This window comes from Acinonyx jubatus, chromosome C1, assembly GCF_027475565.1.
Source record: "Acinonyx jubatus isolate Ajub_Pintada_27869175 chromosome C1, VMU_Ajub_asm_v1.0, whole genome shotgun sequence".
In the NCBI taxonomy this organism is placed as follows: Eukaryota; Metazoa; Chordata; class Mammalia; order Carnivora; family Felidae; genus Acinonyx; species Acinonyx jubatus.
The window spans coordinates 36,448,070-36,517,304 of NC_069381.1; the positions used below are offsets into that span (position 1 = coordinate 36,448,070).

Sequence of the window (69,235 nt, forward strand, 5' to 3'; positions counted from 1 at the left end):
CTGAGTACGGGTTAGATAGAATGGAATGAGGCAGAGACAGCCACACACACACACACACCCATGGAACAGCAGGGGCATCAGGTCAGGAGGGGTTGGGGAGGGGGGAGGAAAGGGCCGGGAGAGCAAGGGTTGGCAGCTCTCTGGAGGCAGGAGGTGGGGACTGGGGGACACCAAGAGCCAGAGGGCCATGAGACTGGAGAGTTAGGGGCTGGGGGAGAAGAGGTGGAGACTGGGAGTCTGGGAGTTAGGACTGGGGGTAAGGAATTAGGGGACAAGGGATTGGGAGCTAAAGGATTTGGGTCTGGGATACTGAGAAACGGGATATTGGGGGCAATAGGCAAAGAGCCTGGTGTTGAGGGACTAGGGTACCAGGGCCTGAAAAGAGGTTAAAGTATTTGGGGCTGAGGAACTAGGGGCCAGTGGAGCTGAGCAGGGAGAGAAAGGAACTACAGGAACATATCCTCACAGACAGGGAGAGGAGTCCATGGGTGGACAGGAGGAAGTGCGGAGGCCAGGCCTCCCTGAGCCCCCGTGGCCAAGCTGGGGCCACTGGGGCGGTAGTGGGCCTCTCCTTTTCGGGCTGTCAGAGCGGGTTAGGCTCCAGGAATTGGTTCCCTGGATCATCTCCTGGGAGCCAGCCCCTCCTGGCAGCTTTGTTTGGCGAAAGCGCAGGGATTAGTGGGGCTGCCCCCACACCACCTCCCGGCCGCCAGCTCCTGGCGCTTTCATCCCTGAAGGTCGCTAAAGCCGCAGTGCTTTGAGATTAGGCCCCACAAAGGGGCCCCTTGTGCTCCAGCCAAGCCTTGGGGGCAGGGAGGGGAGGGGGGTCCCTCAGCCTAGACCAAGCCCCTGAGACAAATCCTTCTCTCCCTCCCTGGCGCATCACGGAGGGTCCCCCTGGCCAAAGGCCGAAGACCCCTCCCGTCTCTCTGCCCCCAGCTCAGAGACTCCAGTGGAGCCTGGCAAAGGGGCATCAGGCCAGTGAGAGGTGATTCCCCTGCTCTGCAGCATGTCAGCGTCCACCTGTGGTCATCTTAGGTTGGAGGTGGAGGGAGTGGGGGCAGGGAGGGGTGGGGGTGCCCAGGGCAAAGGTCAGAGTGAGTCTAAGATCATAGACTGAGAGAGAACATCTGTCCAATAGCCCATAGAGCAGATGGGGAGACCAACTGGGGCTGGGGAGAGGAAGGGACTTGTCAGTCAGTCCAAGTTGCTGGCAGAGCTGAGGCAGAAATGAGGTGGGCTCCCTCTTTCACCTGGTGTTGGAGCCCAAGTTAGGGGTCAGCAAGTGTTTGAGGAGGTGGGACAGTTTTGTGCCTTCTGCATTGAAGAGAGTGATATTTTAAAAATATGGGTTCCATGGGACATCTGGGTGGCTCAGTCTGTTAAGCCTACGACTTGGGCTCAGGTCCTGATCTCACGGTTCATGAGTTCAAGCCCAGAGCCTGCTTTGGATTCTGTTTCCTTCTCTCTCTGCCCCTCCCCCACTTGCGATCGGTCTGTCTGTCTGTCTTTCTCAAAAATAAAAATAAAACATAAAAAATAAATTTAAAAAGATGTGGATTCCAGCATAAAGTTGCCAGTTATTAATTTTGCCATATAAAGGCACTGAGGGAAAGCTACCAACTGCTCTCAGCTTCATTTCAGAAAAGAAAGGATATGTGAATGTCAAAAAAGTTGAAAAGACAATCTCAGAATGGAGAGGATAGAGGTTCACATTGAATAGATGTAGCTTTCTGCACAATTTTCTCCCCAAATACTTTTCTCCTTTCTTGTTTGAGTGAACCATCTTGGAACTCCTAGACCAGGCGAGCTTGGAGAGGATGCCTGCCCCAAGGGGCTGAGATCTCCTGGATCCAGGTCTGCCTACCCCTCTGTGCCAGCGATGGGAGGGGGTGCCAGCTGCTTCAGGTCCTGCCCTGGGGAGGTTGAGGGCAAGGGCACTGGGACTAGGCTGTTCCTTGGGGGTTCTGCTGTGAGGGCAGTCTTCACTTTGTCCCCCTCATCACCAAGGAGACCCATGAAGAGGAGGCGGAGGGAGCAGGCCTGACTGCGGTCGATAGAGGAAAATTTCTTCCTGTCTTCTTGCTCATAAAATGTTTGTGGCCAACATATTGCACAACATTCCCAGAGAGGCCACAAAAGGCAGTGCTGGGCTGGCAGGGTCAAATGGAGCTCATGGAGCCCAGCCTGTCTGCTTAGCCTTCCACCAGGCCGGCCTGAGGGGATGGGGGCAGGGAGGGGCCCGGAGTCACTGGGGTGGTGGGTGTATGGGCTTAGCTTGAGGAACATCAAAGGTGCTCAACAAATTCCTTGTGAAAAAGCGTCCACAGGGAGAGGTCTGCCAATGAGAGGTAGGAACTGATGTATTAGCTGAAACTCACATGGCCTTTACAAAATAACCAGGTACTGTCATTTAACCTTTATAGCCACCCTAGGAGGTAAGTACTGATATTTCCCCCATTTTACGAATAAGAAAACGGAGGCCCAGAGGTTGAGTGACTTGCCCAAGGTCACACAGCTAGTCATTGCCAGAGCCTGGATTTGAACCCAGGAAGTCTGGCTCCAGGGTCTATGGATTTAATTATTGTGCAATTATACTGTTACACTGTGGTCCTGAGCAGGGGTTACCTCTGAGTCTCCATCATCACCTGGCCATGCCTTCTCCTCTCCACTTCAGGATGACCCAGAGTTTTCCTGGGGTTTGGAGTCACCAAGAGATGCTTGTCATTTTGCAGACACCAAGAGATGCTTGTCATTTTGTAGAGTGGAAGTGTCCCCTTGCCTAATTTGGTAGTTTAAAAAATGTGTCCACAAATTCTTTGATACTTCTTCCTTTGAGTGGTGGAGTTTAATTGTCCTCTCCTTGAATGTGGGTTGGACTTAGTGACTTGCTTACAAGGACTAGAACATAGCAGAAGTGATGGGATGTCACTTTTGAGATTAGGTTTAAAAGATGACAGTCTGCATTTTGACCTTTCTCTCTCTCTTGGACTTTTTTTTCTCTCTCTCTGGCTTTTTCTCTCTCTCTCATCCCAGCCACCATATAAAGAAGTTCAGGTTATCATGCTGAAAGGCTATGTGGAGTAGAACTGAGGCGCTCCAGCTGACAGCCAGCACCGCCTGCCAGTCATGTGAATAAGCCTTCTTGGAAGAGTATCCCCCAGCCCCAGTCAAGACTTCAGAGAATGTAGCCCTAACCAATATAACTGCAATCTGTAAGAGACCACCCCCACCCCTTGCCCAACCACAGGACAGAACCACCCAGCTAAGCTACTCCTGGATTCCTGCCCCTCCCAAACTGTGATATAACATAGGCATACCTCATTTTATTGAGCTTTGCTTTATTGCACTTTGCAGATACCGTGTTCCTTTACAAATTGAAGGTTTGCCGCAACGCTGCATCAAGCAAGTCTGTTGGTGCCATTTTTTTCCCAACAGCATTTGCGCATTTCATGTCTGTGGCACATTTTGGTAATTCTCACAAGATTCCAAATCTTTTCATTATTATTATATTTGTTGTGGTGATATGTGATCAGTGAGTATGACTTGCTGAAAGCTCAGATGCATTTTTTTAGCAATAAAGTATTTTTAACAAAGATATATACATTGTTTTTTAGACATACGGCTATTGCACAATTAATAGACTACAGTATAGTGTAAACTTAACTTTTATATGCCCTGGGAAACCAAAACATTCATTTGACTGGCTTTATTGAGATGTTCACTTTATTGCGGTGGTCTGGAACTGAACCTGCAATATCTCCTAGGTGTGCCTATAAATGTTCGTTTTAAGCCACTTGAAGTTTAGGAGTAATCTGTTATACAACAATGGATAGCAGATACACTTAGCCAATCTCATGGTCTGGAATCTCCCCATTAGAGCTTCATCCATGGATTGGTTAAGTCACTGTCTCCTCCATGTTTCTCCCCAGCCCCGAGTTAAATAACAACGAGCTAATGCTGATTTGCTGAATCAGACAATGGTCACAGTCCAGTCTGGTTAGGTGATGCCATTCTGGAAATGGCACGTGGCCACTTAATCATTCTGAACCCACCCAGGCCAGGGGTGTTCACCAATGAACAGTGTTGACAGAATTATGTGACGTCAGCTTTCCTATACAGAAAAGCTACACCCTCTGCTTTAGTTGGGGGTACAGGGCAGTCATGCAGATGAGTGCTTGAGGAGAGCTGGGCTGACTGGAGTAGGGCCCAGTTTCCACAGATCCCATCTTTGGGCTCTGACATTCCTGGCCTCTCTCCATTCCTTGCCCAATAGTGGCCAAAACTTCATTCAGGAGAAACCTGCCCCCCTTCAGCATCTTCCAACCCCCTTTCAGAGTCCCCATTTTTGGCTGGCCACTGACCCAGAGTCACAAGTTAGCACAATGTGATTGTGCACATCTGAGGGTCATGGTGTGTATGTGTGAATGTGTTAGGACATGAGGTGGGAGAAATTTGTATGTAGACATATGTGCTGGTGGCTTTCATGTAGCATGCACTCATGCACATGTGCAATTGATTTGTGGGTTTCTGGGCGGGAAGGAATGTATTTGCTGCTATATTTCTGTGTGTACCTGGGGAGAGTGTATGTACACATATGTGAGAATCTGGGTGTCTGCACGATGGTTTTATCAGCATGGGGGCATGTACACTTCAGTCAGTGTGTCTGTGTTTGCTGTAATTGGGATGTGCGTCTGGCTTTCCATGGGCAGGTACCAGCACTAGGAGCGCCTGGGCTGCGGTCCTTAAAGGGTTAAGGGAAACAGGAGCCACCATAACTCTTAATCATAGCTTTGCAAGCTTAGCCAGTGCCCCTGTTGAAAAATGTTTCAAAAAGCAAAATAAATGATCTTTTAGTTACAGAAGTATTGATTTTGCCCACATCTAGTAATAAAGAGCAAGTCACCTGTAGCTAAAACTCTTGTAAAATATATTTTATACTCTAATAGTCTGCAGATAGAGTCACCCGCTGAGCACAGATGACAAATCTCCCCAGCGCGGCCTGCGCCCCCCATATTTCACGTCAGGGACGCAGTGGTGGCGCAGGCAGCGACAGAGCTGGGTCTCCCTGCGGGTGAAGACATGGCCTGGCTGGCTAGAGGAAAAGAAGACCGCCAGCTTCCTGGTACATGGTCCATTCCCCTGCCCCTCCCTGGGCACTCAGCACCAACCTGGGTCATGGTAGAGGCTCAAGACCTCCTGTCCTTTAGATAGAATGTCCCCTCCTATATCTAAATCCCTCCAAAGAAGCTCCGGCAGGCTCTCAGAGCAGGGCCATGTCTCTCTCCACATCACCCAGGTACAGAGGCTGCCAGTTTGGGAATGTTGAGGATCTAAGAGAAGAGTGGGGCGGGGCTCCTTCCTGGTTCGAAGCCAGTTACCCTAGGTATGCACAGACATTTTCACATATATGCCACACGTTGGCCCCTCCCAGGCCTCCATGTACACCTGAAAGGACACACTCAGCCTCCAACACACACATATATTCAGAGGGACACACTTGGCACACCCCACCTATGCAAGTACACACATGTCTCACACTTGGCTTTATCCATGCACACAGACACACACACCTGGGAGCTCACCTAGTGCGCATGGAGTCCCTTCACATGGACCTGCTGTATATCTAAAGAACCAGACCACATCCACCCTACCTAAGGAATTTTTTAAAGGAAGACTTCGGTCTGAAATGACCAAATAGTCATTTTGCTTTTGGGGATCTGAATGTGCAGAATGCTCTTCTCCCTTATTATCTATCATATATAGATAAATCTGGCCAAGCACACCTACTTTCATTTATAGCTCTTTCCACTCCTCACTGCAGGTGGGAGAGGAGTCGCTTAGGGAGGGCACCCTGATCTTTTGGCCTCCTTTATTTCCAGAGGGGATGCAGCCAGGGATGAAGCCCAGGCCTGGGAGGCCACACACCTGGCTCCAGTAACCTCTTCTGCACTGACCTGCTGTCTGGCCCTGAATTTCTCTGAGCCTCTGTTTGGATGGGGACCAACATTTCCCCCTGGCATGCATAGCCTCTCCTCAGAGAAACTCCGTTCAACTTACCACGTCCCTCATCAAGGTACCCTTGGAGAAGTCAGAGTGTCCTCTCACCTCCGCAGGCACCCAGCTGGCCACCCCAACCCCCACAGTAAGGCCACCTGGGGGCAAAAGTGGTTGGAGGAAATTCAAAAGCACAGTAGGACACACCTCTCCCCCCAAATCTGGGAATGAGTAGGGTTTTCCAATCCCTGATGGCAAGGGGGTGGGTAGAGGAGGTGAGGAGGGTGTTCAGAAGAAATGGGGAGACCCACTGGGAGTAAGAAGGTGAGGGACAATTCAGGTAGTATTGGGAATAAAGCTGATAGATGGTGGGAAGGGGCCAGGAGTACTGAGGGGATTGGGGGAGCTGGGTGGGGGCAGGAGCCGGTGGGCCAGGTATGGACCCCCGCTAGGGGAGGCAGGAATGCACGGAAAATTAGCAGGGTGAGTGTGTGTTGGGGGGGGGTGGGGGTACTCTGGGGTGGTTGGAGGAGGCCAGGAATATGGGCAGTGGGTATCTTTGAACGCCGCCGAGGGGCAGTAGGCCATCGGAGGGAAGGGGCAGAGCAGGTAGCTGCCCTGCGCTGGGGTTGGGGTTGGGGGGAGGGCTCTTTAAGCGGCGGCCGCGCTAATAACCTGTCCAGGAGATGGCTCGTGGCAAATTGCTTTGTTAGTCTTGTCAGCGCGGCCGGGGCCGCCGTCAGCGCGCGCCATGGATCAAGATGATGAATCGCCGCGGACCGCGCAGATGCGGGCGGCCCGCGGCCCTGCCCGAGGGTGGGGGGTGCGGGGGGCGGAGGGGGCCGCGGGGGGCCGGGCCGCCGCCATTAACTCTCGAATTAGCTCTAAGCCGTCCACCACCTAGCTACTGCCCCGGGGAGCGCCAGCCGTGGGGTCGGACTGGGGAGTGGGCCCCGCGCCCCCCATCTGGAACCAGGACACAGCCCCCCCCGCCTCCACTGAATCCCGGCTCATAGGGACGCAGGGGAAAGTGGGGCTCCGGGAAGGAGCATGGAGGGGCACGGTCACAAATCTGCCTGGCGAGCCTCTTCCATGGCAGCCGGGTGTGTTCCTGCAATTCGGGGATCTGGGGGCTCCTACAGAGTGGCCTCATCGGCGCCTGCCCCCTTCGCTCTCGAGCTGTGAATGGCCAAGGAGGCTTAGAGTTCTCTTTCAGAATGTATGTATGTGTGTGGGGGGCGAGTACGGGGGGGGGGGGTTGATTTGGCATTGCTCTCTGAACCGAGCTCAGAGATGGGGCTTTAGGGAACCTCCGACCCTCATTTCCCAGATCTTTCTGCACAGATGGCTGGGACCGGTGGTCTCAGAGTTTCCAGACCTGTGAGCACCCAGTTTTCCCAAGTTCCCAAATTAACCCATCCCTTGCCTACCCACTACCTTGGTCCAATTTAGAAACATCTTCCCCAACACCCCCTTTCCCCTCTCCCCCCCCCCCACAAAGGCACAGTCTGCATTCATATATTACATATTTAAACATGCACACACATATGTTATACACAAATACAGGAGTATATACACATAACTACTCATACACACATAAACTCACAGGATAACGAATGCACACAAACATACAACCACATCCCGAAATGCACTGCTTCCTCTACTCCCAGCCCCAGCAGCCCAGGAAAGTCTATTAGGGGCGGGACCCCAACCAGTCTGGGGACGCCTTCCTTTTAAGCCCTTTGAAGGTGTCAGCCACAGACACCCCCACCCCCACCCCTGGGGTAAGCGGGGAGGGTGGGGAGGTTCCAGGAGTAATCCCGGGTGGGAGGCCCTGAATCATTTCTACTTCTTAGCTCCTGTCTAGACAGTGGCACCTTTAGAATCATTTTGTTAAATCAGTAAAACCCACCCACCTTGTGGGTTGCCAAGCTCCCCATCACCCCCCTCCCCCCGCCTTCCTAAAGGACACCTTCCCCTTTTCCCTCCACCCCATTTTCCCCTCTTTCTATCCCAGCATGTGCCAGGGATTTTGCCCTGCCTCCATACCAATCCACAATCAGGACGCCTGGGTGTCTCAGTCTTTAAGCGTCGGACTTCAGCTCAGGTCATGATCTTAAGGTTCATGGGTTTGAGCCCCACATAGGGTTCTGTGCTGACAGCTCAGAGACTGGAGCCTGCCTTGGATTCCGCGTCTCCCTCTCTCTCTTCCCCTCCCCCACTCATGCTCTCTCTCTCTCTCTCTCTCTCTCTCTCAAAAATAATAAACATTTTAAAAAAAGAATCCACAATCAACTCAAAGCCCAACACTGTGCTGCAATGTCTGTGGAAGTACACCAGGGTGGGAATATGACAGAGACGATTTCCACATCGTCCCCTTGTGTGGAGGCCTGTGTGTCCCCGCAAGGCAGTGTGGGATTCTCCAGGTGCCTAGGAATTCCAGTCTGTGAAGGCCCAGTGTGTTCCACGAGGCTTGAGATATACTGGCCACCCAGCCACCACCTCCACACCTCTGGGACTGGGACAGCTGGCACTGGCAGGCCCTGAGATAAGAGGGGTTTCCCCAGCTGGCCTCAGAGTCTGTATGGCAGACAATTTCCCTCAAGGAGCAGGTGCTCCCATCACCTGGAACCCTCAGTAGCCCTCGGTTCACCAGCAGAACCTGTGCTATCCTCAACAGTCTTGCTCTGCAAGTCTGGGCCTGGCAGACCTGGCCCCAAGTCAGGCCCTGGCTGGGTTGGGGTCCCCACCCCTTCAGTCTGCCTGGCAGCCCCTGTCTTGTCTGAGGCAAGGACTAAGGGGGGATGAATTGGAGAGCTGGGTCCCTGGGCAAAGAAAGATGAAGCCCCTTCCCACCGGGAAGGGAGTCCCAAATGAAGCCAGGATTCCTCCTGGGGGGGAGTGCCCTCAGCAAACCCTCCTGCTACCACCAAGCAGAGATGGCTTGAGGCTGGGAGAGAGGGATTCCACATCTGTGCTACACAGAAGGGACTTCATTTGTGCATCTCTAAATGGGACGCTCCACGTGTGCACCCATATCTAGGTCTCTGTGTGTGACTGAATGACTGTATATGTGTGTAGGGGGTTACAATTTTCTCCAGGATGATCTTTGCACATGTGTTTGTGTGTGGAGGGCAGCCAGGTGGGGGCGCAGTGTCCTTCCCACCATTTGTCCTGCTTGTGGAGGGCCTGGCCAAAGTCTGGATAATTTAAGCCAAAGAGACAGGCTTAGGTACCCACCCCTTCCCTCGCTTCCCTCCTCCTCTCTCCCCTCCCTCACAGGGCTGGATCCCTGAAGGGAAATTAAAAGGTTATTTAAAGCCCCCGCCTCCACCTTTCTTGTCCCTTTAAATGGAGCCTAAACGGTTTTGCTTTGGCAGAAGAAATCTTTTCTGGAGCTTTGGGGTGGGGGTGGGGGATCCTGGTGGGAGAGAAGGGTCTAAGCAGCCTAATCCTCTTACCGCCCCCTCCTCTCCCCTCCCCTCTGAGGCCCACCACTCCCCTCTCCCCCCCCCCCCCACCTGAGGCACTCAGCCCCTAACTCTGCCTGGGGATCAATCCTCAAATCTATCCATGGCCCCTTCTGCCCTGCCCAGGCCCAAATTCCTGACCTCCTCTACCCATTCCAGGACTCTGAAACTTACTGGTAGCATCAGGCAGCCAACACCTCCCACCTCTTTGTGCCTTTGCCTCTAAGTAAACAGCCCAGCTCCCAGAAGCTACTCTTACTGGAGGGAATACCAGAACCAGGGTCCAGCTGCTCCAGCCCCAAGTTTAAGACCATGTGCTCATCCTGTGTCTGTCTTACACGCAGTCACCTGGATCCACAATCATGCTTGGACTCACAATTGCACAATGATCGGCTATACACACAGAAAGGACTTACGGCCACAGTTACACATGGACTTGCGGTCCTGGGAGCACTTGTTACAAGGACACACTCTATATCTGACTCGCCGTTGCTACCACTGTGGCCAGAGACAGACTGCACAGAATCCCAGCCACACAGGGACACACACTGTATGCACCCTACATCCTACACACACTTGGCCAAGTGCCTCTCTAGTCACCTCCACGGACAGCCTCAACACGATCAGTCGTCACTTGGGCACCACCAGTAGCGTCTGCGTTAACCTGCCCCTCTGGCACACACCTCAGACACACCTTTCAGAAGGCTGGGCTCCTTCACCACCTGGCCCCAAAGGCGGCTCCCAAACGTCTTCTTCCTGTGAGCCGGTCCTGCCTGCAGGGAGTAGGGCACTGGCAGGAATGCGAGGGCCCCAGGCCCAGGATTTTCCCCATGTGGGCCAGGAATCGGGTGTCTGTCCCCCTTGAAACAGGTGCGTGTGCTGCGTGTGAAGCTGAGTCGCACATCCACAGCCTCTCGAAGAGGCCTCCAGCTTGCCAGACAGGAGGCCGGCGGTTAGGAGCGCCATCCTGTGTATGGGCTGAGTGCGCGAGCGGCGAGTGCTGATTTCGGGTTGTAGGGTGCTGGGTGGCGCGGGGACGGCAGGGCGGCCGGTGGTGTGGGACGCGTAGGGAGAGTGCGTGTCTGTGTGCGCGCGCAGCTCAGGACCCATCTTGGAGGGACGGTGGGGGGCGGGGGTCAGCCAGAGCGCCCCCATGCCAGCTCCACTAATTCTGGCGCTAAGCCCCCAGTCGTGGGTGCGGCCTTTTGAGGGAAAGGTTTGTCAAGACCCCTCCTCGTCCCAGGAATTGGCCTGCGGCTTTTGCAGAACCGAGAGACGCAGAAATCCCGGGACTGGAAGACCGAAAGATGAAGATTCGGAGAAGCTGACGGACGCTGGCCGGGCCCACAGACCCACCGACGGTCGGACCCTCGCGTCCTAGGCCAAGAGTGGTTCCACTGCACCAGCAGGGTGGGGCGGGGCGGGGGCGGGAGCGACGCGTGATTGGCAGCCACTGGGGCCATTAGGGATCGCGTGGGCCCGCGCCGGGCGCCCGGGAAACGCCGTTTAAAACTCCAGCCTCGGCCGCGGCGCGCGTAGATGGCAGCGGCGGCGGCGGCGTGGCCCGGGAGACCAGGTGCGAGCGGGCGGAGCCGATGGGGCCGGGTCGGGAGGGGAGCGGGGCGGGGAGGACACGGCCCGAGAACTCTGGGGACCGCCTCCCCTCCTGTGGTCCTGCAGTCCAGTACCAGCTGGGAGGATTGGAAAGTTTGCTTGCGGTCAGGGACTTGCAGACAAGACAGACTGCGCAGGGACAGAGGAAGCAGAAGGGAAGGCCATAGACGCAGATTCGAGGAGAGAGGGAGACACACAGGGTCAGACAGAGGGAACGATACCCAGGGCTGAAAACGGAGTCAGAACGCGCAGAACTCGAGATTCCGAGGCAGAAAGAGAGAGGAGAGCCGTGGGCAGAAACACGCCGCGGCCGAGACGGAAGCTTGGCCCGCGGAGACGCAGGCACCCGCAGAGAACGCTTCAGATCCGTCACGGTTTTGCCTCATTTGGAAGATATTACTTCGCCCTTGAAAAAAAAAATACAAAAAAGGTTTGGATATTAAGCGGAGACAAATCCTTCTCAGTTTGGAGGGGGGCGGGGAGGAGGTGGCCGGGGTAATGCGGAGCAGATGCGCCCCGGGCTTCGAGAAGCCCGGGGCCCAGGCTGGGGAGGGGGCGCGGCCCGAAGCCCAGGTTCCCGCTTGGGAAGCGCAGGGGCTGCCCACGCCTCCCCGGCTTCGGAGTTCACGCCGCCTGGTGAACCCCTCTGTGCCCGGGAAATTACCCGGGATCCGGCTGAGGTCCCGCCCGCGCGGCTCCGGCTCAAACTCCGCCGCCGGCGAGTGCGCCTTTTCTCTCGGGATTGCGATTCTGCACGAATTTTCCAGTTAGGGATTGTTCAGCGCTCAGTCTACCTCTGTCCGCGTAAATGCGACCTTGGGCTAGGGTACTTCAGGTGGATGTTTGGGGCGCGGTGGGCCCAGTCCCGTAGAATTCGTTTTTGCCTTCTGCGGCCCTGGCTGGAGTGGGTCGGGTGAGCTCAGGCGGGGAACCGCAGGCTGGGTCTAGTCCCTGGAGCGGCTCTCACGGTGCATTGGGAGGAGAGGTCAAGGGGCTAGGAAGCTGCCATGGTCTCTCGTCTTTGGGCCTCCCACCCCGGGTGGCCGTGATCCGGTTCTGGACGGGAATAGGCGGTGTCCCGGGACACCCATAGCTTAACTTTGTCACCCGTCACAAGTTCCCGGGCTCTGCGCTGGGGCCGCGACGGCCCCGGTGGTGCGTTGGGGTGTCTAGGCGCAACCTTTCCTCCTCCAAATTCAACCCGAAATTGGGGATCGAACTTTTCTGGATTCTGGCGGCGGCAGGAGGGGAGCTCTTTGGGCTGGATGTTCAATAAGGAGGTCTGGATGGGGTGCTGGGATCCTCGGCCTTTTTGTCTTCTTTCGGTTTTGGAATCCCCCCAAGCAGGGGACCCGCGCAGTCTCAGGGCCGGTTCTGCCCGGGACACTGGGTGCCCTTTTTCGTTTTAGAAAAGTCTGCAGAGGCTCTTGGCCAGCTCAGCCTGTGCTTGCTTTCTGAGGCTCCCCTGGTTTAAGGACTTCGGGAAGAGAGGAGGGCTTTGCAGACTCGGTGGGCCTTGTAGAGGTGGGGGTGGGGGTCGGGGGAAGGCAGTTCGCACCGCGGAGGTGGTTCGCGCCGAAGCCCTGGAAACTGCAAGTTCCCAGTTCGCCGCCGCGACGGCGGGGCGGCCGCTGTCTCTTCCACTCATGGGAGTTCTGGATCCTGTGCGCTGCAGGCGGGTTGGCCGAGTCTAGTATCTTCCTGGGAGGTCTTGTCGTCTATTAGTTTTAGGTGGGGTGGAGTGAGTTGTTTTCAATTTTTCAGGGATTCGCGTTTCACGTCCCCGCATCTCCAGTCCTCCCCAAAAGGGAAAAAGCAGTCTGACCTAAGGATGGTGAATTTAGTCCTCCTCTCTCTGCCAGCCAGCTGTGCTTATGTGTGTGAAGGCGGTCAGAAAAAAATCGAATTTGCTACCTAGTGAGAGCAAATTATCCAGATAATTGGTTCAAATCTCTCTCCTCTGTGGCTGGGGTAGACACAGTCTTTGGATCAGAAGCAGGGAATCCCTACTCAGGATAGGGGTAACCACCCCCACCCCTGCAGACCTTTCCGTCGGGGCCTCCTGCTACCACCTGAGAACCTGGCTGCGGTTGCAACAAACCCCGAGTGGAAATCCGAACAGGGCAAAGGTGCAGAGGAGTGGAAACCCGCTCCAGGCGAAGTCAACCGGGAAGGCGACCACCCTGGGCCTCTGGATGGGTTCTGCCTGTGGGCCGGCTTGCGGGTCAGCTTCAAGAGGAACGGGTGAGTGTCTGGGGGGCCCCTGCACCCTGTCACTGCCACTCTCACGAGTGGCATCCAGTGTGGTCATGCAATTGGAGCCATTTCTCTGCTCAGATACAGACGACTTGCTCTGGAGACCTGGCCCACCCACTCACACTCTGCCTGGTGGATCTTGAGCAGGAAACAGTTTCCAGGGCCCCTGGGGGCCAGCGCTATTGTGGACTAGGAATGAGGGATCAGTTACAGCCCTCTTTGCCAGCTTCCCTGAAGCCTGGGTTCTGGGAGACTGGAGCACCCTGACCCTGGCTGTAGGTTGAGGAGGCAAAGGGGAGAACCTGACCAAGGGGCACAGACTCCCACCTCCATCTCTGTGCTAATCCTGCGCGTGCGCGCGCGCGCGCACACACACACACACACACACACACACACACACACACGGAGCCACACAGACACACATATGCTGACTGCCACACAGAGTCAAACGCTTGGGTTAGAGTCACCTGGGCTAGGGGTAGCTAAAATACACCCAGGTGAGAAGTTACACAGGTAGAGGAACACACACACTTAGGAGCACACAGGCAGATCTGCCGGATGCACACTCACAAAACCCCTCTGACAGACACAGGTACACACTGGTTAAACTCACACGGACACTCACTGCACATCACACATACGCATGCACCGTCCCCCCCGCCCCCCAACGCTGGGATGCGCAACAACCCACTTCTCCCACTTTAGCGGTGCAGCCCAAGGGCCTGTGCGTCTATGACTGGCGTCTGGCCGCTGCGCTCCCAATTCCCGGGCCTGCTCTCTCCGGATCTCTGGTCCCTGTGGAGCCAACCCCCCCTCCCTCTAGTTCCCATTCCTCTCCTCCTCCCCCGCCCCTTCCCCGCAGTCCCGCTCGGCCGCCCTGCGGTGCCCATGTAAATGACAGCAATAAATATCTAATCAAGGCCCGGGGCGACGCCGCCGCCGCCCGCCAAAGCCCATTACAGAGCGGGCGGGCGCAGTAGGGAGGGGTGCTAGGGGGAGGCGGGTGAGCTTCTAGCGGAGCGTATGGTCCGGTCTGGACCTTCGTCCTGCACTGAGTACCCCTCATCTCTGACCTCGGGTGAGTCACTGCTCCTCCTTGGCCTCAGTTTCCCTTTCAGTAAGAACGGCACTGAGCCGCGTCCTCCGTTACCCCGTCCGGCCCCCTGCCACTCAGCGATCTCTCTTGCTGTTTAGTGACTCGTCCGTTCTTCGGACAACTTATTTAACACAGCCCCACTGCTGCCGGATGGGCGGAGATCCCAGCTCACACAGACACGGAATCACAGCTCTGGCTCCGACTGATTTTCGAACTTAAGCCAGGTTACCGGCGGCGGCAAAGTGGAGAGTTGTATGGATCCGCGACAACCAGGCCGGAGTGCCTTTCCCAGACGGGGTCACTCCTTGCGGGTCAGCCTGTGCCGCTGCAGGTGTTACTTCAGTGCGTCCAGGTCACTGGAGCCGGCTTCCAGCCTCCACAGCTCTATCCGCCAGGGTTTGGTTGCATCCTGGCGGCATTCGTCTGCGCGCAGGGCGGGAACCAGGCTCTCGGAGCAGGCACGACGCACTCCTTCCCGAGTTCCTCTCGCGGTCCGAGACCCAGAGCCGGGCTTGGAGCAGCGGCTCCGCAGGGACGCCGCAGTCCGTGTTCCCCTGCACCGGCACGGGCCTGGGTCTGGACGAGCGCGGGGAGGCCCACTCGTCCCCGCCGGAACTCTGGTCCGGGGCGCACCGGGCGAGTAAGACTGCCTCCTCTCGCCCGGGAGAGGCGGGAACATGCTGACCGCCGCCTCTGCACCACCCTGGCTCTGACCAAGTCTCTTCGGTCTTCCCTCATGTTCTAGCTGCATCTGTGCTGGAAAAGAAGTGGAGAATCCAGCAATTATTTCGAGTTCTACTCCCAGGGCCTGCGGTCAGGCCTCCCCTGCAACAGACTGTCCTCAAGAGCCCACGCTGCACGGGATCTTGAGAAAAAAGAACAAAAATCAGCCTCTCTCATCTTTTCTCCTTCTCTCTGCCGCATTTCACTGCCTTAAAATTAACTCCAGCCGCCTGATTTCTTTGCCCCCCCGCAACATTAAGCACCTCAAAAAACCAGAGGAGGGTAGGCAGAGTGGCTTCCCTTAGTCTCAGCCCATTAGCCTGCGGGGGGCTAATTACCCCAATTAGCTTCTGATTTATAATTAATGGCTCGGACCAAGGGATAATTGGATGTTAATGGATAACAGTTTGTGTAGGGAACTAAGCTCCTGGGCTCCTCCAGAGGGCCATGGGGGTGGGGTCTGTCCTGAGACCTACCTCAGACCCTGGAGATCTCCACACTGGCGGGCATTCCCCATCCCTAAACTAAGAGGGGAGGTAAGAATCTCCTTTGAGGAACTGATGAGCTCTAGGTGCCAAGAGACCAGCATCCCATCTGATCTGACCCTTGCAAAGCTACAAACCCTGAGGCCCACCTGAGCTCTTTGGCTCCAAATCCAGGACCGCTTTGGGGGCCCGCAGCTGAAGGGGGCCGTTGGGATTTCTGGACCTCAACAACAGCCCATTCCCTACCCACATGGATCAAGCAGTGTGGGATTAGTGGTAGCAATGTGGGGTCATGGTACCTGTATCAAATGCCACTGGGGGATGGGGCATGGCCAAGGTGAGAGCAGTGGCCAGGGCTCCATTTGGTACAGGGTCAGAGCTCAGCCTGTGGCAAGGTCAAGGTCACAGCTATGGCCAGAAGGTGGTTTGGCTTCTGGTGGGGACATGCGGTCTTTCCTGATGCAGTGGGATAGGGCAGGCAAGTGAGGAGGGGGACTCTGGGCCTTGGCTCACTCAGTTCTGGGCTCTACTGCCCTTACCACATCTCCTAATGCTGGTCTCTTCTCCAGGGCATCTGACATCTGACCATTCCCCTAGAATGGGGCTGGAACTCCTTACATTACCCCAGAGTCCATTACCTGACCAACAGTGGCTCTCTTTACTTGAGGAATGAGCATCTAATGTCCCCTGTGCTAGGTACTGAGTACTGGCTCCGGAGCCAGATCTTGCCCTGTAGGAGCCCCCTAACTGATGAGTTCTTGGTGAGCATTGAGTTAGACTCAGCACTGTGGAATTGGACTCCCTGGATTTCATCCTGGCTAAGCTGCTTAGCTGTGTGGCTTTGGGCAAATGACTTCACCTCTCTGAGTCTCAGGTCCCTTATCAGCCAAATGGGAATTATGAATTTGTTATGAGGATTAAATGAGATGCTGCCTGTCAGGTCTCTATCAGGATGGCTGGTAAAAATAGTTATTATTATATCTTGGGTGAAGGGCAGGCAGATGGACAACTAACTATAATCTGGTGAGGTAATGCTATGGTAGGAGTTCAGAGAAGTCACCTGACCCAGGCTGGGGTGTCAGGGGAGGCTTCCAGGAGAAGGGGGTGCCTAAGCCTCGTGTGAGGGATCAGGAGTTTTTCAGGTAATGCTGGTGGAGGAACAGTGTTCCCAGAGTGGAAATGATGAATTTGGAAATGCCTTTCAAGAAAGTTGTCTTTGAAGGGACCAGAGAGAACTGTTCTGAGAGATGAGTCCTTTTGTTTTAAAAGGGGGACATGGAAACAGGTTTAAATGTGCACTGATAGGAGTGGTGGGGCTGGGGTTGGCAATCCAGGGGATGAGGATCTCAGGGAGGGGCATGTGCCCTAGATTCCCTAGCTCTTAGACACCCAGAAGTGAATGATGCCACGTTTCCAGCCATTAGCCCTTAGATGTGTCTCTAGAATGTGTCCTTGGCCATTTCCTGTGGTCTTGCTGGCCACCTTGAGTCACTGATTTGTTGGTGCCCTGGCCCATCCCCTTGGGAGGGAGGCCATGCGTGGGGGAATCTGGCCCCTGGCAAGGCGACAAAGTGGCTGGTTCCTGGGCTCTCTGCACCTTTGAGTACCTGATGCTGATGGTGGAGACTTTTGGAGTTGGAGGGTTCAGCAGTGACCTGAGAGTGAAGCTGTAAAACAGGATCTGAGAGGGAGCAGCTAGGGATGCTTCATCTCAAGTCTGCCCTCAGACCTAGTGGCTGCAGGCTCCTTGCTCAGGGTAGGGCCGGGCTCTCGGTGGCCCCCATACAGCATATGCTCCCATTGCTCTTTCTGGACAACTCAGGACTAAGGACTGATGTGGGAATAGGGGCACTTATTAGGATGGGGGCTCAGCCATTCCAGTTCCCAAACAGGTCAGCCAAGGGTAACTCACCTCCCTTGAGCCTCAATCCCTCCTCTGTAAAGTAGAGATGACAATAGTGCCTCCTTCATAGAGTTGAGGTAAGAAATTGGTGAAGTTACCGCAGTTGAGTATTCGGCATGTGCCAGGCACAGAGCTTCTCTTAAAATCTTGGACCCACCTGCTCAGAGCTGGAAGTCTTTAGCTTCCCACCTCCAACACACACACACACACACACACACACACACACACACACACACACGTATGCACACACATGCACACATATGAAGGAATCTTTCCTCCTTAGCCTCCCTCAGGTGGCTGGCCAGCCCTGGGTTACACACTTCTCATGATTGAGATTTCTTTCCCTTCTGGGGCAGCCATTTGGTCAGTAGTAGGGAGGACCCTTGCCAAGGTCACACAGCACCCTGGGGTTGGGGCAGGAGCTCTGGCGTGGTGCTCCTGGGCTTGTGTATTTATGTTCTGCTACCTGCCAAGCAAAAGGCCTGTTGGTCTCCAAACTGCTAGGTAGGAAGGACGGCTGCAGGGGGCCTCTCCCCACAGAGGATCACCGGGGATCCTGTGGGGCTGACGGGCGGCATTTCTCAGGGAAGGAAGTCTGTAGCAACAGTCTCCCTTCAATCCTTCCTGCTGCCATTGACACCCAGGACTAGCCCTCACTAGGGCCAATTCCTTGGCCACACTTTGGAGATGAATCCCAGACAGATCCTCAGTGACCTGGGCTTCCTGTCCTGCCTCTACCACTTAACAACTGTGGGACCTGGAGCAGGTGGTTTTACCTCCCTGAGTCTCAGTTTTCTCATTCATATAATGGGGATAATAATTCCTACCCAGTCGGCTTGTGCTGAAGCTGGTGAGTGAGAAGGGGGCTTGGCTCACAGTGGGTGTCACTGAAAGGAAGCTGTCATTGTTGATGAGATAATGTGTCTGACCAGGCTTGCAACAGAGGAGGCAAGTCCTCAGAGAATGTTGGTTCCTCCCCTCCTGCTTTCTTTCCTTCCCTTTAAACAAAGTTGTTCTGCCCTGCTCCCCACCGTGTGTGGGAATGAGAAGAAACTGAGGGGGAATTAAAAGTTCAGAACAGGAGAGGAAGAGGTGAAGAGAGATGGCGTGGGTCTGTGGAGGTGCTGAGCTGGGTGTGACCGAAGGAGGGGTCCACTTTCCTGTTAATCAAAGACGCCTTGCGTGTGGTTTCCTAGCGGTCCTGCTGTTAATTTATAAAAAATGCCCCCTAATAAAATTCTGCTTGATTCTTCGATTGGCTGGGCATTAGGCCGCAGCCAGCAGCGACGCGGGGACATAACGGATGCATTTGCAGATTTGGAAAATTAAAGCCATCTATATGGCGCCTGTGGCGGGAGATCCGCCGATCTGCTTGCTTAATGAAATATAAAGATTCTTTTAACCAATGTAAGCACAATTCGACAGCTTGTGAAACGCGGCCGCGCCGTGATGGATGGCTCTCCTGGCTCGCCAGGAATTGCGGGGCGGCACCTTTTAAATATATAATTGATTCTGTTTGGAGTGTGCAGTGGGCTGAGCCCGTGCAGGGCCCGGCCTGGGGCCAGGAGTGCAGGGCCCTGTTCAGAGGCTCCCACAGGCTCTGCAGGACTCCAGCGTGGGTGGCTCTTGGCCTCACCATGGGACCTGGATGTGGGTGGTGTTCTAGCCGCTGGGCCTGGCTGAGGACCCCGGGGCCAGGTCTGGGCTGCCCTGATTGCTGGAAAAGGGCACATTGAGCAGGGTTCTCCCCAAACCCTGGCTTCAGGTCCTGGGGACAAAGGAGGTGGTGGGACTGGGGCTCTAAGTGTCCATTTTCTGGCCTGAGGGCCATAGCCCATTATGGTGGCCCTGCTTCTTTCACTATTCCCTCACCTCTGTTAGCCTCTGGTTCTTTGTCATCCATTCAGCGTTTATTAGTTACTGAACACTGGCTGTGTACCAGGCTCTGTGCTAGGTGTTGCCGAAACAAAAAATGGAGAGGACAATCTATTCATTTTCTCTGCGTTGCTCTTTTTGTCTCTCTGTATCAACTCCATCTCCTTGGTTTTTCCCCTTTTTCCTCCTTGTGCTTCTCTCTTGTTCTCCCTCAGACCTTTTTCTGAGGGTCCCATTTAGTGTATGTTCCTCTGATCATACACACACACATACATTCATTCATGCACATGGGCCCCCAGATGTGCACACACAGAGACATAAATAACTGCACATACGCACGTAGACACAGATACACATGCAGGTATGTGGCCAATCACACAGACATGGGCACACATGAACACTGAGATGAACGGCACGCTGTGTGCTACCACATGTGTGTAGCTCGGGTGGTAAGTGGCGTCCACAGATCTGGGGCCCTGATGTCCACCTGGAGTGAGGAGGAGTGTGAGGCTGGGGGGAGAGGAGCTCGGCTGGCAAGATTTGGGCTCACACGCAGCCCCATCTCACAACACACGCACACACACATTTATACACACGTGGAGACACGGACACACACATGCATGCATGAGCATGCACACTGGGGAGATGTGCTTTTTCTCTGCTGTCGTCCTGTTGCCTTGGATCAAATCAGAGATGCTGGAAGTCAGGGAATGGAACATGCCGGAGTAAGAGCCTGCGTGACTGGGGTTAGGAAACACTAGCTGGTGGGAAGAACCTCACTGTGGAAACCTGTTCCACCACTTCCTAGCTGCTTGCCCTTTAACAAATTCAACAGTCGTTCTCACCTTCCTTTTTCTGCATCTGATAAAAACAGTCCCTACCTCCCATGGAGCTGGGAGGATTGATGGAGATGGCTGCTGATGTATCCAAGGCACTTTATAAATAGTTGTTATTATTAATTTATTCATCCAATCCTCATCTCCTGAGCCGTGCCTCTGTGCCAGACCTTGTGATCTGGGCTGGGGTGGGGAGTCCAGAAATGCATGAAATACGCCTTTTACCCTCAAGGAGCCCAGTCTAGTAAGGGAGGTAGGAGTATCACCACACTATTCCGATTCAGGTGCTAGAAGAAGAAAAGCCATGGAAGGTGCTTTGTGTGGTGAGCAAGGGCTCAGAGAGTGTGTTCAGTAAACAGGAGTTGTTTTCGTTGTTTTCTTGTTATTGTTATCATCATTTCCCTGACCCGAGCTTAGTTATCTGGAGCCTAGAGAGAAGAGAGATACCTTCTTAGGGACGAGTTGGGAAAGGCCCTGTTTCCAAGGAGGTTGAACTAGGTCTTGATGGAGAGGGAGGGATTTGTCAGGTGAAGGGGGTGGAAGGGAATGGTGTTTCAGGTGGAAGGCCCAGCAGCAGCAAAGGCATGGAGGTGACAAGAGGGAGTGGCAGGTAATCCGAGATTGCTGGGTGCTGGGGAGAGGGAGGGCATCAGGCTGAAGGGGTGGGCAGAGGCCAGACAGGGAAGGTCTTGGAGACCTTCAGAGGACCAGTGAGCTGGGGCAGTTGTGGCGCCGAGAGCGGTACCTCTCTTGGCTTTAGTTAATAAAGTTGTCGTGCATCAAAAACTGTGAGATCAGCAATAATTAAGTCAATTAAAATGTCACCACATCAACAGCAATGAGTTTTAAAGCAACAGAGCCCTGCAGAGGTGGGGGAAGGGGATGGATAAAATTACTTCTAAACTCTGTTCCGTCTTCCCCACCTGGAGCTTGTGACACATCCTGGGGCCTGGCTCCATCCCCACATCCACTGAAACATGTGGATAACCCTCCCCAACTCCTCCCTCAAAAAAGGAAAGAAAGAAAAAAATATATAAATGTGGAAATCACCAGTAATCCCATCTGCTATCTCCCAGAGATAACCCCTGTTAACATTTCAGGGTATAACCTTCTAGACTTCTTTTCTATGCATATTTATATATACATTACAAAAATGGGATCATATCATGCGTACTGTTACCTATTTCTTCCACTCAACGATATATTGTGAACATCAGCACATACAGATCCATATCATTGTTTCAGACTGTGGCACTGTATTCCATTGTGGGCATGACTGTTCCCTCATTTACTGAACTAACCCTCTCTTGATGGACAGTGAAGTTTCCAGTTGTTTACCATCGTAAGCAGGGCTGTGATAAACATTCCTGGACACACATCTCTGCATATTTGAAGGATATGTTTCTGGAAATGGAATCATTGAGTCAAATGATGCTCTTTCTAAAGGCTTTTGATGCCAGGAACTAAAGCTCTTTTGTCAGCAAAGTCGGAGGAGGAAAGGATCATTTTCTACTCCTCTAGATAATCCTGGGTAATAATTTTTTTTTCATATTTGCTAATCTGATTGGTGAAAAATATTGTGACTTATGGTTCCTATTTTTATTTCTTTGGTTACAAGGGAGGCTAAGCTTTTTGTCATAGATCAGATGGCTATTTGTGTTTTTCCTAATAAGTTGTCTCTTTAGTTACTTTGCTGTCTTTTAAGGTGACCATCTTTTTGTTTCTATAGAAGAGCTTTTTATATATTATGGATGTTCTCTTATTTTTATTTGTGTTATTTATTTTTATCAATTTTGCTATGTCATATATATGGTAAATATTTTTCCAGGTTTGTTGTTTGCCTTTTAGCTTTGTTTATGGTATATTCTATTATACAGTATTTAAATTAAATTTTAAAAATGTTTATCTTTGAGAGAAAGAGAGAGAGACAGAGTGTGAGCGGAGGGCGGGGGGCAGAGAGAGAGAGAGAGAGAGGGAGACACAGAATCCAAAGCAGGCTGTAGGCTCTGAGCTGTCAGCACAGAGCCTGACATGGAGCTCAAACTCGCAAACCGTGAGGTCATGACCTGAGCCCAAGTCGGAGGCTTAACCTCCTGAGCCACCCAGGTGCCCCAGTATTTACATTTTTTAAATGTTTATTTAATTTTGAAAGAGGGGGAGAGAGAGACAGAGAGTAAGAGAGACAGACAGAAAGGGAGACAACGAATCTGAAGCAGGCTCCAGGCTGAGCCATCCAGGCGCCCCTCTATTATACAATATTTAAACACTATGTCACCATGTCTGTCCTTCTTCCCTCTTAGATCTCTGCCTTTGGGGTCATGCTTATAGTGTGTAGAGTGGGCTTCTTTAAGTAAATGTTGTTGGGAGGTATTTTGTGGGAGTGTCAGGTCAGATATCTATAAATCCTGCCCTCAGCTCCTGGCTTGTATATGCAACTGCTAATTCAGCATCCTTACTTGGAAGTTGGATCCCTATTTTCACACTTAGCATACCCCCCCAAAACCATGATTTCCATTGCCCCCTCCCCAGACCCCCTTCTCCCTCAGTGTTTCTGATTCAGGAAAAGGCCCATCTTCACTCAGTTGCTCAGGCCAAAAATTTGAGTTAACCTTTTTTTTTTTTTTTTAAGTAGGTTCTATGCCCAACATGGGGCTTGAACTCACAACCTCGAGATCAAGAGTGGCATTCTCTACTGACTGAGCCAGCCAGGCACCCCCAGTCATCCTTTTTTGACCTCTTTCCCTCACATCTTATAACTAACCTATCACAATCATGTGCATTTTACCATCAAAATATGTCCTGAATCTGGGGTGCCTGGGTGGCTCAGTCAATAGAGTGGTTAAGCGTCTAACTTCAGCTCAGGTTAGACTTTGGCTCGGGTCATGATCTTGTGGTTCGTTGTGGTTCATGATGGTTTGTTGGGGCTCAGCATGGAGCCTGCTTCAGATCATCTGTCCCCCTCTCTCTCTGACCCTCCCTTCCCCCCTTCTGTGTGTGTGTGTGTGTGTGTGTGTGTGTGTGTGTGCGCGCGCGCACGCACGCGCACTCTCTCTCTAAAATAAGGGGGGGGGGGGAGCCTGGGTGGCTCAGTCGGTTGAGCGTCCGACTTCGGCCCAGGTCATGATCTCATGGTTCGTGAGTTTGAGCCCCGCATCAGGCTCTGTGCTGACAGCTTGGAGCCTGGAGCCTGCTTCGGATTCTGTGTCTCCCTCTCTCTCTCTCTCTGCACCTCCCCAGCTCATGCTCGCACTCTGTCTCTGTCAAAAGTAAATAAACTTAAGAAAATATTAAAAAACAAATTCAGAAAAACATGTCCTGAATCTCACTACTTCTCACCACCTCCCCCCTACCGCCTAGTGGAAGGCACCTAGTTGCTGGCCTGGCCTTCTACAGTGACCTGGTCTCTCCACTTTTCTTCTTTACTCTCTGCAGGCTGTTCTCTGCAGCCAAAGTGAGCTTTTAATGACAAATTGTATCATGTTACTCTTCAGTCAAGACCCTCCAAGAGCTTCCCATCATGGTGGGGGTAAAATTCAAACTCCTTGCAATGGAGCCGTGAAGCTCTTTGGGGTCTGGCCTCTCCTCTCCCTCCACTCACTCGTTCCCTCTCTGTGTTCCAGCTACCCTGGCTGTCTTGCTGTTCCACGTAAACACCAAGCTTCTTCATGCCTCAGGGCCTTCATCCTTGCTGTTCCTTCTGCCTGGAAAGCCTTCCCTCCAGAACTTTGCATGGCTTCCTCCAAATAGCAGAGTGCCTTTCTTGACCACGTGTCCCACAACAACCTTCCCTTTTCCTCTTGTTATTCTCCTCCTCTGTCTTATTTTTCTTCAGAGCACTTGTTTCTGTCTGGCATTAGTACCTATATTTATTTGTTATTTTGTAGTCCTCCTCCCTTGGAATCTAAATTCTACGAAGGCAAGGACTTTGTTTGGTCACTTAGTAGGTGAATGCTTAATACATATTTATTGAATGAATATGTGTAATATATAAATGTGTGTGAATGTAATGTTTGTGTGTAGATATATCTGCTGCATGGATAGATACCCGTGAGAATGTCTGTGTGCAGAGCCATGGGGAATAATGACATAGAATTTGTAAATTTGCTGAGTTTGTGTGTGACCATGACAACTTCTGTGAGTGCCTTGCTGAGAATGTCCATGTGTGTGTATTTGGGCATGAAACGTGTGTGTGTGTGTGTGCCGTGGATGTTTGGTCACGTATAGCCTGAGTGTCTATGTCAGCGAGGGTGGGGAGCTGAGACACTTGGGCAAGTTCTTCCTCTTACCAAATGGACCTGCCGTTGCACCAACCCTCCCCCGTTCCCTCCCATGCCCAGGACACAGGAAGCACCTATGTGTCTTTGGGAGCCTGCAGACATTGGGTCACGTTCCAAAAACGACACTTCAGGCCAACACAGGTGGGCACTCAGATGAGGACTGTGAGGGTCCAGAGGAGACCTGGGGCTGATAGGACCTTGGCAGCCTTGTGCTGAGCTGGGCCATCTCAGCAGAAAGGATGATAAATTAGCCACCAAAAAATGAAGCTGAAGCAGTGTGGGCGGGCTGGGCCCTGGATTGGCTGTGTGGCCTCAACATGTCACTGCTCTTTCTCTAAGTCTTGGTAGACTCATCTGTAAATGGGGTTCATTGCTCTTGGGAAAATGATAAATAGAGGGAGGTAATGGTAGTGAATATATACCAGTCATAACAATAGTGTCCTTTTGTCTGTGTAGCGCATTAAGGTTTTAATCCATTATCTCAGAGCAAGTGCCTCAGTGTCCCCAGTCCAGCTCTGGACTTGGCCCCATGTGGGCCTCAGTAGGTGTTGAGTAAATAATACGTGTGTGAGTGAATCAGTGAAGGCACAGATAAGAAAGTGCCTAGGTGACTAAATGGAGATGGCTGCATAAAGCAGCAATTGGACTGATAAATCACAGTGACTGACATTTTTTAGCACATACTGTGTGCCAGGCCCTATTGTAAAGACTTCTCTTATTAGCCCCATTTTGCAGATGGAGAAACAGAGGGGCAGAGAAGTTAAGTGACTTGCCCAAAAGTCACAAAGCTCCTAAGTGGTAGAGTTGAGATTCCAGCCCAGGCAGTCTGACTCCAGAGCCCAGAGCCCAGGCCACTTTCTGATGGAGGGGCAGAAGCTCTTGGGGGTGAGGTGAACACCCAAGGTCTAGGCTAGGGATGTCTACCCCAGGGTGGGGTGTGATACCCTGGTTCAGGTCTCCTCTCCTCTTCCCCGTCCGCAGGCACACGCCGCGATGCAGCACTACGGGGTGAATGGCTACTCGCTGCACGCCATGAACTCACTCAGTGCCATGTACAACCTGCACCAGCAGGCGGCCCAGCAGGCCCAGCACGCCCCCGACTACCGGCCATCGGTGCATGCGCTTACGCTGGCTGAGCGCCTGGCTGGTAAGGGCCATGGAGATGGGACCTTGGGGACAGAACCGTGGGGCCTGCGGTGGAGGAGAGGTCTGGGGGAGGAGGCTATGGAAGTTGAAGACAGGAGGGAGGGAGCACTGGGAAATCTTACTCTGGGAGGCTATGGAAGACCCAGGTCACTTAGCAACACAGAAAGGCATCAATTTAAAATCTATGTGTGACCATCCAGAACGCTCCTTGTTTGCCAGGACTGTGCTGGGCACTGGTGCTGCCCTGGCCTTTGGATTCCCTTAACGACCCCATGAGGGAGGGACTTATCCGCCTCTCTGCCTATCTTGCAGATGAAGACTGAGGCGGGAGGGTAAGGGACTCGCCTTGAGGAGTCGCTGCAAGAGGAGTAGAGTGCCCGGGAGAGGGTATTTCAGGCACAGGGAGTCATACAAGTAATAAAAGCTGGTTATGTGCCAGGTGCTGTGTGAGGCTTTCTCTGTGCATCAAATCCAACCCCGATAAAGGAGGTTATTACCTCCATTTTATGGACAAGGAAACTGAGGCTCAGAGAGGTCAAATCTAGGTGGGGGTGGGGCTGGAGGGTTTGAACATGACACTAGGGCTAAAAATGTAAGCTTCGGAGCCCCAGGTCTGTAGTTATTGGGGGTCTGCACATTCACCTCTCCTCTCTGAGCCTGTGTCCCCTTTAATCAGAGGGGACAATAGGATGATCGGGAAGTTATTTGAGGTAACATAGGCAAAGGATTCAGCAGAGATTGGTAAGTGCTCAGAAGTCATTATTCCTCAAGTCCCAAGGTAAGGGCCCATGAGGGAGCTGCAGTCCTGTGTCCCCGTCTCCCTTCTATTGATTTGCTGCCCTGCCCTGTAGCCCCTCGCTGGGTGTGAGAAGGATGTGACCGCATAGGTGAGGGGCATGATTCCTGGGAGGTGGGGCCGCCCTTTCTCTCCTGTCTCAGATCAAACCTTGAGCAGCTAGTGAACCCATGTGGGTTCACTGCCCTGTGCCAGGCAGTACTCAGAGGACTTCAGGGCACCCCCAGGGAGACCAGGTGCTCACAGAGCCATAGAAGAGCACGGCAGGAGTGTGGCTAAGATTCAGTGGCGGGGCAGCTCAGAGCAGCGGCATCTGGTGTAGTCAGAGAAGCCTTCCTGCAGGCTGTGGGGGAGGAGCCAGGCCTTAAAAAGGAATGACTGGTGAGGGCACCAGCATGAGCAGAGGCACAGAAAAGGGATGGGATATGAGGACCCTGCCTGGGAAGAGGTGTCGGCCTGGGGGAGGGCGGGGCAGTCATTTCCACTCCTTGAGACCCTGTGGGGCCTTGGGGCAGGGCTCAGTGAACAAAATCCCTGGGCCCCTGGTTGTCTTCTTTAGATCAGTGTGGGGCATAAGTCTCCAGTGTGGGAATGTGGGAATGTGTCCTGGCTATGGCTGCATCTCTGATTTGGAGTGGATTCCCTATCCCAAACCTGGTGGTGACACCAGTTCCTCACTGTGCTCTAGACCCAGAGAGGAGGCAGGGGGTGGAGGCTCCTCTCTGCTGGTGGGGGCAGAGGAACGGGAACATTTAGCACTCCACCCCAGTTCTCTTAATTCTTAAGAAGGAAGGACATGAGCTCTAGGTGGGCCTTTGTTTGGAGGCCTCGCCTTCTGGCAGAAAGTTTTGCTGACGGTACAGACAGCCCGGCCTCCCCTGTGATCACCCACCCATATGGCCCCTGGAGCCAGCAGCAGGGTGCTGAGCCGCTGCTCCCTCAACCAGGGTTCAGCTGACCGAGGGGTCCCCAGTCCCCAGGTAACCAGTGTGAGCTCAGTCCAGGCTGGGATTAGTGCCAGTTTGTGAGAGGTTCAGGGCTCCCTCTAAACTGAAGAAGGAGCAACCCAAAGGTAGCCTTTCTGGATACCCAGCTGCCTCCTTCCCCATTTAGAGCGCCGTGGATGACTCCCCAGTCCCTGGAGTACAGGGGAAGGACTCTGGCAGCCCTATCAGAGGCTGACCCAGCTCAGGTTCGCTTCAATACAGGCAGTCCAGGATCCATTTATGGGCTATGGGAGGCAGGGGAGAGAGGTTACTGTCCATCCACCAGGATGTAGTCAAGCAGAAGGGCTGGATCCTAGACACCAGCCCTAGGCAGATCTCTATCCTCAGTGGTTTTCATGTCACCAGCATGTGAGCAGGATGGTAGAATCAACAGTCCATTAGCTCTGTCTCCCATCCAAGCAGTGGTTAGAACCTAGTCTTTTTTTTCCTTTGAGGAAGCAGCCAAAAGGGCCAAGACTAGATGCAAAAACTTTCCCGTGCTCTGAGGGCCCTGCCAGTGCCGGGCTTTCTTTTGAGGAGACATAAGAGCAGGAGCCTCAGGTCTTGCTATCAGAGACTCTTAGGCCAACTTGGATCCTCAGAGTCATACGCAGAGGACATGGAATCAAGTGCCAGTGAATTGTGTACCAGTCAGACCTCACTTAACTAGACCTTGCAGATACCATCCCTGCTGCCAGCCTGGCTTCTCACGGTCAGGGGCCAATATTCTGTTGGTATCCAGAATCTAAGGGTTATAGGACGTTATAACCTTTGTGACACTGGTAAACAGATTATTAGCATCATGTGGTCTCAGAATATTATGCTCAGCATCCTAGGACTTTGAGGATCTTAGGGAAATGTCCACCTATCTACCCATACACCCTGAAACCAAATGAGGAAGACTGCTCTCAGTCATATTCCTGACAGCTGTTCATGGAGATGAGTTAGACCTCTGTGGTCCTTATAGTGAACGTGGGCAAGGAGAGATCTCAAAACCCCAGCCATATGGAGAGAAGTTGCGGGGTTTCCAAGGGGAAAGGGCCAGGACCTGGCTCTGCAGGAGCCTGGGTGTCTGCAGTGGGTCAGAGCAAAGTAAGATTCAAAACCTATTTCCCAAATTAAATGGGCGCCCTCTCCTTGCCCTCCAACGGCTGTACATTTCAAGACATCATCTTGGAGGCCCGCTATGGCTCACAGCATCGCAAACAGCGCCGTAGCCGCACGGCGTTCACTGCCCAGCAGCTCGAGGCCCTGGAAAAGACCTTCCAGAAGACTCACTACCCAGATGTGGTGATGCGGGAGAGGCTGGCCATGTGCACCAACCTGCCTGAGGCCCGGGTGCAGGTAGGTCCCCGCTCCTCTAAGTGGACCTTGCAGACAAGCACCAGCCCACCAACCTGGCTTCCCTCTGCCCAGGAGCCAGCATTTTTATCCCTCAGTGCCTGTGTAACTGCTCTCTCCATGAATGCCTGCGATGACAGGAGTGGGGTTTTGGAAGGGACTGGGGTGCATGTTTCCTGCGGGGTGGGAGGCAATGTTATCATGCACGTCCCCTCCCAGAGCACCCAGTTCCACAACCCACAGCTGCTCTCCCATCCCCAGGTGTGGTTCAAGAACCGCAGGGCCAAGTTCAGGAAGAAGCAGCGCAGCCTGCAGAAAGAGCAGCTCCAGAAGCAGAAGGAGGCTGAGGGCTCCCATGGGGAAAGCAAGGCTGAAGCCCCAACCCCAGACACCCAGCTGGAGACTGATCAGCCCCCAAGCCTGCCCAGTGGTGACCCCCCTGCCGAGCTTCACCTGAGCCTGTCTGAGCAGTCGGCCAGCGAGTCAGCCCCTGAGGACCAGCCAGACCGGGAGGAGGATCCCCGGGCAGGAATCGAGGATCCCAAAACTGAGAAGAGCCCTGGCGCTGAGAGCAAGGGGCTGGGCTGCAAGAGGGGCAGCCCCAAGGCAGGTGAGGCTTGGCAGGTGCCGTGGGCGGGCTGGGGCCCAGTGGAGGGAAACAGCCAGATCCTGCTGGACAGGGCCCTGGGTATGTGAGGTGGATCAGAGCAGGGATAGAGTCAGCTTTTAACACATGGCACTAGGGCATGATCCCTTAGAAAGGAGTTGGCCAGGGTGCCTGGGTGGCTCAATTAGGCATCTGACTCTTGATTTCAGCTCAGGTCCTGATCTCAGGGTTGTGAGGTGGAGCCCCACATCAGGCTCCACATCAGGCTCAGTGCTGGGCGTGGAGCCTACTTAAGATTCTCTCTGTCTCTCTGTCTCAAAAAAACAAACAAAAAAAAAGATAAAAAATAAAAGAAAGGAGTTGACCGTAGCAGGCCTGTGCCAGGTATTTTCCGGGGAGGGCCCGGGTGGCAGGGGAGGAGACTTAGGGAGCCCAGGGCAAAAGCTGTTTATCAACCATTTGGAAATACTATGGTATTTTAACAGCCAGCACAGATGCACCAGTGCCTATCGGGTGAATACCACACTGGTATCAGGGACTCTCACGTGCAGCAGAGACTCAGAACCACGTTTCTGAGGGAACAGAGCTGTGGGGTGAGGCATAGCTCAGACACAAATCCTGAGCCTAGGCAGAGAGCTGGTGAGGGGCGGGAGCCACAGACAAGAGAGGGGAAGGGGAGGTGACAGTCCTCCCAAGAAGTCAGACACGGGGGGCCCTGGCAGGGTCTCTGGGACTGCCCTAGGAAGCCTGGCTCCCCGCCATCCCAGGATTCTGAGGGGTGCTTCAGGACACGCCTTGGCTGAGATGAGTGGATATGGTTTCAGCCAATGCCTGTCTTATCTGCAGTGCCAAGGGGTGGGAAGACTGAGGGAGACCCTCCTGGCAGACCACTGTCCTTGTCCTGAGCCCTTGGTTCTCGGTTCTCTGCTTGCAGATTCCCCAGGCAGCCTGGCCCTGGCTCCTGCAGCACCCGGGGGTGGCCTCCTGGGCCCCTCCCACTCCTACTCGTCATCCCCGCTGAGCCTCTTCCGTCTGCAGGAGCAATTCCGCCAGCATATGGCAGCCACCAACAACCTAGTGCACTATTCATCCTTCGAAGTGGGGGGCCCGGCCCCTGCCGCCGCTGCTGCCGTCCCCTACCTGGGTGTCAACATGGCCCCGCTGGGCTCGCTGCACTGCCAGTCCTACTACCAGTCCCTGTCGGCAGCCGCTGCTGCCCACCAGGGCGTGTGGGGGTCCCCGCTGCTGCCCGCGCCCCCGGCAGGCCTGGCACCTGCCTCTGCTGCCCTGAACAGTAAAACCACGAGCATCGAGAACCTGCGGCTTCGGGCCAAGCAGCACGCAGCCTCTCTGGGACTCGATACGCTGCCCAACTGACCGCTGGCCTCCAACCCAGCCAGGGGTCTTGGGTGCCCCCTCCCAGCCCCAGGGTTACCCCCAGACGGCTTGCATGGAGTTAACTCTATGAGCCCGGGGATCCTGGGGCCATGGAGTCCTGCCCCCATCCCCCTCCCTGAGTCCCAGCCCCGGGTGAAGCCCACACTTGCACACCTTCTGCATGGCCCTGCTTGGATCCCACTGAGGCCGAATCGGAGGAGGGGAGGCTGGGGCGCCCGCAGCCTCTGCAGGAGAGTGAGGCCCTCCGTGGCCAGATCCTCCCCTCTGTACGGCCTCCTCCCTGCCCTCCCTACCTCCCCTTTGCCCCCTAGTAAGTCGATGTGTGGAATGTGAGGTATAAATATAAATATATAAAGCTATATTTTCAGGCCCCTGCCTGCCCCAGCCCCCCTGCCGTCCTTGCCTCCCCGTACAGCGTCCACATCTCTCTCTGGCTTTCCTCTGTCTCTCTCTCTCCCCTCTCCTTCCCTGACCTGCTTCTGTCCTGTTTCCTACCCCTCTCTTCCCAGCCTCTGTCTTCCCCACTCTGGACCTTTGCCCACATCTCTTCTCCCTGCTCCTGCTTTCTTTCTTTGGTCCTGGCTGTGTGATGTTGTCAGTTCCCAGGCTATGTTTTGTTTGGGATTGTGACTTCTTAGTTGTAGTGATTTTGCTTTTTCCTGTTCTTCCTCCTGCTTCTTCCCACCTGCCTGTCTCCTCCCTGCACTGCACCGGCCTCTCTAGGCTGCTGTTCCTCTCCATCCCCAGTAGAGGTGGTAAGGCCCTAGCTGGAGACCCTTTTGCCACCGAAGCTGAGGGCAGGAGCTGGCATTGGCCTCCTTAGCCGTCCTCCCTCAGACCTGTCATCTAGAAGGGGTCACAAATCACATTCTCTTCTCTCTCTTTTCTCAGCTTTGAGGCCCCACCCAAGATGGAGGAGGAGGGGAGTGGAGGCAGGAGTCAGTCTGAGGCAGGCAATAGGATGGCGGCATCCCTGCCTGTAAGACCTCCAGGACAGAGGACGGCCGCCAGTGTTCATCCAGGACTGACCACAGGGTTCTAGGTCTCTCTGGTGAGACTTCTCTGGTTGGGGGGAGGCAACAGGGGAGGGGGGCTCTCAGAGAGAGGTGTTTTCAGAGGAATGGGGCAGATTCTTTTCTCCCACTCCCTGGCCCCTAAGTCCTGCAGTTAGAGTCTGCTGCAGGGGTGCGTCTGAGCCAGGAAGAAAGGCTGAAACCTAACTCCTGATCACAATAAGTGCAAACCACACAGCAGTGCATAGTCTCAGGCTTCTGTTGACATGCCGTCCTGGAGCTAATTGTTGAAATCAGGGCTTCTGTCCAGCTAGTCACTGGCATGGAAAAGTGGGTTCCTGTTTATGTCCAGGAGCCCAGCTCAGCAAACTTCCCTTCAAAGCAGTGTGGCCTTGAGTCAGCCCGTAGCCTCTCTGGGCCTGTTTCCCCATCTGGATTAGATGGTCTGTAACGTCCTGCCCAGCTGTAACATCCTGCATGTCTGGGCTCACAACCCTTGCAGGGTGGAAGTTTTTAGTTAAACTAACAACGACAACAACAACAATAACAACAACAACAAAAAGGCTCTCAAAAGTACAGTGGATGAATTGGAAACTTACTGTTGCCTTGCTATGGAGCAATGAGTGTTGTACGTACAAGCCTTTGCATGAGCATGGCCACAGTTTCTGGGTCTCAGTTTCCCCATAAATATAATGGGTCCCTTCTAGTTGAGAAAATGTGGATTTGACCCTGATTTCCTTGAGTCATAGTGCCAGCTTTTGAGGTTGCCCCATCTCCATGCCTTTACAGGGTGTCAGGGACTCGGGGCAAGGGGAGGGGAACGGCTTGCACAGATTCTGAGTCATGATCCTCAACCCTTTGTGGCTCACCACTGAACCCTCAACACTCTACTTACAGAAATTGCATCTGGAAACCAGGGTAAAGATTCCTAAGGTGTGTCTCTTCTCCCAGTGGTAGGAGGCAGAGGCCCCTGTTGGGGCCAGGTAGGACTGGTTTGCAGAGCAGTAGATGCCCATCATTCTTGGCGTTTGTGCGGGGATGGTGTTTTTCTGAGCTGGGTCGGATGGAGGAGGCTTTGGGGGGGGGGGGAAGTGAGGGGGATGGTGGCATGGGCCAGGAAAGCTATTTTAATAAGGCAACGGAGTGAGACTAGGTGGATGGTGGGGCAGGGGGCCCTTGTTTCATGAGAGGTGGGGCTGAGGGCCTTGAATCCAGGCTAAAGACTTCACCTTGATGTGGCAGGCAGGTGAGGGGGATCAGTTGAACCAGGATCTGGGATCTGGGATTTGGAAGGTGAATTTAACAGCCACTGGAGCATCAGAGGAAAAGGGACTCAGGCAGGAAGACTGAAGGATGGAGACTCTCTGAGACAGAAGGGATTTTTGGTTTGTTGTCTGGGATCAGCTCCAGGAAGGTCTGTTTCTGCAATGAAAGCAGTCTCATCTAGATCAGGCATGGGGGCTGACACCTTTTGCAGTCCCTGGATGCAGGTGACTGTCAGTAGGCCTTGGAATCCAACAGCTCTAGATATTACCATCTTCTCCAGGAAGCCTCCCCTGACCTCCTAAAGGGCAAGTCCACCCTGGAGTCATGTTCTGTCTTGGCTGGAGCTCAGCCCAGCTTCTCTCGGATCTTTGTCAACATTTCCTCATTCAACTGATCCAATTCCACTATCCCAGAAAAGGCAGGGAAAGTATACATGATCCCCTGCCCCTGTGCAGATGTCAGCCTAGTTTAGGGGACCAGCCTGTTACTGAAGACAGCTAGAGAGCTGGAGGAGAGTGTACCATGTGTCTCCTACAGGAGTCAGAGGGTATGGGCTTGGCGTGGGCCCCTTGTACCTGAGATTGAAGCCTCCCCTGGGGCCTGCTGGCTCACCGTGAGGCTCTATCTCTGACCATTCCTTCCAGGAAAGCCTCATTCCTCACCTCTCCCTCTTATATGAGGTCTCCATTTTCCCTGCTTCTTCACTTCCCCTGAGCATGGTCCAGGGGCCTGGGCCCCCAACCCCGACTTGGCAGCTGGAGGGCTGTAGAGACTGCTTTCCAAACCAGCTGTTTTGTGACCATTTGTGCTTAGAGGTTGTGCCAGGCCGTGGCAAAAACACTGTGTACTGTATTTATTTATTCTGTTAGTTGAAAAAAGCAAGACTCAAATTTCCCCCTCCCTGCCCTGCCTCCTGCGTAGTGCAGCATGACACTCTGTCCTGTGATCCGTCCGTCTGTCCGATTTCCTGTGATGTTGTGACCTGTTCTTTGTCCTTCTCGGCTAATAAAAGAATCCGGCAGCACAGCCCTTGGTCCACATTCATTCCCAGAGATGCCTGCAGTGGGCTGAGCATCTCAAGGTCTATTTCCTGCTTGTCCAGCACTGTGGCCAGTGGGGGTGGGAGGCAGGCATGCCTCATGATTGGCCACTCCCATACTGGCCTCGTGGCTCTCTCCATGGCCCTTACCAATCGTGGCTGTTGTCTGGAGTGGTTGTGGGGAACAGAGGGACCAGGGTGGGGGAGGGTTCCATCTTCTGTGGGCTGTTTAGACCACAGTACTTGTGGCAGGTGCAGGGCACTTGGGGGTATTCAGGGCAGCCTGGGATGATGGGTCTGCAGGATAAGGAGAGGCAGGGGATTCTGTGGGAAACAGCAAGTAAGCCAGGCCCAGAGGGGGATGACAGACAGGTACATTTGCACCTAAAGCCAGAGCTGTTCTCCAGCAGGATGGACGACCTCTGGAGGGAATGAGCTCTTTGTCCTTAGAGATGAACAAGTAGAGAATGAAGAAGAGATTTCTGCTATGGGTGGCAGGATGGATTAGAGATTTATGAAGGTCCTTCCAGCTTAGGGTGAGCAGTGTGTGTGTGTGTGTGTGTGTGTGTGTGTGTGTGTGTGTGATTATAGCCTATAAGTCTATAAGTATGTATGAGAACCTGTGCCATGAATTCATAAGTGTGTGTGTGTGTGTGTGCGCGCGCGCGCGCGTGCACATGCATTTCTGCTGCATTTCAAGAAAAAGAGTACAGGCATCTTCTCTATTCAGCTTTCACTGCCCTTCCCTGGGGTTCCAGAGTGTCTGTACAGGGCCCTTGAGCCAGCAGGGCCCTTGAGCTCAAGGCCGGGGTTTGGGGGTGGTGAGAGTCTCCTCTGAAGATTTGCTGGTAGAAGCCCAGCAGGCCTGAATAGTGTGCAGGGAGCTGTCTCCTGGGTTTCTAGGGGGCAGGTGCCTCAAGCGGCAGGGACCCTGGGAGGGCCGTGACCTCCCCATTTCCCTGTGCTGACCCAGGAGACACATTCCTCTCTCCCCAGTAGGGCTGAGGATTAGGCGGGACACCCCCCTTCACCTTGCCTTCCCACCTCCCTAGGAGGGGCTGGCAGATCAAATATCTGCCCCAAGTCTCTCACTGCTCCCTCCCAGACCTGAACCACTGTGTGCCTCCTACATACTTCAGCCCTGCAGCACACGCATTCCCTGGTATAGGAGGTGCCCTGGTAGCCCTGCAACCCGAGTCACTCGTCTACTCAACACTTACTGAGCATCCGCTGTATGCTTGACCCTGCGTTGGGTGCTGGGTATAGAAACAAGCGAGGACAAAGTGCTCTCAAGACAGTTACAGCGCAAGGTGATATGGGGCTGAAAAATAGAGAACTAAGGGAGTACAGAAGAGGCGTCACTCGCTCAGCCTGGGGAGGTCAGGAAGGCCCCTTGGGAGAAGGACTTCGGAGCTGTGCTTCATGGGTCCAGTGTTCACCAGCAGGGCAAGAGGGAAGGGTGTCCCGGGAGAGACACAGCACATACAAAGCTGCAAGACTTAGCTGGCTGGGTGAGCCCCTGAGCCCTGAGCCCTGAGCAAGGCACTGAACATGGGGGGTGGGGTGACTAGTCAGAGGTTGAGAATGGAAAGAGAAGCTGTGAGCTTGGATTCAAGCCTGAGAGCTGTTGGGGGGCATTGCGAGTTATTTCCAGTGGGGGAGGGGGCTGATCAGACTGCATTTTAGTAAACCCATCCCCCCATCTCTTTGTAGTATGGTGGTTCATGAGGAGGCTGGGGGACTGGAGGGGAGGCCATTGTCATGTCCTGGTGAGAGGAGGGTGGCATCCATGTGGTCTGGGAGAAGGGGTCAGATGGGTGAGAAATCTAGGAACTAGAATTACTGAGGCGACTGTAGGAATAGGAAAGGTCAAGGTTGCTGCTGAGTCTCTGGTTTGGCAACATGCTAGATGGAGACCCTTGGGCTGGGGTGAGTGTTAGGGAAATGAGCCTGAGCTCAGGCTGGCCTTGTTTGCTGCATCTGAGGAACCTTCAGTTTATTCAAGGGAAGATGTTGGAGTGTACAGGACCAGGGCTCAAGGGACGGGTCTGTCTGCACTGCTGACCTAGACTTTAATTTCTTTAACAAATACTACATAGCCCTTTCTCTGTGCCTGGTACTTTAATTCTCACACAACTCTATGCAGTAGGCACTATTATCTCCATTGTATAGATGAGGAAAATGAGGCACAGAGCAGTTAAACAACTTGTCCATGACCATGCAGCTAGTAATAAGTGAACCAAGGTATGACCCTGGCTAACCTCGGAATCCATGCTCTTCACCTTGGTGGTTGTCAACAGAGACATGGTGGATGAAGCCTCGTTATCATAAGAGAGCACACAGAGTGACGGTGAGGATGGGACCTCAGGGAAATCCAACGAAGCAGAGAAGATTCTATTATGGGGTTGGGACAAGCTACTCTCAGCGTGTTATTTACTATGGCAAATAACTGCCCTCTCTGGTCCTCAGTATCCTCTTCTGTTGAATGGGAATCATTAATTATGACCAGCCTGCTGGCTGGGAGGCTCAGATGAGCTAAAGAGGAGAAAGCCCCAGAGGAGGCTGGGGTGTTGGTTGCCTGGCATGCAGAAGGTGTTCAGATAGTATGTGGTAGGTGAGATGAGAAAGTCGGGAGGGGGGGCTCCCTGAAACTTCTCCCCAAAGCCCCCTTTTCTTAGGCCTTGGCCCCAGTGTTCTTTGAGTCCAGGAGTCTGGCTCCTCAGCGGCCTAGGGGATAGGGCACCTTCCGAGAGGCCGTGGGGGATGGACGGCTTTAGGGCCGCTTTAGGGCCAGTAGGGCTAGGCCTGCCCCTCCCCCCCTTTTCCCACAGAGCTGTGGGGACTGGAGCGCCCCCCCCACCCCCAATCTCTCATTCTCCTCTCCCTTCTGGGAAAGCCGATTAGGAGGTGGCCTCCTGCCCGCCCCCCTGACAAGTTTGTCTGAACTTCCAACAAAGGCCCTCAGAGGGCTGCAGAGGGAGGGCCCGGCACCACCGGGAACCTGACACCACAGGCCCAGGATCACTCCAGCAGCCTGGAGGCAGTTCTGTGGTGTGCCCACCCTATGGCGGGCTGGAATGTCTCTGGGAGGGTTCTGGCCCCACAGAGGCCTGGGGCACGTTCACCTGGGAGTCCCTCACAAAAGGGAAGGCAGCACAGGCCGGTGCCCAGGGGGGTGGGTGGAGATACGCACACGTCCTCACACAGTCACACACACACTCCCATACACTCACAATTACACACACACCTTTTCTCGCACTCACAACCACATACACACATACCCTCTCTCATGCACCAATGGGACATGCTGGCTTCCGCGTGGGCTGCACAGTCCCAGAGTGTCTGTCTCTCTCCTACTCACGGACACACACCCCCCGCCCCCATACAAGCCCTCAGACCCAAGCCCGTGGTCTGTTGCCTGGATGTTTCATACACACTCGCCCCAGCTCCCAGACACGCATTCTTAGTTTACACTCTAGATGGGTGCCCCTGAACACCCTGAGCGTGGCACCAACCCCCCTCCACACGCGGGCCTCCTTAGCTACGCTGCCAGCTTGCTGTCCAAAGATACTCCGTGACTGCTGCCCCGTGCCCGCTGAAGATACTGCCCGAATGCCCACGTGAGTCCGTCCTTGGCTGCAGCACCCACGTTCCCTGATCCACACACGTCCATCCTCACACACTGTCCTCCCTCTCAGGGCTGCCTTCGTGGACGTGTGGCTTGTGGCCACACAGGGCTCTGGGCTCAAGCCCTATAATGTTCTGATGTTGCCATCTTGAAATCCTTAATTCGTAAACAAGCACCCCGCACTTTCATTTTGCCTTGGACTCCACACATTACATAGCCGGTGTGGCTCCCTCATCACAATCTCCCTCAGTCCAGCCCTTCTGTGGCTTCAGAAACTCGGTCTCTAGAAAGCCCTCAGCTGTTCCCACCTGCCAAAATGCCTCCACTGCCTCTTACATCTGAGGCTTCCCTCTCGGCCCCCTCCCCTCACCAGGCAGCTGAGTGTGATGGATAAGGGAACTACTGAGAGCATCCTGTACTTCCACACCCCTCCTCCTAGTGTGGCCTTGGGGCTCAGTGTCCTCATCTGTAAAGTGGACTCAGGATAACACCTACTTCAGGGATCTTTGTGAGGATTCAATGAGACAGCATCTGTAAAACGCTTAGCCCAGAGCCTGGCATTTAGTAAATGCTCAACAAATGTTTGTTATTATTGCTATCACTACACTATTATAAGTGCTGACAAACAAAATAGACTCAGCCCCCTAGCCCTATATATAATCTAACAGGTAAACTAGAGATTACTTGAGTAATCACACACTTAGAAATGTAAAGCAGCACAGGTGAATGAGAAGCGCAGATCCCTGACCTCATATGAGGCTTACAGGTAATAGGAGAGGCAATCTGAGGCTAGGATCAGGGACCAGTCTGGGGTAGGGCATAGTTCTGTTAGGGGCCAGGGTCAAAGCTCGGTGTGTAGCTGGAATCAGGGATCAATTGAGGCCAGGGGCGGGGCTCAGTCTAGGGCAAATCACAACTCAGAGGTCAGAGTTGGGGCTCAGAATGTGGCCAGAGCAGGGCTCAATTTGGGGTAGGGCTGAGCTAAGTCTGAGACGGGTGCCAAGTCGCTCTCATTGCTAGCATGAACTCACGGTGGGGCCGTTTAATAAACTCTAGGCTTCTCTGGACCTCTGTTTTATCACTGTAAAATGGGGAGATCTCTGCCTACCCCCAGGCCTGTGGGAATTGAGTGAGCTAATAATGGAAGTATGGAAGTGAAGGATTATACTCTGTTGGGCTGCTCATGACTCCAAGCCTGGCCCCCTGGGGCTCTCCTCCCCCCTGCCTGGCCCAGGAGGCCTTGCCATCCTCGTCTATGTCTCCAGCTGCGGGAAACCGCCACCTCAGCCCGGGATCTGTTCCAAGAGGAGTCTGGAGATTTCGCAAAGCCCTTTGAACAACAAAGGCCACAGGAGCGATATTTCCTCCTGGGGGTTGACCGCCCAGTGGCTCCTTTATCTTGGCAACCAGGCTTGGAGAGCCGTTCTTGGAAAGAGCTTGTGTGGGGCGTGTGCGGGTGCATGTGAGTGTGAGCGTGTGTGCACAAAGCCGCTCTTTGTCGCCATCTCCACCTGAGCAGCCTGGCAGACCTGGAAGCCTGGGTCCTTCACAGAGTCACCCCCTCCATCCCCCCGCCTCCATGCAGATGTGCTGGGCGGTCGGGGGTGGGGGAAGGACGCTTTGGTTTCTCCCTTAAGATTCTCTCAGAGGGAGAATTCCAAGAAACAGGAGCTCCATTACCTCAGGAAGAATCCAGATTAGGCTGAAGTGGATGCTTGACAACACGGGAGAGAAGGAAGAGAGTTTCGGTTCTTTTAGAAGGTACAGGATATCCTCAGACCCTGGGGCCTCTCCCTCTGGAGGCAGCACCGACAAATGGCCCGAAATGCTTCCCTCATTCGGGCTCACCTTCAGTCTGCTCTTTGCAAGCCACCTTCAATCTGCCTCTCGGACTGTGGGATATGGGAAAAGTCCCTCTCAGGGTCTTAGTCCTGTTTTTAAGTCAGGCTTGGACTCAAGTACCTTAGACTGGACCGGGTGGACGCTACGATACACAGACAGGGCCCTGAGTAGCTGGAGCTGCAGGAGGAGTCTATCTGCCTGTCTTCTCATCTCCTTCTCCCCCATTCCAGCCACCAGAACCCTGCCAAGCCCAAGGGAATGGACAAGGGTAGGGGTGGCAGCTGGCCCGCTGGAGGAGCAGGCTTAGGGATGGGCTGGAGGTTCTTGCTACAGGTTCTCAGAACAGACATCTGCGGGGATCTCTAGTTCAGTCTCCATTCGGGCAGGGGTCACTAACACCCAGCCCCTGCTCACAAATCTGCAGGGATGGGAAGCTCCTTGCCAGGTCTGACTCTTGTGAAGTTCTTCCTCCTGCTGTGCTGAAACCTGCCACCTCCTCATCAGGCCCCGGTCTGGGGTGGGGGTGGGGGACTGTGCACACAGAGCGTGTCTATTCATCTTGTTCTGGGATGTCCAACCAAATCATGTGGGGCCTCACACACTCACTGTGCCCTTTCCCACCTGCCTTTGCTCCTGCTGATTCCTCCTGGGGAAAGTCTAGTCATTATACAGAACCCACTCACAAACCACCTTCTCCAGGGAGTCTGGCCTGATAACACCAGGGGAGAGGAAGCCCCTTCCCTCTCTTGAACCCGCTTGGCTACTGCGTACAGTTCTTACCCACAAGCAGATGGAACACCCCGGGCAGGACATGGCATGGCCCAAAGCCTGGCTCCGAGTTAGTATTCAACCTGAATACCATTCTTGTCAAGTTGAACTGGAGGAACAGTATGAAGGACAAGCTCTGCCTACAATCTCGGGCACCTGATTCCTGTCTGGCCTTGCTGTGCGGCCTTGAGCAAGCCCTGGCTTTTTCTAGGCCTCTGTTTCCTGTGCAGATGTTGGAGGGTAGTCTATACAGGCTGCCTGCCTGCCTTAGAGAGCCTTGGTTTCTGAATGTCCTGCTTGGTTTTCTTTACTGTGTGATATTCACACCCCACCCCCACCTTCCCCAGTTTCCTCAAGTGTTCCTTCCAGGACCTCTTTTTTTTTTTTTTAATTTTTTTTTTAACGTTTATTTATTTTTAAGACAGAGAGAGACAGAGCATGGACGGGGGAGGGTAAGAGAGAGGGAGACACAGAATCCGAAGCAGGCTCCAGGCTCTGAGCTGTCAGCATAGAGCCCGACGCGGGGCTCAAACTCACGGACCGCGAGATCATGAGCTGAGCCAAAGTCGGCCACTTAACCGACTGAGCCACCCAGGCACCCCTCCAGGACCTCTTTCTATGCTGGGTATGGCCAGTTGTAGGTGCAGACAGGGCTTAGAGGGACTTGTGTAGTAAAGGCCTAGCAGCAGCCTAAGGAAGTAGGTGAAAGTGTCTTCAGGGATGGCACCCACGGATGGGTGAGCACCCTCTCCCTTCTCTTGTCTCACTCATGACATCCTTATGAGATGAAGCTGGCCCTGAGGCAGAGCAATAGCACAGCCCCCTGTCTCTTCTGGAGGCCATGGCTCTGTCCCGGCACAGGCTTTAGCTCCTACCTCTCAGTCCTGAGCACCAATGTCCAGAGTTTAGGGACCACAGCCCAAGCTTTGTCAGGTGGACGGGAGGCACTTCAGTCAGTTAATTTTATTGAGTACCGTCCACAGGCCAGACAGAGCTGGGGTGCTGGGGATACAGTGATGAACAGACTGTCTCAGCTCCAAATGCACTTAGTGCTAGTGGGGAGAGACATAGATAAGCAATGAAACAAATACATCTGGGATGCTAATTAAAGGTTATGAAGAAACTAAAATAGAGAGTGGGGTCAAGGCTCAGTGCATGGCTGGGGTCAGGGTTCAGCCAAGGAGACCGGTGGAATGACCAGACTAAGAGTGAAGCCAGAGATGACTAGACAGGTCCATAGCCAGGTGGACAGCAGGTGAGTAAAGAGGTTGGCCCGGGCCTGGAGGAAGGACTGAAGGCTCCTGGGAGAGAGGGGGTGGTGGTGGGGGGGGGGGTGGGGGAGGTGGGATCTATTAAACTGATGACTCCAGGCCCTAATCCTGTGCCAGGCCTAGGCGGGTAGTTGGGGGGGGGGGGGAGCACCCCTGCTGGGGTGTAATTTCACGCTGAAGGGTCTGATGGGGCGTCCCACGGACTGATCCTTTCTGGATCAGAAAACCCACTTCCCTTTGTCGCATGCAGGGCGATTAATGCCTTAACCCTTTATGGGCTGGCCTGGGGCCAGTCCTGCCCCATCTCACTTCCAGCTCCTTGGGATCTAGTCAGAGCCCTTTGCCTCCAGCCCCAGGAGCTCCTGGACCTGCTCTTACTTGCAGAGAGGGAGAAGTTGTCACTGAGGAAAGCCAGGGGTTGGGTTCCAAAACCAGAAGCTTGAGGTCTAGTCTAATCCACCAGGAAGCCTTCCCACGTGTGCCATGGTGAGGCCCTCACTACCTTCCAGGGGAGCCCCTCCCACTGGCAATAAGCAACAAACCCATAAAGTCCCGAGACCCATCCATGAGGAACGAACACTGGATGCCCCAGTGTCCCCTGAACACTTAAAAGCCATGCCTCTGGTAACACCCCAGGGACGTCCCTGCTCATTTTGTCCAATGGCGGCATTCCAGGCTGGGCAGGCCATCACAGTCAGCCCCAGCCTCTCTGTCCTCCCTTGGCCACGTCCCCTCCCTGCCTTGGTTCAAAGACCCACCAGGAAGTTGTCCTACCTTCTCTGGCCCTTCCCTTCGCTCCTCCCAGTCTAACTTCAAGGCGTCACCGTGCAGCTTCCTGGGGTGGGGGAGGGGCAGGGACCTGCTGGGCCTCCTCTAAGCTCCCTGGGTCTCTAAAACCCCAGCACCATTAAAAGAAAGCCCCTAAATGTTATTTACACTTCGGAGTCTTAAAAACCATTAACAAAAGCCACTTAATTCAATTATCTTCCCGGCTGGCTCAGTTCTCAGCGCTGAGCAAGGGCCTCCCCTTGCCGCCTCCTCCCTCTCCCCGCCCCCCCCCCCCCCACTGTCATTGTGTCGGGCTAATGAGGTAAACTGAAGCGAGCCCTGTCCCCCCTGACAGGTTTATGAGAATTTAATAAAGCGTGGCCGGGACCAAATGAGTTGCCTCAGCCTCCGAGAGCTCATTGTCTTTGGCGTCAGCGTTTTTTGACTAGAGCTGTCCCCTCCCCCCCCCCCCCCCCCCGGGGCTCCTGCCTGGCTTGGTCCCCATTCCTGCCCTCGGTCCCTCCCAAGGTGAGCTGGCCAGTGAGCCTGGTAGAGGCCAGCTTGGCCCTGCAGGGCAAGACACCCAGGCTGTACCCTGAGTAGGGCAGAAACTGAATTGGCCCGTGTGCCTTGGGGACAGGTGTGTGGTCTTCCCAGTCCTCATACACACCAGACCCCAGGAGTGTACGGGGACCTCTGGGACTTCTACTACCCAGCCCACACTGCCCTCACGCTCACGGGCCCCTGCCAACCTGAGGCTGAGGCCTGGCTGGTGCCACCTTGAGCATGATTCACTCTTTCTTGCTTATTTGGAGTGACCAGCCAGAGTGAGGAGGGAAGGGGCATCCAGAGCACAGGGGACACAAGTCCTCAGTCATGGCCTGGTCCGTGGAAGGACACTTTCACATGGAAGGTCACCTTCTCCTCACATTTTCCCTGAAAGGTAACAAGGGGTAGACAATGAGAGGGACTTGCTCAAGGTTCCTAGGGAGTCAGAAGTGCAGATGGAAGAAATTCAGCCTGCAGGCCCCTCAGACATCCAGGCAGGGAGGAAGGCCCCCCACCTGGAGCTCCAAGGGTGTTTGGAGAAGGCCTGGCCGTCCTTCCTCCCTCATGTCCTAGACAGCCTTTCTGTCTGGCCTCTCAGGGGTCTAATGTCCAGGAGTTTCTGGACCATTCAGAGATCCAGAATTCCTTTTCTTTCCCTCAAAAGTATTTCCAGGAGTTATTTCCTTCTGGGACTGAAGCCTGACTCGGTCTGTGACCATGATGAAAATTCAGTCTTTGTCCAGGGTTAGTGTTCAATGTATGGATCAGGGTCAGAGTTCAGGTTGGGACCACAATAAGGGCTTAATGTAGACCCATGATCAAGACTCAGTCTGTGCCCAGGTCAGGGTTTAATTTTTGATAAAGATCAGGGTTTAGTTTATGGACTGAGTTAGAACTCAGTGTAAGATCAGGATCAGGATTCAGTGTAGGGACCAGGCAGTGTCAAGCCTCAGATTATGACCAGGATCATGTTTAGGCCAGGACTCAGTATGGACTGGGGTGAGGTCTCAGTCTAAGATCAAGATAACCAGACTCAGGTCTTACCTGTGACCTTGATAGAGGCTGTCCAGGATCAGGCCTCCCTCTGTAATAAGGTCAGGTTTCGGCGTTGGAGGTGTCAGTAAACTTGGGTGACCCCACCCCCAGTCCTTGTATGCCCGGCTCCTTGCTCCCCCTCCTCCTCAGGGGTTTGCCCTCAGAAGGGGAAAAGGCCAAGTTAATACAGTCTGGCTGGGCTGAGAAGTCTCTATCCCCTGTCATGTGCCTAGAGTGCCCTCTGGTGGCACTCCCTAGCAGTGCCTATTTCCTCAGGCTTCCCCAGTCCATCTGGCCATCTCCTACTTCGGGGAGCCTACCCCTCAGGCACTTCCATCCACACCCATCTAGCCAGCTCTACGTTCCTGCGTCACCCCACCTTCCACAAAGAGGTGGAAAACAGCAAGTCCCACACACGTAAGGGGCTTTTCTCCCTTCCTGCCCAGAGCAGGCATCTTAATAATTCCCTATTACTGGGGACCTGGGGTCTTTGCCGCGTGATAAGATCCACACCTTTTAGTCATCCAACAAATATGTATTGTGTACTTACCTTGTGCCAGGTGAACACCTGAGTGCAGAGCAGTGAACAAGCCGGAAGTGCTAACTTCTTGGAGCTCACATTCCACTCACTTCTCCCCAATCCCCAACTCCCCAAGTCCACAGACCGCCTCAGCAAGGCACTTGCATCAGAAGGTTGGGTGGGATTCAGAACTGGGCAATTCAATGTTCCTTCTCTCTCCTAGATTCAGAGGTTAGACTATTCAGAGGTTAGATTCTGAGTTCTCTGTCTTCATGTCTCAGATGCCTCATCTGGACTCGTGGCTTCCCGACCATCCATATGACAATGGCTTCTAAATCTGCATCCTCTCTTTCCAGAACTCAGGGCTGTGCCTCCAGCAATCACAGGACAGCTCCCCTGGGTTAACAGAATTTTCCTCTTACCACAGCCCTGACTCTTCCTCCACCCTATGCTGAGCTCTCAAATCAAAATTCTAGAAGTTCTTCCTGGAGTCCTCTCTTTCACTCCTCTTGAACTTCCCCAACAGAGAGACCTCCAAAATGGGTATAGAATCTGTCCACTTCCCAGCCACCACTCCAGTCCCAGCACCCCCAGCATATCTCACTGCAATAACCTCCCACTCCACCCCGTTTTCCCTCTTGCCCCTCGACACTCTATTTTCCACACAGAAGGCAGAGCGATCTTTACCATCATAAATCAGACCACGTCACTTCCCTGCTTAAAACCCTCCACCTCACTGAGAGTAAAATCCCAACTCTGCATCCTGGTTTACTAAGCTGTACATGAGCTGAGCAAGATGCCCCCCCTACCCACCCTCCCCAACTTCATCTACAGCCCTTCTTTCTTGGTTGAACACAGAGGTGAAGTTCATTCTCACCTTAGGGCTTTTGCACTGGCCATTTCCTGAGCTTGAAATGTTCTTGCCCTAGACCTTTGCATGACTGACTCTTGTCAGTCAGAGCTCAGCTTAAATGTCACCTCTCAGAGAAGACCTTCCCAGCCACCCGACAAGTCCCTCTGTCACATCTTCTTATGGTGATTTTCTGCACGGCACTTCCGCTAGCTAACATTTTTTGTCTTGTTTACTTAATTCTTTATTGTCTGTCTCCCCCAAGTAGATGTAAGCCCCCCTCCAGAGCTTGTTCACCGCTATATTCCCAGTGCTGGACACATAGTAGGGTTCAGGAATTGTTTATTTTTTTAAGTTTATTTATTTATTTTGAGAGAGACAGAGAAAGCACGAGTGGGGGAGGGCAGAGAGAGAGGGAGAGTGGGGGGGAATCTCAAGCAGGCTTCCACACTGTCAGCGAAGAGCCTGACGTGGGGCTCGAGCCCACGAACTGTGAGATCATGACCTGAGCCGAAACCAAGAGTTAACCACCACTTAACTGACTGAGCCACCCAGACGCCCCTCAGGAATTGTTTAAATCATTAGTAAAAAATGGACCTAAGTGGTTGCCCTCATTTCTTCTGGTGGGAACAGAGGGAGGAGATCCGAGTTCCCAGCACCTTAGTAGGCTCCCTTGTCCCAGGCTATTGGGAGTTCCCTCCGGGAAGTGGGGCTCACCCTGCCAACCCCTGAGCTCCACAGGCCCCAGGAAGCACCCTCCTTTCAGAAGGACCAGCTGTGCCTCCTACACTTGCAGCCCCTGGACTTCTGAGGACAGGCCCTCGTGCCTCCATTCTCAGAGTCTCAGGGGAGGAGTGGGAGGGTCTGGCCCTCATCTCAGCGCCCCTGTGCGGTGTCCCTGCAAGCCAGTCCTGGCCTGAATTCCTCGAGGTCAGGGAGCCCGCTGCTCCTGTGCTGTCAGAGTTGTGTCTTCACTGTCCACAGACTGGCCCCCTGAGCCTGCCTGAGAGGAGCCTGCAGACGGTGGGGACAGAGCCATCATCCAGCCTCTGTGTCAGAGAGTGAGGTGTTCCTGGGCCTTGCTGGCCCTTCAGTGGTCTACTGCCCTAGAAGGGCCTGAAGGAGTGTGAGGGGAGGAGCCCCCACCCACAGTAGGAGGCCCAGGAAAGATACAGGGAGTGGGGGAGTGGTTTCTAGGGCTGGCTGTTTGGGAAGTGGGCCCTGGGGTACGGGGAATATCTCCTAATGTACCTGTGGAGAGGGAGGGGACACAGAAGGGACAAAGGATGCCCTTTGGCTAGGGGAGGCAATGGAAGGGAGACTTCAGCGAGCCAATGTTTCCCCCTGGTGCCCCCCCTCCCCAATTCAATTCACTCACACCATGCATTTGTGGCACTGAGCCCTTATCACATGCTCACTCTTCCTCCCACCCTCCCAGACAGGACCTGGAAGTCTTTGGCAGGGAGAAGAGGAAGGTCTGGTGGTGTAATTCTAGGCCTCTGCCAGCAGGTGGGAGAGAGATTGGGGCTGGGCCTACCATTCCAGGCTAGAATCTGGGGGGCCTCGTCCTAAAGAGGGTGGTCCAGACCACACCCCAAGGCAGCATCAGCGGTGGCCCCTCTCACCTCCTGCTCTACCAAGGCAGCAGCAGGTGGCGTCTGAGGCTGCAGACCAGTGATCCAGAAGTGAAACCTGGGAAGGCGGTCTTTCTTGCATGTGCATGCTCAAGCGTGTCCACACACACACACACACACACACACACAGAGTGGGGGGTGGGGAAGTGTTCTGAGAAGAGGTCATCAGCTCCAGGGGCTGGATGCTTCAAAGGTTAGGGCCCATTGATCCATGTGAATTAATAGAAATGACCTGCTTGCACCTACGCAGACAGATTCACTTTTCTCCAGGTCAGTGGTGGGGGAGACAGCAGGAGAGGCAGAGGCAGAAAGGGAGTCAGGGGAAGGGAAGAGTCAGAGGGGGAAGAGGCAGAGAGGGGGTCAGCCCTTCCCAGGGCTGGGGGGAAATCCCAGACCAGGGAAGAAGAGCAGTAGAGTCCACCCTGGGAAGAAAAAGGGAGGCTGCTGAAGCCCAAGGTCGATGGGCAGGAAGTTACAGCCAGCAAGGGGTGTGCCACCATCTCTGGGCACAGCTTTCCTGTGTCTCTGCAGTGAGGAGGGGCTGGCCCAGGGTTGCGGGATCCTCCCCCCCCCCCCCCCCCCCCCCCGGCCTCAGCTCCCTTGCTTCTCTTGTGAGGCGGCCTCCATCCCTCTACCAGATGCCCTCACTCACTGGGCAGAATGCAGGCATGTCAGGGGAAAGGTGTAGGCTTTGACCAGCCCCGGGGAGTGCTTCTCTCATCCTTCTCACTGGGTGACTCACTCCTTAACCACCACCACACACACCCACACACACTCTCACATTCGTGTATGACGTTAGATACTGTCACCCAAATACTCCCACACTTCCCATCTCTTACGCGTAGCCAGGCAACCCCATGCACAGACACATTGATTCACCCCGCTCCCAATCTCACACACTTGTTCCCACGATGATCGGTCACACACTCCTCTCCCCTGGGGTCCCCTTCCAGGTCTCCAAGAGGGGCCGGTGCTAGGAAGATGAGGCACTTGGCTAGGAGGACCCCAGAATCAAGGGTGCTCAGCCAGAAGCTCCACAGGCAGCCTCTCACCCCGGGCTGCACCATCACAGAGGACTGGACTCTAGAGGTGCTTTACTGAGGAGAGAGGCTCATCGGGAATGCAGTGGGGATCACACTGAGGCCTTCCTGGTTGGAGGAGCCCCCTCACCATTCATCCCTGTATGCTTCAGCCTCAACTCCCCCAGATCTGATCTACCAGTCAGTGGAGTACTCAACCCAGCCCTACCTTAGGAGACTATCCTGGCTCAAATCAGGACCTCCTCACACCCCCTTAATCCCAAAAGATCATGTTGGGGTAGAGACAAGGAGAGCAGAAGGAGAAGTGGGAGCTGGTGGCCTTTCACCGTGCGCAGGGCATTCCTCCCTGCCCCTGCTTCCTCCCACCCCTTGGGCTCAGGGGCCTTGCTGGTAGTTAGTCCCTCTCAGAGCAGCTCTGTTCACAGTGCCCGCGTGCCATGGGTGGTGGTGGTAGGGATCGAAGGTCCAGGGGCCCCGTTGCTTCAAGTCTAGGGGGTGAGGTAAAGTAGGGCCCAGCAGACCCCACTTAATGGGCCAAGGCACAGCTCCCTCCTTTGGCGAGTGTGCCTCTTCACCGTCACATTCTCCCCTCCAGACGTTCCAGAGATGGGACAGATGAGGCCTCCTGTGCCCAGCACCCGACCCATATGGATTTTTTTTTCTTTTTCCTTTTCCTTCTTCTCCTTCCTCTCTCCCACTCCTCTTTTTTCTTAAGTGGCACCGAACGAAGGGAGCCCGACGGGGAGTCAGGGCCCGGCACCGGGTCCGCTAGGGGGCGACGCGCTCCCGGGGCAGGTTGAGCTGGACCCCTTCGGTGCGCGGCGCATAGGCCGCCGCGGGCGCGGGGGCGTCCAGGGCGAAGGGGCCGGGGCTGGAGCGGCTCGAAGACGCGGCCGAGGCGGCAGGGCTGAGCTGCACGGCCGTGGTGTCCTGCGCCGTGCGCTCGCTGCTCTCCATCTCCAGCGCCACCGGCCCGCCGCCGCCGCCGCCGCCCCGGCCCGGGCCCGAGGCCGCCGCCGAGCGCGCGCGGGGCGCGGGGCCCCGGCGGCTACACGCGCAGCAGGCCGCGAAGCAGACGAGCGCCAGCGCCAGCAGCGCCGGCCCCACGACGAGCGGCGCGTTGCTCCGGGGTGGGAAGGAGGCGAAGGCGCCCACCAGCGTCACGTTCACGCCCGCCAGCAGCACGCACAGGCCGCAGGCGCAGAACAGCGCCGGCGACGGCAGCCCGGGCAGCCGACCCCGAGCGCGGCCCGCGAGCGCCTGGGCCGGGGCACCTCGGCTCTTCTCTGGGGGCGGCATGGGCCTGGGGACGCCGGGCACGCATCAGGCTCCGTCCTGCCGCCGGCCCGGCCAGGCCCACCTGGCGAGCTCACGGGAGTCCTGTGGGCACAGAGCGGGAGGGAGGGTCAGCGGGGTACCTCGGTTTCCAGAACTCTCAGCTCTGGGGCGACACTCAGTGCCTGGGAGTGCCGCGGTTATCTTGGCCAGCCCCCTGCTTCTGCCTCCGGGGAGCAGAACCCATCCTGTATGGGAATTGGCCCTGGGCTCTCTGGTGGCTAATCTTACCATCCTCCCTCCAGTCCTTCAGACAGATGCAATCCCTCCACCTCCTCTACTCCAGGAAGCCTTCCTGCATTAATTAAATTAAGCGAGTGAAAGGTTGTAAAGTGCCCAGCGTGTGCCTAGGTGCTCATAAAATGACAATCATGATCAGTAGTCCTAATTAGAGGGCAGATGGCGGCTCTTGGGATTTAGACAACTTCTAACACCTTGCAAGTGGAAGCAGCCTTAGAAACCATCTGCTCAAGCCCTTCCTTGTCTAGATAAGGAAACTGAAGCCCAGAGAGCTCTAGCAATTTACCCAAGATCCAGGACCAGGATCTAATGACCTGCCACCTGGCCTGGGTGTCCCCACCCTAGGCTCTGGTAGGCACAGCAGTGACATTAACTTTCCTGAACATCAGATGAGGCCCTGGAGTGAGTGACCACGTGAGAATAAGGAGCTCCTGATGTTTCAGATGGCCAGTGAGAAGGGACAGTCTACATGGGCTGGAGCAGACCCAAGTAGACCGAGCAGATTCCAACCCTGTCCCCGTCCCACCCCCAGGACTCTACTATTAAACCTGGACTTGAAAGCCTAATCACTGGTTGCTGGAATGCCTTTCTAGTATTCTCTAATTGTCTCTGGTTCTGGGATCTATCACTGGCTTCTAGAATTCTGGGAATACATGCAGAAGCAAAGGTAATGAAATTAGAGTCTGGAGCTTTAGGACTTCTATTTGAGAATTCTGTTCTATAACATGAAATCACAGGTATAAAGGTCCTCAAAGGATGAGATCATGGCTATGGAACTGTGTTAGGATTGTGAAAAAATGTCAGAATAGGCTCTGAATGGGGATGAGAGGGAGTCATGGGGGTAGTGGTACCGCAGGCGGGAGCAGAGCATGCAGGTTGAGTAACTGAGCGTGATTGAGTGGCCTCTCTGTGCTTCAGTGTTAACACCTGTAGTGTGGAGTCAGTGATAGAACCTACCTCATAGGGTGTAGTGATTGTTAAATGCTTTAAGCTAAATCGGGTGCTTTGAACAGTGCTTGGGAGGACAGTGAGAATTCAATAACTCAGCCATGTTGTCACGGTGGTGGCTGCTAGAGAAGGGTATCTATAAGGTCTCAGATCTGGGAGGTGGGGTGTGTCAGTTTGGAAACAGAACAGTTCATCTATCCCTCAGGTGGGACTGCCTTGGGACTGAGCCCAGAGTTGTCCTTCCTGAGTCTGCAAAGCCTGCACACTGTGGGGTTGGAGAGAATGTGATGACTGGGTGAGTGAAAGCGAGGGCTAGTGTGGGAGAGGGGCAGCACAGTCCTCGCTCGACACAGGCTGGAATCAGCCTGGCCCAAGCATGTCAGAGGGCCAGGAGGGCCACCTCTGCTTCTTGCCCAGATCTGATCACTTCAGGGCTCCCTCCCCTGGCACCACGGGGAGAGGTAGAAGTTCTACTGGGACTCTGGCCAGAAGCACCTTGCTGACTCAGCCAGCTGACCCAGAGCCAGAAATCCCCAAATCCTGGCCAAGCAAGCACTTGCTGACCTTTCAGAGGACTCACAAACCACAGATTCCTCAGGAAGCTCCACACTGCATGAACCATCTGCTCCCTTTAACCTGCAGCCTTTGGCTCTGCCAGGCAGAAATAGCAACCACTGGAGGATACACTTCAACAGTTGGCAAAGCATGTTCACAGCCATGACATCACGGAATCCCTACAAGCGCTTGATACTTATCAACAGTATCAACACATTTTACAACTGACGCAACCGAGGCTCAGGGAGGGAAGCGGATCTGGGCTCTTGTGGCTGGAGTAGAAGGAAGACCAGACATTCTGGGACCAGAGTCAGAGAATACATACATAATCTGGTGCACACCATATGTGATCTTGCTTCATTTTAAAGAGAAGGATTTGATCTCCTCAGGGTTGATGTGGACGTGAATCCTAACAGCCTCTTCCTGTTGTCCTCAGGAGGGGCTGTGAGATTCTCCAATTTTCCCCCTTCTCAAGTCCCTCCCCCACATTCTCAATATCCAGTATTATCTGAATGAGATAGGTGCCCCCCCCCCCTCCCCTGTGGGGAAGTCTCCGTCTGAGGCTGAGGTGGAGTCTGGTCCTTCACCTCACCTCACACAGATTCTTGAAAGGCAACATTGGACAAGGGTTGGGGAGGCCCTGGAGGGTCCAGCTCTTTTTTCTTTTCCCTTCTAGGGAAGATTCTTTGGGTTTCGGTTTTACCATGATGTGCCTAGGTGTGATTTCCTCTGTATTTATCTTTCTTGTACTTCCTCGTGCTTCTACAACCTGTGGCTTGATTTTCCCCACAGTTTTGGAAATTTTTCAGGCATTATCTTTTTCCTCATTCTCTTTCTTCTCTCCTGGAACCTGAATTGTGCATATGTTCAACCATATGACGTTGTCCCACACGTCTCTTACACTCTGTTCTCTATTTTCTTTCTTTCTTTTTTTAACATTTATTCATCTTTGAGAGACAGAGAGAGAGCACAAGCGGGGGAGGGGCAGAGAGAGAGGGAAACACTGAATCCGAAGCAGGCTCCAGGCTCTGAGCTGTCAGCACAGAGCCTGATTCGGGTTTCGGCCTCAGGAACCGTGAGATCATGACCTGAGCCGAAGTTGGACACTTAACTAACTGAGCCACCCAGGCGCCCCTCTGTTCTGTTATTTTCTAGCCTTTTTTTCCTCTTTCTGTGTTTCTATCTGGATGCTTTCTTAAAATTGATTTGTCATCCAACTCACTAATCCTCTCTTTACCTGTGTCTTCTTTGCTCTAAAATCCAACCACTCAGTTCTTAATTTCAATTGTTACACTGTTTCAGTTCTAGAATTTCCACTTGATTCTTTTTCATAGCTTCCAGTATTCTACTGACAGAATCCCTCTTATCTAGTTTCTTGAACAGATTAAGCCCTTTAAAGTTCTTGTCTGAAGACTCCAACATCTGGGTTGCCTATTTCTATTGTCTAATTGCCCTTGGCTTTTGGTCATTTAGTCTAATCTCCTGGAAGGCTAGAGAAGTTATTGAATGCCCAACATTGTGCATGAAAAATCGTAGAGATAGCATGAGGTTCCAGATGATGTTACCTTCGTCCAGAGATTTACTTTTGTTTCTGACAGGCAGCTTAAGGGATAGGCCACCTTAACCCAATCTGGGATTGCACTGACTGGGAGCCGTGTTTCAGTCTTCCTGAGTCTGGCCTGTATTCGTTTAACCATTACTCTCAGAGAATAGGCTGTTGGGCCCCCTAACCAAAAGCTAAAGGTTTTAACAAGGTTCTCCCCTCTTTAAGCCTTGAATTCCAATGTCGACTTCCTAATTTATGGCCACTGTCTCCTACACACTGGAAAAAATTCCTTAAGGGAAAAATGAACCAAATATTACTTCTCTCCAAGATCTTGGCCCCTCAAGTCCTTACTGTCTTCATACCTCTCCCATGCCTTTGAACAGATTTCTTAAATTTAATCCCGCCTTTTAGTTATCCTCAGTGCGTAAGTTGGTCTGATACAAGCTAGTCTATCCAGAAACAGGTCTAGATGGGAATCTGAAATCAGCACTAATTTAGCTAAGTAGGTTGTGCTATGTTGAACATTTTGCAATAATATCTAATTTAGTTTTTACAACATGAGATTAAGTATTGCTGTTATATCCCCATTTTATAGATGAGGATACTGAAGCACAAAAAGATTAACTAAGTTCACCCCAAGATCTCTGAGGGGCCGTGGTGGTGCCAGGACTTGAAACCTGGTGTCCGGACCCTGCAGCCTGAGTTCTCAATCAAGCTAGTCTAGTGCTAGGTTTGCTAAATGCTTGTTGAATGACTGGAACACAGGGCATGGACTCTCCTCGGGCCCTGTAGCTAAGCTCCTGTAATCAGCACTTACACTGCTCCAAAGTCAACAATAGAGGAGGGGGCTGGTGTGTTTTGTGCATCTCTCGAGAAAAGTAAACTCACTTTTCTCCTTCTGTTGCTTAGCACACTCAGCGCAACAAAAGCACTAGCGGGGGACTGAGCTTCCAAGTGCCAATTGTCAATGAATGATTATTTGCTTCTGGGATGCAGAGCTGACTCTGAAAGACAAAACTACCCCCAGAGTCTCCACCCCAGGCAGAGAAAGGGCTAAGGGTTGATAGGTGTCTCCAGCCTGGTTAACTGGGATCCAGGGTGCAAAGGGGTGGGATGTTGAGGTTCCTCAGCTATTGCAATTCAGTTTGTGTCACCATTTCCATCTGACTGACTGTGGCCCTCCAGCTGGGGCTGCTGCAATGTTGGATGCTATTTTGTGGTGGGTGCTCTGACTAACTCTATTGTGTGGTGTCACTGGTGCCATTCACTAAATCTTTTTTGTTCTCCCCCCTCTGAACACATGTTAAAATTGGACTTAGTGGCCAATTTGTGATTAGGTGGGGCCATGTGAGTAGTTCTGGCCAATGAACGGCACCATGCATCACTTCTAGGCTCCATTGCTTCCGGATTATTTAATTTCAGAAGCAGGAACCTTTGGGATGATGCTATCACATTCCCAAATCCTTTAAGCCCTCTCCACTTTGATCTCATTGCCTGAACAGGAGGGAAGGCCATTGCTCTGAATCTTGAGTTGTTAGGATTGGAACAGACCTTCTCTTTAGTGAGCACTCCAATCTGCTGACCTGGTAGAAATCACCATTTCTGGTAGATTTCACCATAGAAATCATTCATCTATGGATGGGAGAAACTGAAGCTTGGAATGGAAAACGTCATGGAGGGTGTCTGTGGCCAAGCCAGACCAGAACCAAGCCCAAACCAAAAAAAATATATTTTATATACATATATTTATAATATACATACTATACATATATAATATATATGCTATACATATATAATATATATACTATACATATATATGCTATACATATATAATATGTATTATATATAATATACACATATATATTATATATATAATATACATTTATAATATATAATATACATATATATTATAGTTATATAATATACACATATAATATATAATATACATATATATTATATAGCTATATAATATATAATATATATTCTATATAATGACATAATGGGGTGCCTGAGTGGCTCAGCTGGTTGAGCGTTAAACTCTGAATTTTGGCTCAGGTCATGATCCTGGGGTCATGGGATTGAGCCCCTCTGCCTCTCCCCTGTTTGTGTGCATGCTTTCTCTCTCTCTCTCTCTCTCTCTCTCTCTATATATATATATATATATATAAAACATATTATATATTATTTATAATGTAAAACATATAATATGAAACATATATAATATAGGTAAGTTATATATATATATATATATATATATATATATATATATATATATATTACTTATTACTATCCAGCTAATCATCAGCAATCCTGGGGCCAAAGGAGGGTGGTCCTCAGTAGGAGGAGGCAAGAGCTCCTGGAAAGAGGGTCTCTGCCTGAAGCCCCTTCAGGTCAGCTGGCCACCCCCACCCCTGGGTCAATCCACAAATCTGGGATGTCTGTTATACAAGAGCAGTGGCTTGACCAGGGGCAGCTGCCAGGCCTCCTGGTCCCGGGTTTCTGCTCCAAGGGCTCAAGAGCCTCTGGGTGAAGGGGTTGAGGCTTTAGTCCAGGCGTTAGTCACTAGTCCCAGCCCCTGTCCTCCAGGTGGGATTGAGTCCCTTATTTACCCAGCTTGGCTCTTTACCCTTCACTGTGAACCCCTCTGTTCCCCTTAATCTTAGCCCTTCTATTCTCCCTCAGTCCGTGAAGGTCTGGGCCAACTCTCAGGCCCCCAACACTTCTAGCATGCTCTCTATCCCTAACCCTCTCCCTATCCTCAGGGAACCTCCCACACCACAATTACTCAGTGCTGGCTTATTCACTACCCTGGAAGCTCTCAGCTTCTGCCAGCTGAATTCTGCCTCCCCAGACAGAGCCGAAAGAGCTGCTACCACCCCCACCCCAGTCCATCCCACAGGCCACCCTTGGCCCCTCATAGATTCCCCAAGCTTGAGGATGAAGGCTTGAAACAAGGATGAGGAAACAAGGCTTGAGGATGAAGTCTGAAAGTGTGACTCCCAGTTCCTGTGTCTGACTCCTGGGCCCCATTATCCTAGTCTCTGAGTGGATGTGTACATGCGCGCGTGCGCGTGCACACACACACACACACACACACACAAACCCCACATGCACACTCAATGATCAGACATACCCAGAAATACAAATACAGATGTAATATACTCTGAAAGCTGCAAACAGCGGCCAACACATAGACACTCTCTAAGGTGCCTGCCTATACAGTGGAAATGAGCTGCTTCCCAGTAGATGGGCTCTGGAGAATTCTCTTTGCCTGGGAGCATGGGGGGTGGGTAATTTGGTGATAAGGAGAGCTGGGGCCTATGGGAGGGGTGATGGGAGTTCCATTCTAGCTGCTCTGATGGCACCCTCCCCTTTACAGGGGGTTCCCATGCCTGAAACAGGCGAGTACTTGAAGCTCCCCTCACTGAGGCTCAGATTTGCCATTGGGAAAGTGGGAGTTTGGTCTAGATGATCTTTGCCGGCCCAGCAGGCTCTGGCTTCTTGCACAGCTGAGGGTCCCCAGGCACACAGGACTCTGCAGCAATCACAGCTCTGTGGTTATCAAACCAAGTTTGCATCCAGGCAGGCCAGACTTGGATCTCCAGCCTCAGTCTGGGCCTGTGCCTCCACTCCATGCAACTCAGCTGCCTGGAACTAGCGGGAGGGGTGGCGGAAGGGGGTACTAAAGACTCCCTGGTGTGGACGTGCCCTTCCTGCCCTCCAGTCTGAGTCCCAGCACTGAGAGGCGTCAGCATCCTCAGCACAACCGCCCTACCCTGTGCCCTCCTACTTGGTTGGCTCCTCATCTCCAGTGCCCAGTTCCCCCATTCCACCCCAGTGACCATTTCCCTCACCAACTCTGGCCCTCATCACCCCTGTCATCACCACGAGCCTCCTACTCTCCACCATAACCTCACTGCTACCACTATAGAAACACTGGTACAGCACCTACTATGTGCCAAACACTCTTTCAAGCCCTTTATATATGTTATATATCATCTCATTTAAGCCCCGTGACAACTCTATAGGCAGATGCTTTTGCCATCTCTGTTTTCAGATGGGGACACAGAGGCTCAGAGAGGTTGCACTGCTTGTCATAGACATGGTGACAATATGTGGCCGATCTGGGATTCACACCTAGGCAGTGTGTCTTCTAAACCTGTGCTCTTCACTGTGACTCTGTACTGTCTCTTGCTGTGACTGTTCTCTGATCTAGTGCAGGCCTGGAACTATCAGCATTTTCTCCATGAGCCTTTAATCTCCACTTCCTTTTCTGCACATTACGTCACTTCAGTTACTCCCCTGCAATTTACCTTGTCCTGCAGCCTCACCTGTTCCTTTGTCCTTCTGCCAGAGCTGCCTAGCAAAGTCTTGACCCTGCATCAATCAGGCTTTCTGCTTCCTCCAAGTCTGTGCCCAAACAGTTAAGCCACACAAGTGAAAAGAAAATCACCAGCTGGCACGTCTCTGGCATCGCTCAGGCCCTCAAGGCTGTTGGGGAACCTCCCCCTTCCCAACCGGTGTTCATCAGCCTCCCTCACTGTGACTGCACCTCCTCCTGGATGCATTCACGCCTCTCCTGTCCTAAAACAAAATCAGACCCTCCTTCCACCCCACCTCTGCCTCCATATCACACTCTATTCCTTTCTTCAAAGTGTTTCCTCTTGGAAACAGTCTCCTTAAACTTCATTTTCTCCCACAAAGCCCGGACTCCCAGCCAGAAACCCGGGCTTCATCCTCGCTCTTCCTTCTCCCTCAGGCTTTCCACCGCACTTTCCCAACCCAATCCATCACCAGGCCCTGCAGATTCTTCCCTCTGAGTGTCTCTAGAACCCATCCCTTCCTTTTCAGTCTCACCGCTGCCCCACCATCCCCCTCCCTCCATGTCTCCCTAGTGGCTACATCTCTCCTGGGCTCCCCACTGCTGCCATCCTGGCTGGCTTGCTCCAGGCCGCCCCCTTGATTTTGCTCAAGTGGAGCTGAACTCACCACGTGTGGCCAGGTGAACACGCTGCTTCCTGTGCCTGAAACATGGTCTGCTTTCCCTTCAACTGGCTAAGTCCAGCTCAACCCTCAGAGTGCAGCCGGGACATCACTTCCCTCAGAAAACCTTCCTTAACTCCCCAAATCAGCAGGGCCAGATCAGGTGTCCAGGTCTGCATCCTCCAACTTTCTTCCTGGAGGACAAGCATTATACTCATCTTGTTTGCTGCTAGTCCCCAGTGAAGCGCCTGACTGTCCCCAGGTGCCCAGGGAATATTGGTTAAACAAACGGTGAAGACAGAGGTTGGTCACAGAGGTCTCCTGGCTTCACCTGTGTCCTGGTTTTGAAGTGACTCTATGCCCACTTCTCTATGCTGACTTCCTGTTCACTTTGGGCCTTGGGAACAATGGCGGTCAGCTGGGCGAGGGCTGGAGGTGGGTCCTAGGGCAAATTCCCACGGAGTTATAGAGCAGGGAGAGATCAGGGTCAGGCAGAGGGGGCCCAATGCAGTCACCCCATGCTGCATGTGCCCTTCTCCTGTTTTCCTCTCTTTCTCATCTTTTCTGGGAAGTCTGTCCCAGGCTACAGGTCCCTGACCCCTTGTCTGGGCACTACTCCATTCTGCTGGGGTTTCGGGCTGGATGGAGCATCGCCTCCATTCCCTAAAGCCTCCCCTCCTGGCCGCCCTCTCCCGCCGGTCTCATCCCCTTGACCCCCGCCCCCTCCTCAACCGCCCCCAACTCGTGGTGCTTTCACTTGCCTGGGCCGGTCGGTGGTCGTGGTCGGACGCTTCTCTGAGCACCCCGGGCTAGCAGGAGGGGCCGGGGGGCACGGAGGGTGGGGGTGGGGAGCGCAGCCCCCAGGCAGGCCCCGCCCCTCGCGGCGGCGAGCCGGGAGGTGCGGCGGCGGGTTCGGGGCGCCCCTCGCGCAGCGTCGCAGCCGCCGCTGGGCCCCTGGGCTCCCGGGTGGAGCGGCGTTCTCACGGAGCGTCCTCCTGTCTTCCTCTCCGCACCGCCCCTCTCCCCTTTCCTCCTCTACGTTCCGCGGCTTCTAGCACCTTGCCCTGGGCTCCCAGCACCCACACGGTTTCCAGCCCGGACTTTCGGGGCCGGACGCAGACGTTGCCACTCACTCTGGAGCGAGGGACGTAGGTGGCGCGGGTTCCGTCTGCAGCCCCTGACGGATTCCCCACCTTCCCTGGAGGGAACGGGGGTGGGGCTGTGGGGGCAGGGAGACTTCTCTCGGGAAGGGGCTTGCCTTCAGCCACCCTTCCCAGAACACCGCCCACCAATCCCGCGCTCGAGAACGGGGTGTGGCCACGAGCCCCTTGTAGGAGGACACACGTGTCCCACTGGGATCTGTAAGAGGGCCAGTGAGGGGCGAAGGATGGAGAGGGAGGACTGGGTGGGAGACTGAGATGCTGATTTCCAGAACCTGGAGTTCAGCTGGAAGAGCATCTCCTCCAACCTCTGTCTTCATTCATTTGCTCATCCATTCATAAACCCTCTGCGATGTGAACCACGTGCCAGGCAACCTTCCTCCTGACAGTGGCCCTGGGAAGGCGGCGCTACACTCATTCTCTGGCTGATGAGGAAACTGAGGCGCAAAGCCCCACAGCCTCTTGCCCAGAACTCCGGCCCCCGGACTTGTGGACGCAGAGGTGGGATGTGAGTCACCCCCAGACTCCAGCCCCAGACTCCAGCCCCAGCCTGGTCAGTCCTCCAGGTTGGCCAGCAGGGCTGTAACTTCCAAGGGGCTGCCTGGACCAAGCACTCCCCACTTCAGTGAGTTCTCTGACCCATGGTGGACTTTCCCTCCACCAGGTTAACTCCAGCTCAACCTTCAGAGTGCAGATGGGACATCACTTCCCTCAGGTCGGCTTCCTTAAACCCCCAAACCAGCAGGTGAGATCAGGTGTCCAGATCTGTATCCTCCAACTTTCTTCCTGGAGCACCAGCATCATTACCCCCTGTGGGGTCAGCCAGGCACAGCCACAGTTGAGGGTTGTCAGACAGAACTGATTTCATTTATTGAACAGACCACTGGAAGAGCTCGGTCCAATGACCTGTCCATGCCCACTCCCACTGAAATACTGGAGGGTTCTGGAGCTGCTCAGAGGTGAGAGGGCACTTCCTCCCTAACACTACCCACCACACCACCCTGCCTACTTGGCCCAAACTCACCTTCCAAAGGGGGTGAAGGCATGAGCTCCACACGGACCACTCCTGTGACCAGGTTGAGGGGGTGGGGGCATTGGGGTGCAGTATGCACTTGGGATGATGTATCTGGACATTCACTTAGACTGGGGGACAGGCAGTCTCGGGGTTTCAGGCCCTGAAGACTCCCACAGTTTCAAGGGTCCTTTGGACCTCTGCCTAGTTCTTCCCCAGTGGACATAGCCCTTGCCTTTTTATGTGTTCATTCCTTACTTTATTCTGCTCTGATCCCCATACCACTCTGTGCCGGGCTCTGCCAGGCATTGAAGATGCAATAGCCCTGCCTTGGGGAGATCGTGTTGGGGAAGCGTTGGTGGTGGGCCAAGGGCTACCACCCTCCTCACAGCCCAGGTTCCACTTCCCCCCTTCCCACCCCTTCCACCCATGGGCATCTTTCAGGGTGCTTCAGGTAAGGATTAAAGATGGGCAGGAGGAAGGGTTTCCTTATTGAGCAAGGAGGGGCCGCTGGGCCCAAGTTATGTTGATGATAATGATGTTGAGGGAGTGGAGAAGGGTAAGTGATCAGGCAGGAGGGAGGTGGAGGGGAGGGAAATAGAAGGAGGGGGACTTCCCTCAGGCTGGAGGAACCACAGGCTCCACAACTGGCCAGCATTTATGAGTGGAGGTCTGTCCCACTCTGGTCAGGGAGCTGGTCTCTGTGCCAAGGACAGCAGAGGGTAGAGCCTTGGGTGGGGAGAGAGGAGCCCTGACTATAAGGCCTGGCTGCACATCCTCTCACCGTGGGACTCGATGAGTCCTTTTTTCTGGAGGGCCTCAGCTTTCCCATCCGTACAATGAAGTGGCCTCTCCCACTTTTGGTTTGGTTTTGCAACGTCTGCTGGGTACCTGTGTGCCTGGTCCTCTGGCCCCTGCTTTTGAGAGGAAGAAGGTGACAAAGACCACTCAGAATGATATGGGCTGTGGGAGCACAGCACAGTCAGGGGAGGCTTCTGAGAGGAGGTGTCATCTGCACTGGTCCTTGAAGAATGAGACTCTTCCTAGCTTGTCCTCTGCTCACAAACATGAACAGAGGCCACATGGAGCAGATGTCTCTGTAGAGGTCAAACACCTGCTCCACCTTGAGGGTGTAGGTGAGTGAGGAGTGGTGTGGAGGGAGGCACAATGTGTTCTGCATAGCCACACACACGTGGGCCAGGTCCTCCTTGCCCCAAACCACAAAGATACATGGGGCCTTGATGTGACTCTCCAGGGAAAGATTGGGGAATTGTTTTTGTGTTAAATTGATGCCACTAACATTTATTGAGCACCTACTGTGTACCCTGACAGTAACTGGAAAAGGCCAACGCACAGTAGGTTTCAGTAGGATTAATAATTGTTCTATGAAAAAGGAGACTTCAGCCTGCCTGGACCCCGTGGAGGGAGAGAGGCACGGGCTGCAGGAAGATGATGGGGAGGGTGTTGTGTTAAGGGGATCCTTGGAACTGTGCCTTCCAAGGTGAGGGCTTTGGATAGGCAGAGAGGAGTAGGGGGCCTCCAGGAGAACACAAGACAAAGCGTGGAGGCTGGAATATTTGAGATTGTTCAGCAGCGGTGAGAGGGTAGGGGACAAGAGGGAAGGCTGGAGGTCTTGTCTGGGGTGAGATCACAAAAAGCCTTGGATGGTGGAGTCACACACAAGAGTCTCAGGACAGTTCTCAGTTCAGGAGCCATCTCCTCCTGGAAGCCTCTAGGTCACTGCCTTACCTGGGCCCCTGTCCCAGCATGACTATTTTGTTTGTCTAGGACATGCTCCTGTCTGGTTTGCTATTGCTGAAAGCCTGTACCTAAGGAGTGGCCCAAAGTTTTTGATATCCAGAAAGAATCTGTTCCAGCCCTTCTATCTAGCCAGTGAGCTCTAGAAGCCCAGGGCCAAGCCTCAGCGGCTGAGGGGATCCTGTCTGTGGCTCCTGTCAGCCTGTGGTTCATTTCTGTGGCCAGGCTGGAGCAAGGGCCTGAGGTACCTCTGGCCCCCAATTCCAGAGAAACCAGTCAGTAGATCAAAAAGGGAAGCCTGCTGAGCTGCAGTCCAGAGAGAAAATCCACATCAAAAACCTGATACAAGGGTCCCCTGTGGAACCTCCAGTGACACCTTTGCTTCAGGCCCTGCTCTCGGCCACGTGGGATCCATTTTCAAGAGCTTTGCTCAGGTGGATGCATGTCTGGTGTCTCCAGGGCCTGGTTCACCTCTGGTTCGGACCCAGGAGGGCTCTGAGATCAGGGTAGCAGGCAAAGAGGGAGAGAGGGTAGGGGGTAACCCCTCAGCCCTGCCTCAGCCCTCCGCAGTTCCCCGGCCCCCTGGCTTCAGCTTCTCCAGTGTTCTGCTCACAGTGGACAGGCTGCTTCGGGCTCCTGGGGAAGAGACCAGCACAGGGCTGCCTGAGTAGACAGATTCCGGATCAGAGCAACCCAGAGGGACCAGTGGGGAGAGAGGGGAGTCCCAGGGACAGTTTCAGCTGAATTTAAAGAGGCACGGATGGTCAGAATGGCTCTTCAAGAGGACAGCAGCATGGTGGGGGCAGTTACAGGCAGGACTCGGGGCTGGCTGCCTGGTTTCAGTTCTGGCCCCACCACTTCCTAGCTGCCTTACTTAATCTCTCTGTGCCTCAGTTGCCCCATATATAAAGTGGGCCTAATTACAGTACCTCCCTCATGTGGCTGTTTTGAGAATGGAACAAATTAATATATGTAAAGTGTTTGGAGCAGGGTCTGGAATGGGGCCTTTTGCTGGGATTAGGCATCCCACCACTGGCAGTAGATGCTGTGGGCGAGGCCCATCTTTGAGAAACTCAGAATTTTCTCTAGAAAAATTTTCACTGCCCTAGAATTTTCCAGTGTGTGGAGGTAGGGGAGGAGGAAGATGTTCCATTTCAGTTACCAGCTCTGAGAGTTGGATTCCATCATGGGAGAAGAGAGTGAGAAAACATAAACTGAGACATGGGACCAAGGGTCAGTCCCAGTGTCCATGCCGGGCACCACAGACAAGCCCTGAGGTCAAACAGGAGCCTGGCTCAGCTTGGAGCGAGAAGGGTTTTGACCAAACACATGGAAGAACTGGCTAACTCTGCTGGCTCCCGGTCACTGGGGACACCCCTTCTGCATGTCCCTCAAGGCTTCTCCCTGGGCCCCCCAGAGCTGCTCAGCCAGAGAGCAGAGGTGGAAGATGGATTCTGGAGTTTTTAAAACTTACCCTCTTTATTGCCATTGGTGCTGGATCTTCCCTCCCCATGGTCTGGCCCCGGGTGGGGGTGAATTCTCAGGCTCCCTGCATGATAAGATCACCCCAAGCCCCCTGGTTACTAAGCCATTCTCAGATCAAGTCCTGCTTTGGGAAGGGAAGACCTGCCTGTTGTCTCATCTCCATCCCTGCTGCTGTCTTCACTCCACCACATTCCTTTAGGCCTCTCACATGATCTGGGCTGGTTTGGGAGTGGAGATGGGAGAAATGGGCCCTTGAAGGGGAAGATGGCAAACTTTTTGAGGAGGTGAGGGTCGTGAGGAGAACTAGGGATATGGAAAGCCTCCCAGGATTGATGGAGATGGTAGCATGTATGTGGGGAGCTGAGATGAATTGAGGAGCTATACAGGGGTCCTGAGGTCTTAGGGGAGGTAGAGGGTTTTTATGGGGGCTAAGGAATGAAATGCACTTATCTGGAGATCTCGGAGGCTTTACGGGAGTTGGAGGCTCCCTCCGGGGAGATGGGAGTTCTAGGTGCTCTGAGCTGGTTCAGGCACCTTTGGAGCAGGCAACAGGCTGGAGTCTGTTACACCGTAGTCATGGCAATACCAAAACACACACACATACACACACACACACACACACACACACACACACACACACAGCAACTAACACACACAGCCAGGATCAGTCACACACAGGGTCTCAGTTCTGCCCCACAGTGGGCCACAGACTTACACACAATGGGTCTCACACAACAGTCCTTGGAAGAGGGCTCTGCTGGGTGCTGGGGAGAGGACTCACCTATGGTGGGCAGGATGTGGTCCAGGTTGAACCGAGCCTTTAGAAAGGGGTAGGCCAAGATGAGGAACCCTGAGAAGAGAGACACAGAGGGGTTCTGTGATGGGGAAGGGGCCTGGTTAGTGCAGGCTGCATGGGGCTGTGGGTAGGCTGTGAGCCTGGGGGTGGTTTATGAGGGTAATATGGATGGGCATGGGAGGAGCATGAGTGTGCAGGTTGGGACTGTGAGTGCATAAATGTGAGCCTGTGGGAGTTTAGGGGGGCGGCTCCCCATCACCCAGCCCTAAGAGGGGGCAGGGAGTAGTGCCTCTTTGGAGAAGGGGCTACAGGCTGTGAAAGCCCGGGCTCCCGGCTCCAGCCTTCCCAGGTGCTAAGCATGTTCTCAGCTGGCTGGAAGTGGGCCCAGCTACATCACCACCACCACCACTCCTCTGCCCCAGTCTGCCCCAAGCCCGGGAGCTTCTTAGCATGCTCCTTCCCACCCAGACCTGTGGATGGGTTAGCAGAAGAGTGGACCCTGCCCTGCCCACCTGCATTTCATCCCCAGACCAAGTGTCTGTGGCTCTTGGCAGGAGTTTGCAGGTACAGATGCCAAGAACCCACCCTTCTGGTGCTTCTGGCTCTGCTTTTGGCCCAGGGTGGTGGACTGGGGAGGGACAGTACTCAGCATCAGTGCAGGGATATCAGTGGGACTGGCCCAGATAGAGAGATGGATGGATGCCTGGACAGATAGACAGATGCCCTGCCAAGAAATACCAGGAGAGAAAAAGAAACGCTTTGAGTTGGATCCTCTCTTGGCTCACAGAGTGTCCCACTGAGACCTCCGTCCTCTTTTACCTGCCCCCTGTCAACCCACCCTCAATAGGCTTATGAATTCCACCAAAAACCCAAGAGCCCAGGGCTTGGGACTAGAGGGCCAGAGGGGAGCAGCCAGAGAGGAGCATGACGACCAGCTCCCTTCTCCCAGTCTCCCTACCCCAGGCAGAAGGAAGCTTACTCCAACCCTCCCCTGCCTCCCTGCGCCCCCGACGGCTGCTTTGCTCACATCTCTTTAGCTTCTGTGGTCCCCAACCAATTCCTAGTAAACCAACCCTTGCCTCCATTTCTCATTCACTTGACTATGCCCCCCCGCTCCCCCTCCAAGCCCAGCACCTGCTCACCCAGACTGGCAGCGCCAATAAAGATGCCACCCACGGCGGCTGCAGCTTTGGACACGGACACACCGATGATGATGCTGCCAGCCACCAGGCCGAGGGCCACACAGGCTAGCTGCAGGCAGCGGAAGTCTCTGCTGCTGATGGGGATGTCCATGCAGGCCTACCCAGGGTACTGTCTGCTGCCAGAGGGGCCTGTCCCCAGGAGAGCCCTGGAGGTCTCCGTCCTCTTGGATGTATCTTTGCTGGAGCTCCACCTTCAGAGTGGGAGTTTCTGGGCAGGAAGAGTCGAGGCTAGTAACCCTATCCCACAGCTCTCCCAGGGGCCCCCAGCCGCACCTTGACCTAGGATCCCTGCCAGGTCACCCCAGCCTACTCTTCCTCCCCGGAAGGCCCCTGAATGTGGAGGCCACTCTTGGGACTCCTGCCTGGCCACATCCTGCCTTGGCTGCCAGAGTTCTGGAGAGCCGGGCCTGCTGTACAGGGTTCTCCCCTGTTAGCTTCCTCTTGGGAGAGCTTAGCTTGAGCTCTCCTGCTCAGGATATCCTGCCCTAGCTCCCTGGAACCTGCTTGGCTGCCCCTGGGCCTTGGCCTATTAAAGTTTGGCCTATTAAAGTTTAAAGCAGTGGGGGAGGTTGGTCCAGGGGACACGGGTTTCTCGGAGAAGCGGACAGCAGGGAGGTCCTGAGTTATTCATGAGACTGCAACACGAGCTGCCACCTGTCCCAGATGCCCACGAGGGCACGCAGCCCGGGTTCCACTGCTGGAGGGGGCAGGGTGGACTCGTGGCTTCATGCGGGGTTTAGCAGCCAGGGACGCGAGGAGACTCTCCGGCTACATGCTCAGGGCCCACCCTGCTGTCCTCGGCCATTTGGCACACGAGACCTCTGCTCAGGGACTCGGAGACAGGCACAAGCATGAGACACAGGGGGCCTAGAGGAGGCTCAGAGGCCAGAACAGTGACTGGGACAGGAGGAGAAAAAGAGGTTCACGCTTGCCCCCTTGCTCCTCCCCCCAGCCTGTCAACCTCTGGTCTCCTAAGGGGAGCAAGGCTGAGGGGTCCTGATTTGAGGCTGATCTCAGCGGACCTCCTTCTCCTCAAGTAGGCTTGGTACCCACCCCCCTTTTAGTTGCCAGTGGGCTGGGAGGGATCCCTGGTAGGGGTCTGAGAGGGAAGAGCAGGGGTGGGGAGGCATGAGATAGGAGGAAGATAAATATGGGGAGAGGATTGGCAGGGGTGGAGTGTCAGCAGCCGGGGTCAGGAGATAGGGACATGGCTGGCACCTCTCGACCTCCTCTGCCCGGCCTATCTGACCTACTTGCAGTACCCACCAGTTAGAGGCTGGGCATTTGTAGCCCTATCCCACCCCAGACACAGCCCTCACCACTGACTGCAGTCTCTGGGCCTTTGTGGATAAGGACCTCCCCGATCCCAGAATCTGGGCCTGCTTCTATGCCTGGACCTAGGCACCTGGGCACTGTTCCCAGGGTCCCATCACTGGCCCCACTGGCCTCTCTTTGTGTGCCTCTGTCTCCCTGATGATGTCTGCCACCCAGCATAGCCAGGCCAAGGTCCTCCACCTCCATAGCTACCTCCTGCCCCTTGCTCTTCCCCTTCTCTGCTGCTGCCTTCTGCTGAATGTCTGCTTAGCTGTCTGGAGAGCGCCTCCTTCCTGCAGGACCCTGCTTGGCCAGCCCATGCTCTGTGGAGCTGTTCCTGACCATGCCTGAGGCGGGGTGGGGGTGGGGGGGCGCCGCCTACCGCTGCTCCTGTGTCCCCCATGCTGAAGTGCCCACCATCTGACCTCATCCTCTGTCTCCTCTGTGGACTGTGAGCCCCTCAAGGGCAGACTCAGAGTGAGCTCCACAGAATGCCATGGCTAGAAGGGACTCGGGCGAGGCTTCTGAACAAAAGGTAGAGTTCAGGGAGGGCTTAGACCTGCACGACCACCTCAGGTCCTCAAAGAGGAAGGCTACAGGCACCCTGGGACCTCTGCCTCTAACAAGGGGCTTTTCTTGGGTGGGGGTGGGGGCCTGAGAAGGCCAGGGTCACCTGACTGAGCTTCAGCTGAGGGAAGGCACTGCCAGGAGGCTGGAGAGAAGCCTGAGGCAAAGACAGGTGTGAACTCAAAGGCACATAGAGAGGAGGGGTGACTGCAGAGCACCAGGGGGCCCCAGGCTGTGTCCCTGGGCCCCAGAAGAGGAAGCCCCCGGAGGTGGGCATTCCCCAGTTACAGCAGCTGCTGCCAACGTTCTCTGTGCTTCTCTCCAGGATGAGGTCTGATTATTCCTCTAATTAGGCATCAAATGACAGCCCATGTCTCTGTCACACATAATTGACCCCCCCACTTACTAGTTTTAGAAGGAGCTGTCAAAATAATTGTTTATGAAAATGTGTTCTGAGATTTTGAGCTTTGGGAATCTCAAAGCCCTCACCCCCATTAAGTGTTTGCATAACTCAGGCTGGGCAGGGTGTAAAGCCAAGGGCGGCTCCCACGCCGTCAGCGAGACGGGCACCTCACACTGTGGGTTTTGGGCCAGCCACTCCACCGCCTGAACCTCACTTTGCCCATCTGGTGAAGGGGGATGGGGATGGCAGAGGCTGGAGTCAGGAGGGCCTGCACATTGTGAGTTTCAGCTTCCAGAAGAATACTCTGACCTCTAAAAACTGGAGACCAAAGCTAAATTAGAGGGTTTGGTGTTTTTGTTTTTGTTTTTTTGACATTGTAAATTCCTCAGGGCACAAAGTCAGAGGAGGAAATACAGAGGAGAGACACATGAAGCTATTATCAGTTACAAGATCACAGAACTACAAATCCATGCAAGTTCCTTTATAGAACAGATGGGGAGACTGAGGCATGGGGAAAGGAAGGGTTGCCCCAGAGACCTTGACAGAACCTGTGTCCAGATTCCCGGCTCAGCTCAGAAGTACTCTAGCATTTCTTTGTCTCTGAATTTCTAAATTGTCTTATTTGAGGTGGGAGGAATTGGCAACCCCACCATCAGAGGGAGGCACTGTGTTCAGTCAAGGCCTCCATTTTTTCCATCACGACAGGGGAGTGTCATTAAAGGCTTCTTAAAACCTTTGGATGCCCATTCATCCATTGGTTATCTTAAAACCTTTGTGACGCCCACTGTTCCATTGATTAGAAATATAGAGAGGAAGGCTTGCCAATTCTTTCCTCAATATAGGCTGTTTCATCTGTGAAAAAGAAAATACAAGCCTGTCCTTGGGGGATGTGTTTCCCACAATAGGTAAGGAGATGGAGGTCCAAGTCACTAGAGACTGATCACCCCACCTGTTCCCCACCCTGCGAGCATCAGAGCCCTCCTCACTGAAGTCTGGGTCCCCCAGGCCTCTGGACTCGGGGGCTGTATAGGCAATGGGTCATCTCTGTCTCTGGGCAAGGCTGGGGTTGGAGTGCCTGCCTCTGCTCCTTCTTTCCCAGAGGTGCCAAGTCCAAGGCTGGCCTGGGGTGGGGAGGAAGAGTGGGTGGAAGGCCTCAGTGTGGTTTAGTTCTGTTTATTTTCCTTGAGAGGTGAGGACCCTGGAAAAGAGCGTGATTAATGCACTGATCCCCTGGGGGACGGGCAGCTTTCCCAGACTGTTCAGAAGCTAAACTCCGGGGAAGTGGCTTCCAAGGCAACTGCTACCATGGCAACAAGAGTGCCAGCCGTGGGGGGACCTTGCTCCTCGCTCCCCTCCAGACCTAAGCAGCTGGAGCAGTTGGCACGGGACCAGGGCACTGCTGTTCGTGGAACAGGGGCTTTGGGCCAGGAGGGAGGAGGGTGCCCCAGAGCTCAGGCAGGTGGACACCCACAGGGAGAAACACTTGGCCCCTATGCCCAGGGCCCAAACTAGGGGTCAGATAGGAGTCTTGCTAACTAGATTTGAGGCAGGAGACCTGAGGTCTAGGACATGCCGGCTGGCTGGGACCATCTTTCTCCTAAGGCCCAGTCCAAGCCTGAGCCCTAGAGCTAGGGGACTGGCCACCCAGTTAAAGGCCTCAGAGCCCCCCTCAGTGTGTCTGCCATGCGTCTCTGCCCAGCAGAGCCAGGTACATGGCCTGGGCCTCAGAAAGGGCAGGGACTTCCCAAGGCCACCTAGTGAACAGTAGCAGAAGGACTAGAACATAGGACCCCTGAAATCCCCAAACTCAGACTTGCTCTGGGCACCACAGCAGCCCCTTGGGGACAGGGACCCCAGCCCCGAGGGGCAGAGCAGCCTGTCAGTAGGAGGAGGACCCCACAA

At 54.0% G+C, this 69,235-nt stretch overlaps 3 protein-coding genes across 3 annotated transcripts; 1 reads left to right on the forward strand and 2 right to left on the reverse strand.

Moving 5' to 3' along the window:
• Positions 1-25,522: 25,522 nt before the first annotated feature.
• DMBX1 (diencephalon/mesencephalon homeobox 1) lies at positions 25,523-32,893 on the forward strand. Its single transcript, XM_053204266.1, has 4 exons — positions 25,523-25,677; positions 28,609-28,804; positions 29,063-29,411; positions 30,343-32,893. The coding sequence occupies exons 1-4, from the start codon at positions 25,526-25,528 to the stop codon at positions 30,783-30,785; spliced, it is 1,140 nt and encodes a 379-aa protein (XP_053060241.1). The 5' UTR covers positions 25,523-25,525; the 3' UTR covers positions 30,786-32,893.
• A 14,686-nt stretch (positions 32,894-47,579) lies between these two features.
• On the reverse strand, positions 47,580-49,743 carry TMEM275 (transmembrane protein 275). Its single transcript, XM_027059295.2, has one exon. The coding sequence runs from the start codon at positions 49,326-49,328 to the stop codon at positions 48,798-48,800; it is 531 nt and encodes a 176-aa protein (XP_026915096.1). The 5' UTR covers positions 49,329-49,743; the 3' UTR covers positions 47,580-48,797.
• A 9,819-nt stretch (positions 49,744-59,562) lies between these two features.
• On the reverse strand, positions 59,563-65,156 carry KNCN (kinocilin). The gene is made up of 4 exons (XM_027058179.2): positions 64,990-65,156; positions 63,833-63,901; positions 63,041-63,115; positions 59,563-62,202 (listed from the first exon to the last, which is right to left on the reverse strand). Exons 1-4 carry the CDS (start codon positions 65,138-65,140, stop codon positions 62,123-62,125), a joined length of 375 nt encoding a protein of 124 aa, XP_026913980.1. The 5' UTR covers positions 65,141-65,156; the 3' UTR covers positions 59,563-62,122.
• Between the last annotated feature and the right edge of the window lie 4,079 nt (positions 65,157-69,235).

Coding starts and splice junctions, on each gene's coding strand:
- DMBX1 (XM_053204266.1), top strand. CDS start 25,526: ATGCAGCACTACGGGGTGAATGGCTACTCGCTGCACGCCATGAACTCA. Junction 25,678..28,608: donor ACGCTGGCTGAGCGCCTGGC/TGGTAAGGGCCA, acceptor CTTGCCCTCCAA/CGGCTGTACATTTCAAGACA. Junction 29,412..30,342: donor GAGGGGCAGCCCCAAGGCAG/GTGAGGCTTGGC, acceptor CTCTGCTTGCAG/ATTCCCCAGGCAGCCTGGCC.
- TMEM275 (XM_027059295.2), bottom strand. CDS start 49,328: ATGCCGCCCCCAGAGAAGAGCCGAGGTGCCCCGGCCCAGGCGCTCGCG.
- KNCN (XM_027058179.2), bottom strand. CDS start 65,140: ATGGACATCCCCATCAGCAGCAGAGACTTCCGCTGCCTGCAGCTAGCC. Junction 63,116..63,832: donor CCACATCCTGCCCACCATAG/GTGAGTCCTCTC, acceptor CTTATCATGCAG/GGAGCCTGAGAATTCACCCC. Junction 62,203..63,040: donor CACCAATGGCAATAAAGAGG/GTAAGTTTTAAA, acceptor TCTCTTCCCCAG/GAGCCCGAAGCAGCCTGTCC.